The sequence below is a fragment of the Oncorhynchus masou genome, unplaced genomic scaffold (assembly GCF_036934945.1).
Source record: "Oncorhynchus masou masou isolate Uvic2021 unplaced genomic scaffold, UVic_Omas_1.1 unplaced_scaffold_2581, whole genome shotgun sequence".
Lineage (NCBI taxonomy): Eukaryota > Metazoa > Chordata > Actinopteri > Salmoniformes > Salmonidae > Oncorhynchus > Oncorhynchus masou.
Window position 1 is genome coordinate 1 of NW_027009022.1, and position 59190 is coordinate 59190.

General features: G+C 42.1%; 1 protein-coding gene across 1 annotated transcript; it reads right to left on the reverse strand.

Annotated features, from left to right (window-relative positions):
* Positions 1-20896: 20896 nt before the first annotated feature.
* On the reverse strand, positions 20897-26797 carry LOC135533681 (gamma-crystallin N-B-like). Its single transcript, XM_064960953.1, has 4 exons — positions 26792-26797; positions 26421-26669; positions 24255-24400; positions 20897-21346 (listed from the first exon to the last, which is right to left on the reverse strand). The coding sequence occupies exons 1-4, from the start codon at positions 26795-26797 to the stop codon at positions 21211-21213; spliced, it is 537 nt and encodes a 178-aa protein (XP_064817025.1). The 3' UTR covers positions 20897-21210.
* Between the last annotated feature and the right edge of the window lie 32393 nt (positions 26798-59190).

The following is a 59190-nucleotide window of genomic DNA, read 5'->3' on the forward strand; positions in this document are numbered from 1 at the left end:
TTCCGGTTCCGGGTTGGAGCGAGCGGTCGCATCTACACTTCGGTGCGCAGGAGATGCTGCTAGCTAGCTAGCCAACAGCTAGCCAACCTCTACCGAATTGAACTTCAACTACCCGGTCAACATTCCGCGTCGCTCCACAGGTAGTATCACATTTTCATTCACTTCTTTACAGTACAACGGTTTGATTTGTTTGATCGTAGCTAGCCAGCTACATAGACGTCTTTGTATCTAAGACAATTGTGTAGTCTAGAGCGATTTTCTAGGTTAGCTGGCCAGCTATTGTCATTCTTTTAACGTAGCTAGCCAGCTAGCCCCCGAATAGCAGCACTGTAGAAACTATTACAGTACAACGGTTTGATTTGTTTGATCGTAGCTAGCTAGCTACATAGCCGTCTTTGTTTCTAAGACAATTGTGTAGCCTAGAGCGATTTTCTAGGTTAGCTATCCAGCTATTGTCGTTCTTTTAAGGTAACGTAACGCAATCAACCTGCTAGCTAGCCAGCTAGCCCCCGAATAGCAGCACTGTAGAAACTATTACACTCGACGGAACGACTTGATTAGTGTAGTGTCAACATCGCAGCCACTACCAGCTAGCCTACAAAGTCAACAACGCAGCCACTGCCAGCTAGCCTACTTCAGCAGTACTGTATCATTTCAATCATTTTAGTCAATAAGATTCTTGCTACGTAAGCTTAACTTTCTGAACATTCGAGACGTGTAGTCCACTTGTCATTCCAATCTCCTTTGCATTAGCCTGTAGCCTGTCAACTATGTGTCTATCTATCCCTGTTCTCTCCTCTCTGCACAGACCATACAAACGCTCCACACCGCGTGGCCGCGGCCACCCTAATCTGGTGGTCCCAGCGCGCACGACCCACGTGGAGTTCCAGGTCTCCGGTAGCCTCTGGAACTGCCGATCTGCGGCCAACAAGGCAGAGTTCATCTCAGCCTATGCCTCCCTCCAGTCCCTCGACTTCTTGGCACTGACGGAAACATGGATCACCACAGATAACACTGCTACTCCTACTGCTCTCTCTTCGTCCGCCCACGTGTTCTCGCACACCCCGAGAGCTTCTGGTCAGCGGGGTGGTGGCACCGGGATCCTCATCTCTCCCAAGTGGTCATTCTCTCTCTCTCCCCTTACCCATCTGTCTATCGCCTCCTTTGAATTCCATGCTGTCACAGTTACCAGCCCTTTCAAGCTTAACATCCTTATCATTTATCGCCCTCCAGGTTCCCTCGGAGAGTTCATCAATGAGCTTGATGCCATGATAAGCTCCTTTCCTGAGGACGGCTCACCTCTCACAGTCCTGGGCGACTTTAACCTCCCCACGTCTACCTTTGACTCATTCCTCTCTGCCTCCTTCTTTCCACTCCTCTCTTCTTTTGACCTCACCCTCTCACCTTCCCCCCCTACTCACAAGGCAGGCAATACGCTCGACCTCATCTTTACTAGATGCTGTTCTTCCACTAACCTCATTGCAACTCCCCTCCAAGTCTCCGACCACTACCTTGTATCCTTTTCCCTCTCGCTCTCATCCAACACTTCCCACACTGCCCCTACTCGGATGGTATCGCGCCGTCCCAACCTTCGCTCTCTCTCCCCCGCTACTCTCTCCTCTTCCATCCTATCATCTCTTCCCTCTGCTCATACCTTCTCCAACCTATCTCCTGATTCTGCCTCCTCAACCCTCCTCTCTTCCCTTTCTGCATCCTTTGACTCTCTATGTCCCCTATCCTCCAGGCCGGCTCGGTCCTCCCCTCCCGCTCCGTGGCTCGACGACTCATTGCGAGCTCACAGAACAGAGCTCCGGGCAGCCGAGCGGAAATGGAGGAGAACTCGCCTCCCTGCGGACCTGGCATCCTTTCACTCCCTCCTCTCTACATTTTCCTCCTCTGTCTCTGCTGCTAAAGCCACTTTCTACCACTAAATTCCAAGCATCTGCCTCTAACCCTAGGAAGCTCTTTGCCACCTTCTCCTCCCTCCTGAATCCTCCTCCCCCTCCCCCCTCCTCCCTCTCTGCAGATGACTTCGTCAACCATTTTGAAAAGAAGGTCGACGACATCCGATCCTCGTTTGCTAAGTCAAACGACACCGCTGGTTCTGCTCACACTGCCCTACCCTGTGCTCTGACCTCTTTCTCCCCTCTCTCTCCAGATGAAATCTCGCTGCTTGTGACGGCCGGCCGCCCAACAACCTGCCCGCTTGACCCTATCCCCTCCTCTCTTCTTCAGACCATTTCCGGAGACCTTCTCCCTTACCTCACCTCGCTCATCAACTCATCCCTGACCGCTGGCTACGTCCCTTCCGTCTTCAAGAGAGCGAGAGTTGCACCCCTTCTGAAAAAACCTACACTCGATCCCTCTGATGTCAACAACTACAGACCAGTATCCCTTCTTTCTTTTCTCTCCAAAACTCTTGAACGTGCCGTCCTTGGCCAGCTCTCCCGCTATCTCTCTCAGAATGACCTTCTTGATCCAAATCAGTCAGGTTTCAAGACTAGTCATTCAACTGAGACTGCTCTTCTCTGTATCACGGAGGCGCTCCGCACTGCTAAAGCTAACTCTCTCTCCTCTGCTCTCATCCTTCTAGACCTATCGGCTGCCTTCGATACTGTGAACCATCAGATCCTCCTCTCCACCCTCTCCGAGTTGGGCATCTCCGGCGCGGCCCACGCTTGGATTGCGTCCTACCTGACAGGTTGCTCCTACCAGGTGGCGTGGCGAGAATCTGTCTCCTCGCCACGCGCTCTCACCACTGGTGTCCCCAAGGGGCTCTGTTCTAGGCCCTCTCCTATTCTCGCTATACACCAAGTCACTTGGCTCTGTCATAACCTCACATGGTCTCTCCTATCATTGCTATGCAGACGACACACAATTAATCTTCTCCTTTCCCCCTTCTGATGACCAGGTGGCGAATCGCATCTCTGCATGTCTGGCAGACATATCAGTGTGGATGACGGATCACCACCTCAAGCTGAACCTCGGCAAGACGGAGCTGCTCTTCCTCCCGGGGAAGGACTGCCCGTTCCATGATCTCGCCATCACGGTTGACAACTCCATTGTGTCCTCCTCCCAGAGCGCTAAGAACCTTGGCGTGATCCTGGACAACACCCTGTCGTTCTCAACCAACATCATGGCGGTGGCCCGTTCCTGTAGGTTCATGCTCTACAACATCCGCAGAGTACGACCCTGCCTCACACAGGAAGCGGCGCAGGTCCTAATCCAGGCACTTGTCATCTCCCGTCTGGATTACTGCAACTCGCTGTTGGCTGGGCTCCCTGCCTGTGCCAATAAACCCCTACAACTCATCCAGAACGCCGCAGCCCGTCTGGTGTTCAACCTTCCCAAGTTCTCTCACGTCACCCCGCTCCTCCGCTCTCTCCACTGGCTTCCAGTTGAAGCTCGCATCCGCTACAAGACCATGGTGCTTGCCTACGGAGCTGTGAGGGGAACGGCACCGCAGTACCTCCAGGCTCTGATCAGGCCCTACACCCAAGCAAGGGCACTGCGTTCATCCACCTCTGGCCTGCTCGCCTCCCTACCACTGAGGAAGTACAGTTCCCGCTCAGCCCAGTCAAAACTGTTCGCTGCTCTGGCCCCCCAATGGTGGAACAAACTCCCTCACGACGCCAGGACAGCGGAGTCAATCACCACCTTCCGGAGACACCTGAAACCCCACCTCTTCAAGGAAATACCTAGGATAGGATAAGTAATCCTTCTCACCCCCCTCCCCCTTAATGATTTAGATGCACTATTGTAAAGTGGCTGTTCCACTGGATGTCAGAAGGTGAATTCACCAATTTGTAAGTCGCTCTGGATAAGAGCGTCTGCTAAATGACTTAAATGTAAATGTATGTAAATGTATTGCTGATTCAACTTGTTAGCCAGGATTCGTGAAGATCAAGAATTTACAACTTTCAGATGAGACTGAATTAAGGTGACGATTAATATTGACTGCTATTGATGTAAAATATTACTAGGTCTTTAAGAGTTTATTCGGAAGATAACAGCTCTATAAATATTATTTTGTGGTGCAACGACTCTAGTTAATTACATTTACATGATTAGCTCAATCAGGTAATATTAATTACGGAGAAAGGATTTTATTTGGATTTCAATGGACATACACAAAATAGTCCAAAATAGTTTAATCTGTTCTGAAAGGCCCCAGAGTCAACAACACCAGTAAGCAAGGGGCACCACCAAGCAAGCATCACTATGAAGACCAAGGCGCTCTTAAAACAGGTCAGGGACAAAGTTGTGGAGAAGTACAGATCAGGGTTTTATTATTTAAAAAATATTAGAAACTTTGAACATCGCTCGGAGCACCTTTAAATCCATTATTAAAAAATAGAAAGAATATGGCACCACAACAAACATGCCAAGAGAGGGCCGCCCATCAAAACTCACAGACCGGACAAGGAGGGCATTAATCAGAGAGGCAACAAAGAGACCAAAGATAACCCTGAAGGAGCTGCAAAGCTCCCCAGTGGAGATTGGAGTATCTGTCCATAGGATCACTTTAAGCCGTGCATTCCACAGAGCTGGGCTTTACAGAAGAGTGGTCAGATAAAGCCATTGCTTAAAGAAAACAATAAGCAAACACGTTTGGAGTTTACCAAAAGGAATGTGGGGGACTCCCCAAACATACAGAGGTACTCTGGTCAGATGAGACTAAAATTTAGCATTTCGGACATCAGTCAGTTAAGAACAAATTCTTATTTACAATGACGGCCTACACCGGCCAAACCCTAACCCAGACGATGCTGGGCCAATTGTGCACCGCCCTATGGGACTCCCAATCACAGCCAGTTGTAATACAGCCTGAAATCAAACCAGGGTCTGTAGTGAAGCCTCTAGCACTGAGATGCAGTGCCTTAGACCGCTGAACCAGGGTCTGTAGTGACGTCTCTAGCACTGAGATGCAGTGCCTTAGACCGCTGAACCAGGGTCTGTAGTGACGCCTCTAGCACTGAGATGCAGTGACTTAGACCCTGAACCAGGCTCTGTAGTGACGCCTCTAGCACTGAGATGCAGTGCCTTAGACAGCTGAACCAGGGTCTGTAGTGACGCCTCTAGCACTGAGATGCAGTGTCTTAGACAGCTGAACCAGGGTCTGTAGTGACGCCTCTAACACTGAGATGCAGTGCCTTAGACAGCTGAACCAGGGTCTGTAGTGACGCCTCTAGCACTGAGATGCAGTGTCTTAGACAGCTGAACCAGGGTCTGTAGTGACGCCTCTAACACTGAGATGCAGTGTCTTAGACCTCTGAACCAGGGTCTGTAGTGACGCCTCTAGCACCGAGATGCTTTAGACCTCTGAACCAGGGTCTGTAGTGACTCCTCTTGCACTGAGATGCAGTGTCTTAGACCGCTGAACCAGGGTCTGTAGTGACGCCTCTAACACTGAGATGCAGTGTCTTAGACCTCTGAACCAGGGTCTGTAGTGACGCCTCTAGCACCGAGATGCTTTAGACCTCTGAACCAGGGTCTGTAGTGACGCCTCTAGCACTGAGATGCAGTGTCTTAGACCGCTTAACCATGGTCTGTAGTGACGCCTCTAGCACTGAGATGCTTTAGACCTCTGAACCAGGGTCTGTAGTGACTCCTCTTGCACTGAGATGCAGTGTCTTAGACCGCTGAACCAGGGTCTGTAGTGACACCTCTAGCACTGAGATGTCTTAGACCTCTGAACCAGGGTCTGTAGTGACGCCTCTAGCACTGAGATGCTTTAGACCTCTGAACCAGGATCTGTAGTGACGCCCTTAGCACTGAGATGCAGTGCCTTAGACCGCTGAACCAGGATCTGTAGTGACGCCCTTAGCACTGAGATGCAGTGTCTTAGACCTCTGAACCAGGGTCTGTAGTGACGCCTCTAGCACTGAGATGCAGTGTCTTAGACCGCTGAACCAGGGTCTGTAGTGACGCCTCTAGCACTGAGATGCAGTGTCTTAGACCTCTGAACCAGGGTCTGTAGTGACGACTCTAGCACTGAGATGCAGTGTCTTAGACCGCTGAACCAGGGTCTGTAGTGACACCTCTAGCACTGAGATGCAGTGTCTTAGACCTCTGAACCAGGGTCTGTAGTGACGACTCTAGCACTGAGATGCAGTGCCCTTAGACCGCTGAACCAGGATCTGTAGTGACGCCTCTAGCACTGGGATGCAGTGTCTTAGACCGCTGAACCAGGGTCTGTAGTGACACCTCTAGCACTGAGATGCAGTGTCTTAGACCGCTGAACCAGGGTCTGTAGTGACGCCTCTAGCACTGAGATGCAGTGTCTTAGACCGCTGAACCACTCGGGAGCTCTGTTTTGTAGTTCCTCCTTCCTCAGGTGGTGAATAATATAGTAATAATAATAATAATAATAATATAATAATATATTTATATAATATATAAAGAAGTTGGCAAATTAAATCTGATCATTCTGAATCATATTTGACAGGTTGAACATCAATAATATAATAAATAATAACATCAAAATATCAATCAATCATTCCCTGGATATTAGATGAAATAGCTTGTCTGGAGCCCTGCACTAATGACAAGTAACTAATTTATTGTTGTATTTATCATTATTCGCGCAAAATGTATATATTTATCGCGATGTGACGTTTTGGACATGATTCTGTGGAATCACTGACCCAGCGGACAGGACAAGGGGGATAGATGGGAGCGCTAAGCTGACGTTGTGCCAGCACCGAGGTGGTCAACCCTCTCCCAAGAGCTGACACTCAACTGGTTAGCTAGCCTGGCTGGAACAAGTTTTTTTTTGTTATAACTTTTGTTATACAGACTGACAGAAAACACAAACATGACTTATTCTGTGAAACCTTGGCACGAGGTATGCTACTGGTTCAAAGTTGTGCACTAAGTAGGGGGCCATTTTGACTCACCTTTCGAGTGGCAGGTTTCTTTAAGGCGGAGCAGCATGTCTGCAAACCTCCGCACGTCGTTCAACAGCTGCATGACATAGTCGGGATCCGCCCCAGGCGCTCCTGCCACGGTGAACCCCGGCCCCACACTCCCCAGAGGAGGCCTGGAGCTCATGTCCCAGGTCTTTGTCGACCCAGCCGACGGTGACTCTGTGTTGGGGTTGGAGAAGCGGGACAGGCCCTGGGTGGAGCTGGAGCGATGCTGTTTGTTCTGTTTAGTATTTCTCTCTCCTCCTCCTCCTTCTCTTCCTCCTCCAGTGTCACTGCTCTTCCGTAACATCCCTGCGGGTCACTGCCACCGGTGAAACTACCTCGCTACAGGCCCCTGGACTGTGTTACACCCCATACGGGTGGTCCAGACCGGTCCCAGTTTGGGGCCCCTGAAAAAAAACAGAGGCGGTGTCCTTTCTTTTGTTTTCCTACATTTAGAAAATAGTTATTTAACTTTCTTTTCCTTTTCTGTCATATCACATGTTTGTTTTGTGTGTAAATACATTTATAGTTTGTGTTTTTTACCTTTATTTAACTAGGCAAGTCAGTTACAAACAAATTCTTATTTTCAATGACGGCCGAGGAACAGTGGGTTCACTGCCTGTTCAGGGGCAGAACCCCAGATTTGTAGCTCGGGGGTTTGAACTTGCAACCTTCCGGTTACTAGTCCAACGCTCTAACCACTAGGCTAGCTTGTATTAAGAAGATGAAGATAAAAACATAGCCAATTACCAGGGTTGGGTAGGTACATTTCTAAACGTAAACCTTTTTATTACCCCAAACTCAGTAAATGTAATCTGATTATTTTCAGTTACTTTCCACTTAATAAGATACATTAGAAGAAAACAAAAAGGATCCATCAAACGCATTTGGTGTGTCATCATAGTAGTCTTGAGGTCATAGGTCATAGGTCACATTCGCTCAGGTGGAACAAACTTAAAACATGCCTCTTATTTTCAATGCCGAATTGAATGTCATTAATCAGAAAACTTTAAGGTGTCATAATATATATATTATTATTATTATATATTATTATATAAAATATATAAAATAAAATCTTCCAGCAAACATCCTTTGTGAATTGAAAAGTCATCCAACGAGTAACTATTTTTTTTAATATATCCCATTTAGCAGACGCTTTAGACCTCTGAACCAGGGTCTGTAGTGACTCCTCTTGCACTGAGATGCAGTGTCTTAGACCGCTGAACCAGGGTCTGTAGTGACGCCTCTAACACTGAGATGCAGTGTCTTAGACCTCTGAACCAGGGTCTGTAGTGACGCCTCTAGCACTGAGATGCTTTAGACCTCTGAACCAGGGTCTGTAGTGACTCCTCTTGCACTGAGATGCAGTGCCTTAGACCGCTGAACCAGGGTCTGTAGTGACGCCCTTAGCACTGAGATGCAGTGCCTTAGACCGCTGAACCAGGGTCTGTAGTGACACCTCTAGCACTGAGATGCAGTGCCTTAGATCTCTGAACCAGGGTCTGTAGGGACGCCTCTAGCACTGAGATGCAGTGCCTTCAACAAAAAGAGTATTAGAAATCTGATTACAATGATTTAGCTGGTAACGCAACAGAATACAGGCTGATCTTTGTAATCAGATTACATGTAATCGGTTTCTCCCCAACCCCCCCGGTAATCACAGCGCAGTTCGTAAACACACGTTACATTGTTCTTACAACTGAATGCATTTGTTTTTAATAAGGCGACTGTAAAACAAAACGACACCCGACATAAGACTACATTTTACATTTAAAAAAAGAAGCAGCTGCTGAAATGGTTAGAAGCTACTCAACGCCAATTTATTTTGTGGAATTAAAAGTAAATGATAAAACTCTAAACCAAAATTACATGATCCAAAAAAAAGCCATTCATAAATTGCGACGAACGTTAAAAGCTGACTCGAATGGTGCCCTGGCCTGTAGCCTTTCTTCTTGCTATCAAAAAACAACAACAGAAACTCACCTGGCTTGTACTTCAATGGTATTGCAACCAAAATTCTCAATAAATGTTTTTTTATCATTCATTAAAATCCACCCCCGCAACAAAAAGAAAGAGAAAAGTCTGTTTTTTTTCCGGGAGGAGAATAGCTTTGTTCGTGTGTGAGTTTATCAGAGGGTTTTTTTTTTGAGCAACGCTGAGAGTGAAGCTCTGCGGTCACAACTCTCCGTTTACTCGTCCAGCTTCAATCATGTGACTTTGAAAACGACTTGTTCACTGGCAAACTGAGGGACAAAACGCGTCTTCTAACGTCGCTTTTATTCTACTGTGCTTCTCGTCTTCAACTCTGCTGAAATGTTTTTATTTTCATTTTACACCGTGAACCGCGACTGCCTGGTGTTGTTGCTATTTTAAAAGCCCTGTAGTGTTATGTAGAATATTCAGTGATCATTACTGAGTTATATAGAGTAACATAACTGCGGGAAGTAGGGGGTGCTGAGAGTGAAGTCTGAATTTATTTATTTTTTTATCTGAAATTAAAAAATATATTATTAATAAAATTAAAATAATTCACAAAAGTACTGGGCCTTTACTAGTCCTGTATTAGATTACCACCCTATCTTCTAATAACGGCATTGTGAGTGTTTATGTCACTTTAGTAACACTGTCTGTAATCACAGATAACGCATTTTACTGAACCACACAAGTAGTGTACTGTATGTATGTAGCCTATTACATGACCGTTAATTAATGTGCCATTTTTTTGTCAAATGCTCCATGTAGGCCTATGCAACTATAATGTTCAAACTAAGTATGTCTGTATTTTGTTGCTATGGTAACTACACTGAACAAAAATATAAACGCAATTTAAAACTGTTGGTTCCATGTTTCATGAGTTTGAAATAAAATATCCCAGAAATGTTCCATAAGCAAGAAAAGCTTACGTCTCAAATTTTGTGCACAAATTTGTATTTCATCCCTGTTAGTGTTAAATCAAATTTATTTATATAGCCCTTCGTACATCAGCTGATATCTCAAAGTGCTGTACAGAAACCCAGCCTAAAACCCCAAACAGCAAGCAATGCAGGTGTAGAAGCACAGTGGCTTCTACACTGTGGAAAAACTCCCTAGAAAGGCCAAAACCTAGGAAGAAACCTAGAGAGGAACCAGGCTATGTGGGGTGGCCAGTCCTCTTCTGGCTGTGCCGGGTGGAGATTATAACAGAACATGGCCAAGATGTTCAAATGTTCATAAATGACCAGCATGGTCGAATAATAATAAGGCAGAACAGTTGAAACTGGAGCAGCAGCACGGTCAGGTGGACTGGGGACAGCAAGGAGTCATCATGTCAGGTAGTCCTGGGGCATGGTCCTAGGGCTCAGGTCCTCCGAGAGAGAGAAAGAAAGAGAGAATTAGAGAGAGCATATGTGGGGTGGCCAGTCCTCTTCTGGCTGTGCCGGGTGGAGAATATAACAGGACATGGCTAAGATGTTCAAATGTTCATAAATGACAGAGATAAAGAAAGAGAGAATTAGAGAACGCACACTTAGATTCACACAGGACATGAGAAGTGTATTTTTTTAATTTATTTTACCAGGCAAGTCAGTTAAGAACTTAAGAACAAATTCTTATTTTCAATGACAGCCTAAGAACAGTGGGTTAACTGCCTATTCAGGGGCAGAATGACAGATTTGTACCTTGTCAGCTCGGGGATTCAAACTTGCAACATTTTGGTTACTAGTCCAACGCTCTAACCACAAGGCTACCCAGCCCCTCGACACATAAACTACTTCAGCATAAATACTGGAGGCTGAGACAGGAGGGGTCAGGAGACACTGCGGCCCCATCCGAGGACACCCCCGGACAGGGCCAAACAGGAAGGATATAACCCCACCCACTTTGCCAAAGCACAGCCCCCACACCACTAATGAACACCATGCAGAATGCAGGGTACAACCGCGGCATACCAGTTGCGCTGGCGGTTGTTCTGCTCTTGGTGCACTGGTATTGAGGTTGTGACCGAGTCGTTGTGGGGTTCAGTATGTCCTCCAATACCTGCCGTCTCGCTTGGATGAGGGCTTGGCAGCCTCTACACTGAGAGGGTATTTGGCCGCTATATCTGCCTGCCATGTGGGGTGGATAGACAGACCAGTGGGGCGCCATCCCTTGGTCTCCAGGTTTATGAAGTGGGTTCGTCGCCTGCGTCCAGCTAGGACCCACTCAATGGAGAGCTGGGATCTGGATGAGGGCTTGGCAGCCTCTACACTGAGAGGGTATTTGGCCGCTATATCTGCCTGCCATGTGGGGTGGATGGACAGACCAGTGGGGCGCCATCCCTTGGTCTCCAGGTTTATGAAGTGGGTTCGTCGCCTGCGTCCAGCTAGGATCCACTCAATGGAGAGCTGGGATCTGGATGTGGTCTTGGCAGCTTTAGCAAAGCCGCCTTTTCGAACCGTTGGCGTCTGTGTCCCTGAAACACCTCTCTACGAAGGTGGCTTTCTTGGTAGCGATTACTTCCATGAAAAGGGTGGGTGAGCTCCATGCTCTTCTGTTCAGTTCTGAGTGCTGATGAAGGTTGCAAGTTCGAATCCCCGAGCTGACAAGGTACAAATCTGTCGTTCTGCCCCTGAACAGGCAGTTTACCCACTGTTCCTCAGCCGTCATTGTAAATAAGAATTTGTTCTTAACTGACTTGCCTAGTAAAATAAAGGTAAAATAAAAAAATTAAAATGTGAACATCCCATTTATTCTGTCTGTTTACGACCCCCCCCCATGGGGGAGTCTGGGCCTCCCTCTGGCATGCTGTGCCTGTGAGGGCACTGGTTGCCTATGTGGAGCGGATAGTGAGAACAGACCAGCTCTTTGTCTGCTATTGTGAGAGAGAGTCCTGGGGGCTGGGCTATCAAAGCAGAGGCTCTCTCACTGGTGGAAATGGTTACGACAGCATACCGCCTGGCTGGCAGGCCAGTGCTGGAATCTGTGGTGGCTGAGTCCTGGGCTCTACTGAGAGGAGTTTGCTGATATCTGTGCCTTGGCCAGCTGGGCTTCCTCTTGCACCTTTGCTATGTACTATCGGGTAAATGTAGCACCTCCCTCTGTAGTTGGTTCAGTGGTCCTGGGTGTCGCCTACCCTTCCGAGGACTGTGCCGGGACCCTCCTTCCACATTGACGGCCCCTGCGTCTTGGTCCAGCACTGGGACTTCGCCGCTGGCTGGCCAGGTCCCTCTAGCACCAACTAAATCTGGTACGGGTATACCAATATATTGGAATGATCCAAATAGCTCACATAACCGTGGTTACATACGTGACCTTCATTTCCACGGGTGCTTCGAGGGGCAAAATGGAGGCGTGATCTGATTTGCAGAAGGGAGGGCGGGGGAGGGCCTTGTAGCCATCCCGGAAGGGAGAGTAGCAATTATCCAGGGTTCCATTTTATGTGTGTAGCACAGCAGATGTGTTGATAGAATATCGGTAGAAGATTTCCATTATTAAAGTCCCCAGCTACAATAAATGCGGCCTCAGAATACGCAATTTCCAATTTTCACAAAGTCCAGTGTAGTTCCTTGAGAGACGTTGTGGTGTTGGCTTTGGGGAGGGATATACATGGCAGTGACGAATGACTTGAAGTGAATGCGGTCGGAATTTGTAAGCCATGAGTTAACTAGTACAACCATAGCTGCATCCCAAAATGTGTTTGTGTCATAGACATTGGTTGCCGGAAATAAGATGACATTACTGTCAGGCCTGCTCCTGCTCCCCCTTCCTGGCACTCGAAAGCGCCATCTTCCCCAGGATTACGCACCCTGTAACCATGGAGAATTAACCCTGTAACCATGGAGAATTAACCCTGTAACACGTGGAATTAACCCTGTAACCACATGGAATTAACCCTGTAACCACATGGAGATTTAACCCTGTAACCACGTGGAATTAACCCTGTAACCACGTGGAATTAACCCTGTAACCACGTGGAATTAACCCTGTAACCACGTGGAATTAACCCTGTAACCGCGTGGAATTAACCCTGTAACCATGTGGAATTAACCCTGTAACCATGTGGAATTAACCCTGTAACCACGTGGAATTAACCCTGTAACCGCGTGGAATTAACCCTGTAACCATGTGGAATTAACCCTGTAACCACGTGGAATTAACCCTGTAACCACGTGGAATTAACCCTGTAACCGCGTGGAATTAACCCTGTAACCATGTGGAATTAACCCTGTAACCATGTGGAATTAACCCTGTAACCACGTGGAATTAACCCTGTAACCGCGTGGAATTAACCCTGTAACCATGTGGAATTAACCCTGTAACCATGTGGAATTAACCCTGTAACCACGTGGAATTAACCCTGTAACCACGTGGAATTAACGCTGTAACCACGTGGAATTAACCCTGTAACCACGTGGAATTAACCCTGTAACCACGTGGAATTAACCCTGTAACCATGTGGAATTAACCCTGTAACCACGTGGAATTAACCCTGTAACCATGGGGAATTAACCCTGTAACCACGTGGAATTAACCCTGTAACCACGTGGAATTAACCCTGTAACCATGTGGAATTAACCCTGTAACCACGTGGAATTAACCCGGTAACCACGTGGAATTAACCCTGTAACCACGTGGAATTAACCCTGTAACCACGTGGAATTAACCCTGTAACCACGTGGAATTAACCCTGTAACACGTGGAATTAACCCTGTAACCACGTGGAATTAACCCTGTAACCACGTGGAATTAACCCTGTAACCACGTGGAATTAACCCTGTAACCACGTGGAATTAACCCTGTAACCATGTGGAATTAACCCTGTAACCACGTGGAATTAACCCTGTAACCACGTGGAATTAACCCTGTAACCATGTGGAATTAACCCTGTAACCATGTGGAATTAACCCTGTAACCACGTGGAATTAACCCTGTAACACGTGGAATTAACCCTGTAACCACGTGGAATTAACCCTGTAACCATGTGGAATTAACCCTGTAACCACGTGGAATTAACCCTGTAACCACGTGGAATTAACCCTGTAACCACGTGGAATTAACCCTGTAACCACGTGGAATTAACCCTGTAACCATGTGGAATTAACCCTGTAACCACGTGGAATTAACCCTGTAACCACGTGGAATTAACCCTGTAACCACGTGGAATTAACCCTGTAACCACGTGGAATTAACCCTGTAACCACGTGGAATTAACCCTGTAACCATGTGGAATTAACCCTGTAACCACGTGGAATTAACCCGGTAACCACGTGGAATTAACCCTGTAACCACGTGGAATTAACCCTGTAACCACATGGAATTAACCCTGTAACCACGTGGAATTAACCCTGTAACCACGTGGAATTAACCCTGTAACCACGTGGAATTAACCCTGTAACCACGTGGAATTAACCCTGTAACCACGTGGAATTAACCCTGTAACCACGCGGAACCCAGGGCAGTGGGCCAGATTCCAACCCATGCCGACTAAAGCATATGTGTGCCCGGGTCAGCGGCTGGATTACACAGGCACTGAGGTAACCAATCATATGTGTGCCCGGGTCAGCGGCTGGATTACACAAGCACTGAGGTAACCAATCATATGTGTGCTGGGGTCAGCGGCTGGATTACACAGGCACTGAGGGAACCAATCATATGTGTGCCCGGGTCAGCGGCTGGATTACACAGGCACTGAGGTAACCAATCATATGTGTGCCCGGGTCAGAGGCTGGATTACACAGGCACTGAGGTAGCCAATCATATGTGTGCTGGGGTCAGATGCTGGATTACACAGGCACTGAGGTAGCCAATCATATGTGTGTTGGGGTCAGCGGCTGGATTACACAGGCACTGAGGTAACCAATCATGTGTGCTGGGGTCAGCGGCTGGATTACACAGGCACTGAGGTAACCAATCATTTATTCTGCCTATTACTTGCCTATTTCTACATATAATAAAACAATTTATCTAAAGAAACTGATTTTTCCAAACAAAAAATACATCTACCCCTTACAAATATGTCAATTTATAACAATCCACATCTGAATTCACAAGAGACATGCTGTAACTCTGCACCTGGCCTACGAACACCGCTTCCTGCTACCCCCTGGTGGCCATTATACATATTTCTTCAGATATTCAAATCTTCCTGCTGCAGGATTATTTACCTCCTGCGACGAACAAGGTCAAATAAAGATCCGACATCTGTAGCGTGTGTACTCGCTAGTGTGCCTGTAGTGATGTAATTCGTGTCGTGATGTAATGCTTGTAGTGATGTCATTCTAGTGGGCGCGGCATGTACCCTCATGTGTAGTATGTGCAGCGTAGGGGCGGGGAGTGTGTGAAGAAGCGCGGTTTGGCGATGCCATGTTTCGGATGGGGAGAAATAAGGGGGGAGGGGGGTAAAATAACAAATAAATAACAACACACAGTGTCTCGACAGGATTAGCTTTATGATGTCTCTAGGGCTGTGTTTATACGTGCAGCCCAATTCTGATCTTTTTGACCAATCACATCAGATCTTTTCACACTAGATATTTTTCGCACACACACACACACATCGTATCAACCTCAACCTCAGGAGGCTGAAGAAATTCGGCTTGTCACCAAAAGCACTCACAAACTTCTACAGATGCACAATTGAGAGCATCCTGTCGGGCTGTATCACCGCCTGGTACGGAAACTGCTCCGCCCACAAGCGTAAGGCTCTCCAGAGGGTAATGAGGTCTGCACAACGTATCACCAGGGGGCAAACTACCTGCCCTCCAGGACACCTACACCACTAACATTGAGTGGCTGCTGCCAACATACTGACTCAAAGTTTAAGAATGGTAAAAATTGATGTAATAAATGTATCACTAGCAACTTTAAATAATGCAATTTTATATAATGTTTTCATACCCTACATTACTCATCTCATATGTATATACTGTACTCGATACCATCTACTGCATCTTGCCTATGCCGTTCGGGCCATCACTCATTCATATATTTTTATGTACATATTCTAATTCATTCCTTTACTCTTAAGACAGTAGTTTTGGAATTGTTAGGTTAGATTACTTGTTGGTTATTACTGCATTGTCGGAACTAGAAGCACAAGCATTTCGCTACACTCGCATTAACATCTGCTAACCATGTGTATGTGACAAATAAAATTAGATTAGATTTGATTTGTAACCTAATAACCAATGAGATGGATCACCTACCTGTTCAGGGATAACCTAATAACCAATGAGATTTGAGTATTCCTGCAGACATGTTTTACAGAAGCTGGGGCCACATGATTACAGTATCATTGTAGATGATAAAAGCACAAAGGACAGGAGAAATCCTCTCGGACAGATGAACCAGAAGCCATTTTGTAAAGGAATCACCGTCACTTCTTCTGTAAGAGACAGTGACTTCAGTGCTTTTAAAGTGTTGAGTCACCGAAGCTCAGTAGATCTGATCTTGAACCTGACAGAGCAGGTAAAACACTGTTACAGTGAAGGTCTTTCGGAATGTCCTGCTCTTGATACAACACCAGTTTGACAACCTACTGAAAAACCTGTGCGTGTGTGTGTGTGTGTGTGTGTGTGTGTGTGTGTGTGTGTGTGTGTGTGTGTGTGTGTGTGTGTGTGTGTGTGTGTGTGTGTGTGTGTGTGTGTGTGTGTGTGTGTGTGAAAGAGAGAGAAGAAAAAAATCCAGTGAGTTCCCCTTTCCACAATGATAGGTAGATCTAGTATGGTGGTACTATGATAGGTAGATCTAGTATGGTGGTACTATGATAGGTAGACGTCGTCCCCACAGTGACCGTACGTACATACCCCAATCAGAAGCCATGGATTACAGGCAATATCCACACTGAGCTAAAGGCAAGAGCTCCAGCTTTCAAGGAGTGGGACTCTCACCCGGAAGCTTATGAAAAATCCCGCTATGCCCACCGCCGAACCATCAAACAGGCAAAGTGTCAATACAGGACTAAGATCAAATCGTACTACACCGCCTCTGATGCTCGTCGGATGTGGCAGGGCTTGCAAACTATTACAGACTACAAAGGGAAGCACAGCCAAGAGCTGCCCAGTGACACGAGCCTACAAGACAAACTAAACTACTTATATGCTTGCTTAGATGCAAATAACACTGAAACATGAATGAGGGCACCAGTTGTTCCGAAAGATTGTGTGACCACGCTCTCTGCAGCCAATGTGAGTAAGACCTCTAAACAGGTCAATATTTACAAGGCTGCAGGGCCAGATCGATTACCAGGACGTGCACGCACTAACCAACTGGCAAGTGTCTTCACTGACTTTTTCAACATCTCCCTGTCTGAGTCTGTCATACCAACATGTTTTAAGCAGACACCCATAGTCCCTGTGCCCAAGGACACTAAGGTAACCTGCCTAAATGACTACCGACCCGTAGCACTCATGTCTGTAGACATGAAGTGCTTTGAAAGGCTGGTCACGGCTCACATCTGTCAGGACCCGGTTACGAACCCGGGTCTCCGGAGTGAGAAACAGTCACTTAACCAACTGAGCCACGAATAGTCAGCAGAACCCAGAAGATGAGGCAGACACAGCAGTACTTGAGACGGTGTATTTAATAAAGTAAAAAGTGAAGTCCTTCAGGAAAACATGTAACTCCACAACCTCAAAAGGAATTCCACAAGAACAAGGTAATCCACAAGGTAATCCTCCAAGACAAAAAGGTAAATCCACAAGGTGGTAGGTAAAGCATAAAAAGCCTCAAAAGATACTCAAAAATGAATAAACAAGAACAAAAAACAGAATTCCACAAGAGCGTCCACCGGGATCAACAAGAGTACACAGAATACTAGGGCTGGGTGCTAACATACAAACACAGAGCAAAGAACTGAGGGAAACTAAGGGTTTAAATACAATCAGGGGAAACGAGGCACAGGTGCAAATAATAATGGGGATCAAGGGAAAGCAAAAGGTCAAAAAGCACAATGGGGGCATCTAGTGACCAAAAACCGGAACAACCCTGGCCAAATCCTGACAACATCAACAACATAATCCCAGAAACCCTAGACCCACTCCAATTTGCATACCGTCCTTCTGATCCACAGATGATGCAATCTCTATTGCACTCAATACTGCCTTTTCCCACCTGGACAAAAGGAACACCTATGTGAGAATGCTATTCATTGACTACAGCTCAGTGTTCAATGCCATAGTGCCCTCAAAGCTCATCACTAAGCTAAGGACCCTGGGACTAAACACCTCCCTCTGCAACTGGATCCTGGACTTCCTGACGGGCCGCCCCTAGGTGGTAAGGGTAGGTAACAACACATCTGCTACGCTGGTCCTCAACACAGGGGCCCCTCAGGGGTGCGTTCTCTGTCCCCTCCTGTACTCCCTGTTCACTCATGACTGCATGGTTAGGCACGACTCCAACACCATCATTAAGTTAGCTGATGAAACAACAGTGGTAGGCCTGATCACCGAGAATGACGAGACAGCCTATAGGGAGGAGGTCAGAGAACTGGCCGTGTGGTGCCAGAATAACAACCTCTCCCTCAACGTGATCAAGACAAAGGACATGATTGTGGACTACAGAAAAAAGGAGGACCAAGCACTCCCCCATTCTCATCGACGGGGCTGCACCATCAAGAGCATGCTGGTTGCATCACTGCCTGGTATGGTAACTGCTCAGCCTCCGACCGCAAGGCACTACAGAGGGTAGTGCGTACGGCCCAGTACATCACCGGGACAAAGCTTCCTGACATCCAGGATCTCTATACCAGGCGGTGTCAGAGGAAGGCCCTAAATATGGTCAAAAACTCCAAACACCCTAGTCATAGACTGTTCTCTCTGCTACCACACGGCAAGCGGTATCGGAGCACCAAGTCTAGGACCAAGAGGCTTCTAAACAGCTTCTACCCCCAAGCCATAAGACTCCTGAACATCTAATCAAATGGCTACACAAACTATGTGCATTGACTCCCCCCCCTCTTTTACACCACTGCTACCCTCTGTTGTTATCATCTATGCAGTCACTTTAATAACTCCTACTTGTACATATTACCTCAATTACCTGGACTAACCGGTGCCCCTGCACATTGACTCTGTACCGGTACTCCCCTGTATATAGTCTCACTATTGTTATTTTACTGCTACTCTTTAATTACTTGTTACTTTTATTTCTTATTCTTGTTTGTACTGCATTGTTGGTTAGGTGCTTGTAAGGAAGCATTTCACTGTAAGGTCTACCTACACCTGTTGTATTCAGCATTTCACTGTAAGGTCTACCACACCTGTTGTATTCAGCATTTCACTGTGAGGTCTACTACACCTGTTGTATTCAGCATTTCACTGTAAGGTCTACTACACCTGTTGTATTCATCATTTCGGTGTAAGGTCTACTACACCTGTTGTATTCAGCATTTCACTGTAAGGTCTACTACACCTGTTGTATTCAGCATTTCACTGTGAGGTCTACTACACCTGATGTATTCAGCATTTCACTGTAAGGTCTACCTACACCTGTTGTATTCAGCATTTCAGTGTAAGGTCTGCTACACCTGATGTATTCAGCATTTCACTGTAAGGTCTACTACACCTGTTGTATTCAGCTTTTCACTGTGAGGTCTACTACACCTGTTGTATTCAGCATTTCACTGTGAGGTCTACTACACCTGTTGTATTCAGCATTTCACTGTAAGGTCTACTACACTTGTTGTATTCAGCATTTCACTGTAAGGTCTACCTACACCTGTTGTATTCAGCATTTCACTGTGAGGTCTCCACCTGTTGTATTCAGCATAGGTCGATCTAGTATGGTGTTGCTATGATTGGTCAATCTAGTATGGTGGTGCTATGATAGGTCAATCTAGTATGGTGGTGCTATGATTGGTCGATCTAGTATGGTGGTGCTATGATAGGTTGATCTAGTATAGTGGTGCTATGATAGGTCAATCTAGTATTGTGGTGCTATGATTGGTCGATCTAGTATGGTGGTGCTATCATTGTTCGATCTAGTATAGTGGTGCTATGATAGGTCGATATAGTATAGTGGTGCTATGGTAGGTCGATCTAGTATAGTGGTGCTATGATAGGTCAATCTAGTATGGTGGTGCTATGATAGGTCGATCTAGTATAGTGGTGCTATGATAGGTCGATCTAGTATAGTGGTGCTATGATTGGTCGATCTAGTATAGTGGTGCTATCATTGGTCAATCTAGTATAGTGGTGCTATCATAGGTCGATCTAGTATAGTGGTGCTATCATTGGTCAATCTAGTATAGTGGTGCTATGATTGGTCGATCTAGTATGGTGGTGCTATGATAGGTCAATCTAGTATAGTGGTGCTATGATAGGTCAATCTAGTATAGTGGTGCTATGATAGGTCAATCTAGTATAGTGGTGCTATCATTGGTCAATCTAGTATAGTGGTGCTATGATTGGTCGATCTAGTATGGTGGTGCTATCATTGGTCGATCTAGTATAGTGGTGCTATGATAGGTCGATCTAGTATAGTGGTGCTATGATAGGTCGATCTAGTATAGTGGTGCTATGATAGGTCAATCTAGTATGGTGGTGCTATGATAGGTCGATCTAGTACAGTGGTGCTATGATAGGTCGATCTAGTATAGTGGTGCTATCATAGGTCGATCTAGTATGGTGGTGCTATGATTGGTCGATCTAGTATAGTGGTGCTATGATAGGTCGATCTAGTATAGTGGTGCTAACATGTCATAATATATCTGTCTGTTATATGTTTTCTGTAGATCCACGACCAGCAAAGGAGAAGGGCCGGTTTCCCGAACACATACTAAGACGAATCCTCGTCCAGGACTTTCTACCACCATAGAAGTGTGTTTTAGTCCACGACTGGACTTCATCTCTGTCTGGGAAAATGGCCCAGTAAGAATGGAGTGTGTTGATTAAATATAAAGTTATATATATATATATACATATGTATATAATAGAAAATAAGGATCTTTGTATCATCATGTAAAAAATGGAAATAACACTGAAGACGGTGATAGTGTTTTCAGTAGAAAAATAAACACGCAAATCTTTTTTGGGTTCTGTCTTTTTTATATAATTTTACAACTGGATTAGAAGATAAAAGAAACAGGTCCGTGCCCTGTGATGTAAACGTTGTTGACTACACCTCGCCAAGCTCCGCCTGGTAGTCCATGTATGTGTGATTTATGTATGTATTCTCTAACCTGGGATGTCATCACATTCAGTGAGGTCAGAATGTTACAGATGCAAATGGCACGAACAGAACTGACTATGTCATCTGAACGTTTTCCGTAAAGTTGTGCCCCTTTACTGGTTGACATCCCAGGTTTGACCCCTCGGGCTAAGGTAAGAGGTCAAGGGGTCGTGGTTTAGAAGTAGTTGACCACCCTGCGGATGGACTGGATGTTGGGGTTCTGGGCCTGCCACTCCACGTGACTGGAGTAGTCTCCTCTCTCCACAATATACATACGGCCGCGGAAGTTAGGTTCCTCATAGAGCACCCAGCTGTGGAGGGAGAGGAGAAGGAGGAGAGGAGAGGGGAGGAGGAGAGAGGAGGAGGAGGAGGAGGAGGAGGAGGAAAGGGGAGGATGAGGAGGAGGAGGAGGAGGAGAGGAGAAGGGAGGAGGAGGGGGAGAGAAGAGGGGAAGGAGGAGGAGGAAAGAAGAAGGGAGGAGGAGGGGGAGAGAGGAGGAGGAGAGGAGAAGGGAGGAGGAGGGGGAGATAAGAAAGAGGATGAGGAGGAGGAGGAGGAGGAGAGGAGAAGGGAGAAGGAGGGGGAGAGAAGAGGGGGAGGAGGAGGAGAGGAGAGGGGAGGAGGAGGAGGAGAGAAAAGGATGAGGAGGAGGAGGAGAGAAGAGGGGGAGGAGGAGGAGGAGGAGGAGAGGAGAAGGGAAGAGGAGGGGGAGAGAAGAGGGGGAGGAGGAGGGAGGAGGAGAGAAGAGGGGGAGGAGGAGGAGGAGAGGAGGAGGGAGGGAGGAGGGGGGGAGGAGAGGAAAGGGGGGAGGGAGGAGGAGGAGGAGAAAGAGGCGGAGGAGGAGGAGGAGAGGAGAAGGGAGGAGGAGGGGGAGAGAAGAGGGGGGAGGAGGAGGAGGAGGAGGAGGAGGAGGAGAGAAGAGGGGGAGGAGGAGGAGGAGGGGAGGGGAGAAGGGAGGGAGGAGGGGGAGAGAAGAGGGGGAGGAGGAGGAGGAGAGGAGAAGGGAGGAGGAGGGGGGGAGAGGAGAGGAGAGGGAGGGGGAGGGGAGGAGGAGGAGGAGGAGAGGAGAGGAGAGGGAGGGGGGAGGAGAGAAGAGGGGAGGAGGAGGAGAGGAGAGGAGAAGGGAGGAGGAGGTGAGAGAGGAGAGGAGAGGGGAGGGGGGGAGGAGGAGGAGGAGGAGAGGAGAAGGGAGGAGGAGGGGGAGAGAGGAGGAGGAGAGGAGAAGGGAGGAGGAGGGGGAGATAAGAAAGAGGATGAGGAGGAGGAGGAGATGAGAAGGGAGAAGGAGGGGGAGAGAAGAGGGGGAGGAGGAGGAGAGGAGAGGGGAGGAGGAGGGGGAGAGAAGGAGAGGAGGAGGAGGAGGAGGAGGAGGAGAGGAGGGGGAGGAGGAGGAGGAGAGGAGAAGGGAAGAGCGGGGGAGAGAAGAGGAGGAGGAGGAGGAGGAGGAGGAGGAGAGAAGAGGGGAGGGAGGAGGAGAGAGGGAGAACGGAGGAGGAGGGGGAGGAGGGAGAGGGGAGGAGGAGGAGGAGGAGAGAAGAGGGGAGGAGGAGGGGAGGAGAGGGAGAGGGGGAGGGAGGGAGGAGAGGAGAAGGGAGGAGGAGGGAGAGAGAAGAGGAGGAGTACAAGAGAGGGGAGGGGAGGAGGAGGGGGAGAGAAGAGGGAGGAGGAGGAGGAGAGGAGAGGGAGGGGGAGAGAAGAGGGAGAGGAGGAGGAGGAGAGAGGTGGAGGAGAGGGAGAGAAGAGGAGGAGGAGGAGGAGGAGGAGGAGGAGGAGGAGGAGGAGGAGGAGAGGAGAGGAGAGGAGAGGAGAGGGGAGGAGGAGGAGGAGGAGGAGGAGGAGGAGGAGGAGGAGGAGGGGAGTGAGGAGGAGGAGGAGAGGAGAAGGGAGGAGGAGGGGAAGAGAAGAGGGGGAGGAGGAGGAGGAGAGGAGAAGGGAGGAGGAGGGGGAGAGAGGAGGGAGGAGGAGTAGGAGAGTTGAGAAGAGGGAGTGGTGAGAAGAGAAGGAAAGCAGGATGGAGAAGATGAGAATATACAGTATATAAGTCTTTACAATTTCCAGTCACACTGTATGTTAGGGATTACTGTGTAATGTAGTTACCGTAGCTCATTTACTGTATAAAGTGTTTACCGTAGATCATTTACTGTATAAAGTGTTTACCGTAGATCATTTACTGTATAAAGTGTTTACCGTAGATCATTTACTGTATAAAGTGTTTACCGTAGATCATTTACTGTATAAAGTGTTTACTGTAGCAAATGTACTGTATAAAGTGTTTACTGTAGATAATTTACTGTATAAAGTGTTTACCGTAGCTAATTTACTGTATAATGTAGTTACCGTAGCTCATTTACTGTATAATGTAGTTACCGTAGCTCATTTACTGTATAAAGTGTTAACTGTAGCTCATTTACTGTATAAAGTGTTTACCGTAGCTAATTTACTGTATAATGTAGTTACCGTAGCTCATTTACTGTATAAAGTGTTTACCGTAGATAATTTACTGTATAATGTAGTTACCATAGCTCATTTACTGTATAATGTGTTTACTGTAGATAATTTACTGTATAAAGTGTTTAGCGTAGATCATTTACTGTATAAAGTGTTTACCGTAGATAATTTAATGTATAAAGTGTTTACTGTCGCTCATTTACTGTATAAAGTGTTTACCGTAAGTCATTTCATGTATAATGTAGTTACCGTAGCTCATTTACTGTATAAAGTGTTTACCGTAGATATTTACTGTATAAAGTGTTTACCGTAGCTCATTTACTGTATAATGTAGTTACCGTAGCTCATTTACTGTATAATGTAGTTACCGTAGGTCATTTACTGTATAAAGTGTTTACCGTAGATAATTTACTGTATAAAGTGTTTACCTAAGCTAATTTACTGTATAAAGTGTTTACTGTAGATAATTTACTGTATAAAGTGTTTACCAAAGCTAATTTACTGTATAAAGTGTTTACTGTAGATAATTTACTGTATAAAGTGTTTACTGTAGATAATTTACTGTATAAAGTGTTTACCATAGATAATTTTTACTGTATAAAGTGTTTACCGTAGATAATTTGCTAACTTGAATTGAATGGAGTTGACTTGAATTGAATTGAATTGACTTGAATTGAATTGACTTGAATTGAATTGACTTGAATTGAATTGACTTGAATTGACTTGAATTGAATTGAAATGTCAGCAGCAGTTGATTCAGTAGATACGTACGCTCCGTCTCCGTAGACCTTCAGAGAGTTGATGCAGTTCTTGGTCAGACCGCGTCCCTGCAGGAAGGGCACGTCATCACACACCTCAACACACTGGTCAGCAAAGTCAGCTCCCTCAAACAACTCCATCCTGTAGTGTTCTCCATGCTGGAAGAGGAGAGGAGGAGTAGGAGGAAGAGGGGGAGGAAGAGGAGGACGAGAAGGAGGAGCAAGAGGAGAAGGACAATGATGATGAAGAGGAGGATGATGAAGAAGAGGAGGAGGAGGATGAAGAGGAGGAGGAGGAGGAGGAAAGGGGGAGGAGGAGATGGTTGAGGAGAAGGAGGAAGTGGAAGAGGAGGAGGATGGGGAGGAGGAGAAGGGGAGGAGGAGGGTGGAGTGGAGGAGAAGATGGGGGAGAGGAGGAGAAGGAGATGGAGGAGGAGATGGAGGAGGAGAAGGGGAGAAGGGTGGAGTGGAGGAAAGGATGGGGAGAGGAGGAGAAGGAGGAAATGGGGACAGAAGGATGAAAAGGAGGACGAGGAGGAGGAGGAGGAGAGGGGGAGGAAAAATAAGAAATTACATCACTGTGACTTCAAGTTTAGGTTCCAAAAACCCTCATCTCAACAGTCAGTCTGTCTGTCTGTCTCCTCTATCTCACATTGTAATGTACCAGTCAGTCAGTCAGTCTGTCTCACATTGTAATGTACCAGTCAGTCAGTCAGTCTGTCTCACATTGTAATGTACCAGTCAGTCAGTCTGTCTTCTCTATCTCACATTGTAATGTACCAGTCAGTCTGTCTGTCTGTCTTCTCTATCTCACATTGTAATGTACCAGTCAGTCTGTCTTCTCTATCTCATATTGTAATGTACCAGTCAGTCAGTCTGTCTTCTCTATCTCACATTGTAATGTACCAGTCAGTCTGTCTGTCTGTCTCCTCTATCTCACATTGTAATGTACCAGTCAGTCTGTCTGTCTGTCTCCTCTATCTCACATTGTAATGTACCAGTCAGTCTGTCTGTCTGTCTTCTCTATCTCACATTGTAATGTACCAGTCAGTCTGTCTGTCTCCTCTATCTCACATTGTAATGTACCAGTCAGTCTGTCTGTCTTCTCTATCTCACATTGTAATGTACCAGTCAGTCTGTCTGTCTGTCTCCTCTATCTCACATTGTAATGTACCAGTCAGTCTGTCTGTCTGTCTTCTCTATCTCACATTGTAATGTACCAGTCAGTCTGTCTGTCTGTCTTCTCTATCTCACATTGTAATGTACCAGTCAGTCTGTCTGTCTGTCTCCTCTATCTCACATTGTAATGTACCAGTCAGTCAGTCTGTCTGTCTTCTCTATCTCACATTGTAATGTACCAGTCAGTCAGTCTGTCTTCTCTATCTCACATTGTAATGTACCAGTCAGTCTGTCTGTCTTCTCTATCTCACATTGTAATGTACCAGTCAGTCTGTCTGTCTGTCTTCTCTATCTCACATTGTAATGTACCAGTCAGTCTGTCTGTCTTCTCTATCTCACATTGTAATGTACCAGTCAGTATGTCTGTCTTCTCTATCTCACATTGTAATGTACCAGTCAGTCTGTCTGTCTGTCTCCTCTATCTCATATTGTAATGTACCAGTCTGTCTGTCTCCTCTATCTCACATTGTAATGTACCAGTCAGTCAGTCTGTCTGTCTCCTCTATCTCATATTGTAATGTACCAGTCAGTCAGTCTGTCTGCGTTTGCCCAAGATACACTTTAGAGTGGCCAATTCACCTGAATATTCTGTGCTGGCTTGACTATCTCTTTTTACACCTCAGTCACACTTTCCAGCTGGACTTGGACCGGGTTTCATAACGTATCTAGTGCCAGTCTTTTTAAAGCGGGTTGAGGGGTGTAAACTGTCCTACTGCTTTTGTCCTCTTCTGACTTTAACCCTTCACGTCAAGTAGCTCTTACAACGCTGTTAGTGTGAAATAACTGTAGTAACAGCGCTGTTAAGAAGTAACCACCTAACTCTGTTACTATGCAAATACAAAGCTTATTACAAAATGACTATATGAGCACCGTAAAAACCTACAGTATTCACAAAGCCTCAGGTTACTGTGGTGGCATAATAGGTTACCGCGGCGTCCGTTACCGCGGCATCAGTTTCCACAGCATCGGTTTACCGCGAGTGTTAGCGTTTAAACCTCACCATCCTGATAGGTCTGCAGGAGCCCATGTGATCATTGTGGGCGTTCCACCTCTGGAACTCGGGGTAATCTCCGTGCTCCAGCATGTACTGCTGGCCCTTGAAGTCGGGGTGGTCGAAGCAGACGAAGGCCCCGCTCTCCACGCGGATGGAGTTGACGCGGTTCATGAATCCGCGGTCCTGGAAGTTATCACAGTCACCGCAGATCTCCAGCTTCCTGCCCGTGAAGCATTTCCCCTCGTAGAAACAGATCTGGGTAGAATACAGACACAGAGGACAGAACACGGGACAGTTTGGTGAGGTAGAAATAGAGTCTGATCTACAGGATGGAGGATATTACTCATCTTTGTGGCCTGCGCCTGACTCCGCCTTACCCACATCACCTAGACTCTGACAACTACTGTGCTAGCTCAGGTAGTATATTTTCCAGCCCAGATCCAGCAACTATTGTTGGTATGTAAGCAGGCCAGCCCAGTTCCAGCAACTATTGTTGGTATGTAATCAGGCCAGCCCAGTTCCAGCAACTATTGTGGATATGTAAGCAGGCCAGCCCAGTTCCAGCAACTATTGTTGGTATGTAAGCAGGCCAGCCCAGTTCCAGCAACTATTGTTGGTATGTAAGCAGGCCAGCCCAGTTCCAGCAACTAATGTTCGTATGTAAGCAGGCCTGCCCAGTTCCAGCAACGATGTGGATATGTAAGCAGGCCAGCCCAGTTCCAGCAACTATTGTTGGTATGCAAGCAGGCCAGCCCAGTTCCAGCAACTATTGTGGATACGTAAGCAGGCCAGCCCAGTTCCAGCAACTATTGTGGATACGTAAGCAGGCCAGACCGGGTCCAGCAACTACTGGGGATACGTAAGCAGGCCAGCCCAGTTCCAGCAACTATTGGGGATAAGTAAGCAGGCCAGCCCAGTTCCAGCAACTATTGGGGATACGTAAGCAGGCCAGACCGGGTCCAGCAACTACTGGGGATACGTAAGCAGGCCAGCCCAGTTCCAGCAACTATTGTGGATACGTAAGCAGGCCAGCGCAGTTCCAGCAACTATTGGGGATAAGTAAGCAGGCCAGCCCAGTTCCAGCAACTATTGGGGATACGTAAGCAGGCCAGACCGGGTCCAGCAACTATTGGGGATACGTAAGCAGGCCAGCCCAGTTCCAGAAACTATTGTTGGTATGCAAGCAGGCCAGCCCAGTTCCAGCAACTATTGTTGGTATGTAATCAGGCCAGCCCAGTTCCAGCAACTATTGCGGTTATGTAAGCAGGCCCCACCAGGTCCAGCAACTATTGGGGATACGTAAGCAGGCCAGACCGGGTCCAGCAACTATTGAGGATACGTAAGCAGGCCAGCCCAGTTCCAGAAACTATTGTTGGTATGTAAGCATGCCAGCCCAGTTCCATCAACTATTGTGGATACGTAAGCAGGCCAGCCCAGGTCCAGCAACTATTGTGGATATGTAAGCAGGCCAGCCCAGTTCCAGCAACTATTGTGGATATGTAAGCAGGCCAGCCCAGGTCCAGCAACTATTGTTGGTATGTAAGCAGGCCAGCCCAGTTCCAACAACTATTGTGGATATGTAAGCAGGCCAGCCCAGTTCCAGCAACTATTGTGGATACGTAAGCAGGCCAGCCCAGTTCCAGCAACTATTGTGGATAAGTAAGCAGGCCAGCGCAGTTCCAGCAACTATTGTGGATACGTAACCAGGCCAGCGCAGTTCCAGCAACTATTGTGGATACGTAAGCATGCCAGCGCAGTTCCAGCAACTATTGGGGATACGTAAGCAGGCCAGCCCAGTTCCAGCAACTATTGTGGATATGTAAGCAGGCCAGCCCAGTTCCAGAAACTATTGTTGGTATGTAAGCAGGCCAGCCCAGTTCCAGCAACTATGTGGATATGTAAGCAGGCCAGCCCAGTTCCAGCAACTATTGTTGGTATGTAAGCAGGCCAGCCCAGTTCCAGCAACTATTGGGGATACGTAAGCAGGCCATCCCAGTTCCAAAAACTATTGTGGATACGTAAGCAGGCCAGACTGGGTCCAGCAACTATTGGGGATACGTAAGCAGGCCAGCCCAGGTCCAGCAACTATTGGGGATATGTAAGCAGGCCAGACCGGGTCAAGCAACTATTGGGGATACGTAAGCAGGCCAGACCGGGTCAAGCAACTATTGGGGATACGTAAGCAGGCCAGACCGGGTCAAGCAACTATTGGGGATACGTAAGCAGGCCAGACCGGGTCAAGCAACAATTGGGGATACGTAAGCAGGCCAGCCCAGGTCCAGCAACTATTGGGGATACGTAAGCAGGCCAGACCGGGTCAAGCAACTATTGGGGATACGTAAACAGGCCAGACCAGGTCCAACAACTATTGTGGATACGTAAGCAGGCCAGCCCAGGTCCAGCAACTATTGGGGATACGTAAGCAGGCCAGCCCAGGTCCAGCAACTATTGGGGATACGTAAACAGGCCAGACCAGGTCCAACAACTATTGTAGATACGTAAGCAGGCCAGCCCAGGTCCAACAACTATTTGGGATACGTAAGCAGGCCAACCCAGGTCCAGCAACTATTGGGGATACGTAAGCAGGCCAGCCCAGGTCCAGCAACTATTGTTGGTACGTAAGCAGGCCAGCCCAGGTGCAGCAACTATTGGGGATACGTAAGCAGGCCAGCCGAGGTCCAGCAACTATTTGGGATACGTAAGCAGGCCAGCCCAGGTCCAGCAACTATTGGGGATACGTAAGCAGGCCAGCCCAGGTCCAGCAACAATTGGGGATACGTAAGCAGGCCAGCCCAGGTCCAACAACTATTGGGGATACGTAAGCAGGCCAGCCCAGGTCCAACAACTATTGGGGATACGTAAGCAGGCCAGCCCAGGTCCAGCAACTATTGGGGATATGTAAGCAGGCCAGCCCAGGTCCAGCAACTATTGGGGATACGTAAACAGGCCAGCCCAGGTCCAGCAACTATTGGGGATACGTAAGCAGGCCAGCCCAGGTCCAGCAACTATTGGGGATACGTAAACAGGCCAGACCAGGTCCAACAACTATTGTAGATACGTAAGCAGGCCAGCCCAGGTCCAGCAACTATTGGGGATATGTAAGCAGGCCAGCCCAGGTCCAGCAACTATTGTTGGTACGTAAGCAGGCCAGCCCAGGTCCAGCAACTATTGGGGATACGTAAGCAGGCCAGCCCAGGTCCAGCAACTATTGGGGATACGTAAGCAGGCCAGCCCAGGTCCAACAACTATTTGGGATACGTAAGCAGGCCAACCCAGGTCCAGCAACTATTGGGGATACGTAAGCAGGCCCAGCAACTATTGGGGATACGTAAGCAGGCCAGCCCAGGTCCAACAACTATTGGGGATACATAAGCAGGCCAGCCCAGGTCCAGCAACTATTGGGGATACGTAAGCAGGCCAGCCCAGGTCCAACAACTATTGGGGATACGTAAGCAGGCCAACCCAGGTACAGCAACTATTGGGGATACGTAAGCAGGCCAACCCAGGTCCAAAAACTATTGGGGATACGTAAGCAGGCCAGCCCAGGTCCAGCAACTATTGGGGATACGTAAGCAGGCCAGCCCAGGTCCAGCAACTATTGGGGATACGTAAACAGGCCAGACCAGGTCCAACAACTATTGTAGATACGTAAGCAGGTCAGCCCAGGTACAGCAACTATTGGGGATACGTAAGCAGGCCAGCCCAGGTCCAGCAACTATTGTTGGTACGTAAGCAGGCCAGCCCAGGTCCAGCAACTATTGGGGATACGTAAGCAGGCCAGCCCAGGTCCAGCAACTATTGGGGATACGTAAGCAGGCCAGCCCAGGTCCAACAACTATTTGGGATACGTAAGCAGGCCAACCCAGGTCCAGCAACTATTGGGATACGTAAGCAGGCCCAGCAACTATTGGGGATACGTAAGCAGGCCAGCCCAGGTCCAACAACTATTGGGGATACAAAAGCAGGCCAGCCCAGGTCCAGCAACTATTGGGGATACGTAAGCAGGCCAGCCCAGGTCCAACAACTATTGGGGATACGTAAGCAGGCCAGCCCAGGTACAGCAACTATTGGGGATACGTAAGCAGGCCAACCCAGGTCCAACAACTATTGGGGATACGTAAGCAGGCCAGCCCAGGTCCAACAACTATTGGGGATACGTAAGCAGGCCAACCCAGGTCCAGCAACTATTGGGGATACGTAAGCAGGCCAGCCCAGGTCCAGCAACTATTGTTGGTACGTAAGCAGGCCAGCCCAGGTGCAGCAACTATTGGGGATACGTAAGCAGGCCAGCCGAGGTCCAGCAACTATTTGGGATACGTAAGCAGGCCAGCCCAGGTCCAGCAACTATTGGGGATACGTACGCAGGCCAGCCCAGGTCCAGCAACTATTGGGGATACGTAAGCAGGCCAGCCAAGGTCCAACAACTATTGGGGATACGTAAGCAGGCCAGCCCAGGTCCAGCAACTATTGGGGATACGTAAGCAGGCCAGCCCAGGGGGGATACGTAAGCAGGCCAGCCCAGGTCCAGAAACTTTTGGGGATACGTATGCAGGCCAGACCAGGTACAGCAACTATTGGGGATACGTAAGCAGGCCAGCCCAGGTCCAACAACTATTGTAGATACGTAAGCAGGCCAGCCCAGGTCCAGCAACTATTGGGGATACGTAAGCAGGCCAGCCCAGGTCCAACAACTATTGGGGATACGTAAGCAGGCCAACCCAGGTCCAGCAACTATTGGGGATACGTAAGCAGGCCAGCCCAGGTCCAGCAACTATTGTTGGTACGTAAGCAGGCCAGCCCAGGTCCAGCAACTATTGGGGATACGTAAGCAGGCCAGCCCAGGTCCAGCAACTATTGGGGATACGTAAGCAGGCCAGCCCAGGTCCAGCAACTATTGGGGATACGTAAGCAGGCCAGCCCAGGTCCAACAACTATTTGGGATACGTAAGCAGGCCAACCCAGGTAAAGCAACAATTGGGGATACGTAAGCAGGCCTAGCAACTATTGGGGATACGTAAGCAGGCCAGCCCAGGTCCAACAACTATTGGGGATACATAAGCAGGCCAGCCCAGGTCCAGCAACTATTGGGGATACGTAAGCAGGCCAGCCCAGGTCCAACAACTATTGGGGATACGTAAGCAGGCCAGCCCAGGTACAGCAACTATTGGGGATACGTAAGCAGGCCAACCCAGGTCCAACAACTATTGGGGATACGTAAGCAGGCCAGCCCAGGTCCAGCAACTATTGGGGATACGTAAGCAGGCCAGCCCAGGTCCAGCAACTATTGGGGATACGTAAGCAGGCCAGCCCAGGTCCAACAACTATTGGGGATACGTAAGCAGGCCAACCCAGGTCCAGCAACTATTGGGGATACGTAAGCAGGCCAGCCCAGGTGCAGCAACTATTGGGGATACGTAAGCAGGCCAGCCGAGGTCCAGCAACTATTTGGGATACGTAAGCAGGCCAACCCAGGTCCAGCAACTATTGGGATACGTAAGCAGGCCCAGCAACTATTGGGGATACGTAAGCAGGCCAGCCCAGGTCCAACAACTATTGGGGATACATAAGCAGGCCAGCCCAGGTCCAACAACTATTGGGGATACGTAAGCAGGCCAGCCCAGGTCCAGCAACTATTGTTGGTACGTAAGCAGGCCAGCCCAGGTGCAGCAACTATTGGGGATACGTAAGCAGGCCAGCCCAGGTCCAACAACTATTTGGGATACGTAAGCAGGCCAACCCAGGTCCAGCAACTATTGGGATACGTAAGCAGGCCCAGCAACTATTGGGGATACGTAAGCAGGCCAGCCCAGGTACAGCAACTATTGGGGATACGTAAGCAGGCCAACCCAGGTCCAACAACTATTGGGGATACGTAAGCAGGCCAACCCAGGTCCAGCAACTATTGGGATACGTAAGCAGGCCCAGCAACTATTGGGGATACGTAAGCAGGCCAGCCCAGGTCCAACAACTATTGGGGATACGTAAGCAGGCCAGCCCAGGTACAGCAACTATTGGGGATACGTAAGCAGGCCAACCCAGGTCCAACAACTATTGGGGATACGTAAGCAGGCCAGCCCAGGTCCAGCAACTATTGGGGATACGTAAGCAGGCCAGCCCAGGTCCAGCAACTATTGGGGATACGTAAACAGGCCAGACCAGGTCCAACAACTATTGTAGATACGTAAGCAGGTCAGCCCAGGTCCAGCAACTATTGGGGATACGTAAGCAGGCCAGCCCAGGTCCAGCAACTATTGGGGATACGTAAGCAGGCCAGCCCAGGTCCAACAACTATTGGGGATACGTAAGCAGGCCAACCCAGGTCCAGCAACTATTGGGGATACGTAAGCAGGCCAGCCCAGGTCCAGCAACTATTGTTGGTACGTAAGCAGGCCAGCCCAGGTGCAGCAACTATTGGGGATACGTAAGCAGGCCAGCCGAGGTCCAGCAACTATTTGGGATACGTAAGCAGGCCAGCCCAGGTCCAGCAACTATTGGGGATACGTACGCAGGCCAGCCCAGGTCCAGCAACTATTGGGGATACGTAAGCAGGCCCTCCAAGGTCCAACAACTATTGGGGATACGTACGCAGGCCAGCCCAGGTCCAGCAACTATTGGGGATACGTAAGCAGGCCAGCCCAGGTCCAACAACTATTGGGGATACGTAAGCAGGCCAGCCCAGGTCCAGCAACTATTGGGGATACGTAAGCAGGCCAACCCAGGTCCAGCAACTATTGGGGATACGTAAGCAGGCCAGCCCAGGTCCAACAACTATTGGGGATACGTAAGCAGGCCAACCCAGGTCCAGCAACTATTGGGGATACGTAAGCAGGCCAGCCCAGGTCCAAAAACTATTGTTGGTACGTAAGCAGGCCAGCCCAGGTCCAGCAACTATTGGGGATACGTAAGCAGGCCAGCCCAGGTCCAGCAACTATTGGGGATACGTAAGCAGGCCAGCCCAGGTCCAGCAACTATTGTTGGTACGTAAGCAGGCCAGCCCAGGTCCAGCAACTATTGGGGATACGTAAGCAGGCCAGCCCAGGTCCAGCAACTATTGGGCATACGTAAGCAGGCCAGCCCAGGTCCAGCAACTATTGGGGATACGTAAGCAGGCCAACCCAGTAATGTTTTCCCAGCCCTACAACTTGTTTGGCTTTTTTTTCTTTTTTTTTTTACCTTTATTTTACTAGGCAAGTCAGTTAAGAACAAATTCTTATTTTCAATGACGGCCTAGGAACAGTGGGTTAACTGCCTACAGATTTGTACCTTGTCAGCTCGGGGATTCGAACTAGCAACCTTTGGCGTACTCGTCCAACGCTCTAACCACTAGGCTACCCTGCCGCCCCATGTCCCAGCCCTCCTGTTTGGGCTCAGTAGTGTGAAAAGACCAACATACATATGCTCCTGTGGGTTAAGAGTCAACAGTGTTGGGGAGTGACTGACTGCAAACAAACTGTAATTGTAATTAGTTACGTTACCAGCAAAAAATATTGTAATCAGATTACCGATACTTTTGAAAAAACTAGATGATTACTACTTGGATTACTTTTAAATTCAGAAAAGATGTTTACGGATGTTTTTCTCCATTTTGACATTAAATTAAACATTAAATTAAGCGTTGAAAAAAGTTACAAGTTTAAGTTTGTTCCGCCTGAGCGAGTCTGGTCACCAACCAGAGACCACTGCGATGACACACCAACTGATGACCACCAATTCAGAGACCACTGTGATGACACACCAACTGATGACCACCAATCAGAGACCACTATGATGACACACCAACTGATGACCACCAATCAGAGACCACTGTGATGACACACCAACTGATGACCACCAATCAGAGACCACTATGATGACACACCAACTGATGACCACCAATCAGAGACCACTGTGATGACACACCAACTGATGACCACCAATCAGAGACCACTGTGATGACACACCAACTGATGACCACCAATCAGAGACCACTATGATGACAGCTATACATACAGCTCGGTGGAGGTCAAGCACAGTTTCACGTCATGTGACACATTCACCCCTCAAGCAAATGATGTTATAAAACTGCTTAAATCGACACCAATCAACAAAGCCCCGGGACTGGATGGTACCTGACGGCAGGACCAGCAGGAACGTCAGGGACTGTGCTGAGCAGCTCAGTGAGGTTCTAATCCACCTGTTCCAGTCTTTGCTGGAGCCTGGTCTGGTCCCACTGCCAAGGAAAACATCCACTATTATCCCTGTTCCTAAGGAGGACAAGACTCGCTCTCTCAATGCCCACAGGGCTTTGAGGGCTATTGCACCACTTCTGAAGTTTGCTGATGACACAACCCTCCTCTGACACCTCTCAGGGTCTGACCATGTCCCAGCCCTCCTCTAACACCTCTCACCATGTCCCAGCCCTCCTCTGACACCTCTCAGGGTCTGACCATGTCCCAGCCCTCCTCTGACACCTCTCAGGGTCTGAGTAGGTCCATGTCCCAGCCCTCCTCTGACACCTCTCAGGGTCTGAGTAGGTCCATGTCCCAGCCCTCCTCTGACACCTCTCAGGGTCTGAGTAGGTCCATGTCCCAGCCCTCCAGGACTTCATTGACTGGTGTGACAGTACGGTGCTGGAGTTGAATGTCTCCAAGATGAAAGAAATGCTTGTCGACTTCAGGATGGATTAGGTGATCATCCAAGGTGAGGAAGTAGACATTGTGGACGATTATAAATATCTTGGTACCATCTTCTATAACACACTGAAGTATGAAAAAACAAAACACAGACGCCATCATCAAAAAAATCTCACCAGAAACAATTACTTCCTCAGGAAACAGACTTCATTCAGCGTCCACAAAACCGTTTACAGTTCTTTCATACAAAAGCGTTGTGTTTCTTCTTCGTATGCTGGATCCGCCTTTAAGCCATTGTGAACGGCTTCAGCAAAATCAGTGCCTCTCAGAAGTCTGGCTTCATTCTGTGAGCAGCAGGCCAAGGAGGAAGGCCCATGACATCCTGGGGGACAGCACCCATGTCCTCAACCCGCAGTTCAAACTGCTCCGTTTTTGACTGCTCTGTCTCAAGTGCTCCACCAATAGGAGTCGGGCCTCGTTTGTAACCGAGGCCATCTTCCTGGTTAACAGGACCATTAATAAGGAAGACATAGAGACTATTCATTCTAGAGATAGTATAGCCCTGACATTAATTAACATCTGTGACTACCATGAACTTTCATTTCTTAAAATTGCACTACGCCCCCTTAACTGATGCTTTAATAAATGTATACATGTGTTTGTTATACTGTTAGAGTGTATTTGTCCTGTCTGAAGCAACTTGCATGTCACGCCTTGGTCTTAGTATTGTGTGTTTTAGTTTATTAGTTAGTCAGACCAGGGTGTGACATGGGGTCATTATGTATTGTATTTTCGTTTTGAGTTTGTAGTTGATTAGGGGTGTGTGTGTGTGTGTTAATTAGGTTGGCTGCCTGAGGCGGTTCTCAATCGGAGTCAGGTGCTTCTCGTTGTCGCTGATTGGGAACCGTATTTAGGTAGCCTAATTTCGCTTTGCATTTCGTGGGTGATTGTCCCTGTCTCTGTGTAGGTTGCACCAGTCAGGCTGTATTAGGTTTCGTTCTGTTTGTTGTTTTTTTGTATTTATTTAGTTATTCGTGTTAGTTCGTTCGTTTTGTCTTCTTTAAATAAACATGAGTAACTTACACGCTGCATTTCGGTCCGACTCTCCTTCAACAACAAAAGTATCCTTCAACAAACGCCGTTACATTGCAGCCCAGAATGAATCGCCACATTGGGATTAATACATTTGTATTGTATTGTATTAGATTTTACTGTATTGTATCGAAGAGGAAAATATGCTCCTGTGGATTAGGTGTCAATGTCTAAAAAAAAAGTTTTTAAAAAGTAGTAAGCCGTTTCAAAGTTGATAATTGTCTAAAATGCTAAAATTGTTTGTGATGGGACCTTTCGTTTTTGCCGTAACCTTGAACCTTAACCCCGTAACCTTCTGTCTTATTTTCCGATACCAAACGTAACATATAATACTAATTTGAGAGTCTCGGTTTTACGTTTAGTATGTTACGTCTAGTCTATGAGCCCGGGCTGGTATAGTGGTATGTATAGCTGGATACTGTATGTATAGCTGGATACTGTATTCAGGGTAAATCAGATTACAGATATTTTAGACTTTCTGGGGAGAAAAACTAGATTACTTATTGGATTGCTTTTAAATCCAGAAAAAAACCCAGATTGACACCTTTCTGCTTTCTAAAGGGCATTCAATTTAGCATTGAAAAAAGGTGCACGTTTAGGTTTATTCCACTTGAGCGAGACTGACCACATGTCAGAGATCACTATGATGACACACCAAATGTGTTTGATGGATTACTATCTTCTAATGCCTTTTGAGGGGAAAGCAACCAAAAAAGTATCGGAAGGTAATCAGATTCCGTTACTGAGTTTGGGTAATCCAGACGTTACTGAGTTTGGGTAATCCAGACGTTACTGAGTTTGGGTAATCCAGACGTTACTGAGTTTGGGTAATCCAGACGTTACTGAGTTTGGGTAATCCAGACGTTACTGAGTTTGGGTGATCCAGACGTTACTGATAACATTTTTGGACAGGTAACTAGTAACTGTAACATAATACATGTTGAATGTAACCTGCCAAAACCTGACAGTATGTACAGTGAAAGTATTCAGACCCTGTGACTTTTTCTTGTTACGTTACAGCCTTATTCTGCAATGGATTAAAAAAATTAAAAATAATTGTCCGCAGAGCCCCGAGACAGGATTGTGTCGAGGCAAAGATCTGGGGAATGGTACAAAAAAACGTCTGCAGCATTGAAGGTCCCCAAGAACACAGTGGCTTTCGACCATTCTTAAATGGAAGAAGTTTGAGACCACCAAGACTCTTCCTATAGCTGACCGCCCGGGCCAAACTGAGCAATCGGGGGAGGAAGGGCCTTGGTCAGGGAGTTGACCAAGAACCCGATGGTCACTCTGACAGAGCTCCTCTGTGGAGATGAGAGAAACTTCCAGAAGGACAACCATCACGGCAGCACTCCACCAATCAGGCCTTTATGGTAGAGTGGCCAGATGGAAGCCACTCCTCTGTAAAAGGCACAGGACACACACTTGGAGTTTGCCAAAAGGCACCTAAAGGACTCTCAGACCATGAGAAACAAGATCATCAGATCTGATGAAACTGAGATTGAACTCTTTGGCCTGAATGCCAAGCGTCACGTCTGGAGGAAACCTGCCACCATCCCTACGGTGAAACATGGTGGTGGCAGCATCATGTCTGGAGGAAACCTGCCACCATCCCTACGGTGAAACATGGTGGTGGCAGCATCATGTCTGGAGGAAACCTGCCACCATCCCTACGGTGAAACATGGTGGTGGCAGCATCATGCTGTCGGGATGTTTTTCAGCGGCAGGGACTGGGAGACGAGTCAGGATGGAGGGAAAGATGAACGGAGCAAAGTACAGAGAGATCCTTTAGGAAAACCTGTTCCAGAGCGCTCAGGACCTCAGACTGGGGCGAAGGTTCACCTTCCAACAGGACATCGACCCTAAGCACACAGCCAAGACAAAGCAGGAGTGGCTTTGGGAGAAGTCACTGAATGTCCTTGAGTGGCCCAGCCAGAGGCCAGACTTGAACCCAATCTAACATCTCTGGAGAGACCTGAATGTACAGCTGCATGTATAGCTGTTTAACTGTATACTGTATGTATAGCTGTATACTGTATGTATAGCTGAATACTGTATGTATAGCTGTATACTGTATGTATACTGTATGTATAGCTGTATACTGCATGTATACTGTATGTATAGCTGTATAATGTATGTATAGCTGTATACTGCATGTATACTGTATGTATAGCTGTATACTGTATGTATAGCTGAATACTGTATGTTTGGCTGTATACTGTATGTATAGCTGTATACTGTATGTATAGCTGTATACTGCATGTATACTGTATGTATAGCTGTATACTGTATGTATAGCTGTATACTGCATGTATAGCTGTTTAGCTGTGTACTGTATGTATAGCTGTTTAGTTGTATACTGTATGTATAGTTGTATAGTGTATTTATAGTTGTATACTGTATGTATAGCTGTTTAGCTGTATAGTGTATGTATAGCTGTATACTGCATGTATAGCTGTTTAGCTGTGTACTGTATGTATAGCTGTTCAGTTGTATACTGTATGTATAGTTGTATACTGTATTTATAGTTGTATACTGTATGTATAGCTGTATACTGTATGTATAGCTGTATACTGTATGTATAGCTGAATACTGTATGTATAGCTGTATACTGTATGTATAGCTGTATACTGCATGTATACTGTATGTATAGCTGTATACTGTATGTATACTGTATATATACTGTATGTATACTGTATGTATAGCTGTATACTGCATGTACACTGTATGTATAGCTGTATACTGTATGTATAGCTGTATACTGCATGTATACTGTATGTATAGCTGTATACTGAATGTATAGCTGAATACTGTATGTTTGGCTGTATACTGTATGTATAGCTGTATACTGTATGTATAGCTGTATACTGCATGTATACTGTATGTATAGCTGTATACTGTATGTATAGCTGTATACTGCATGTATACTGTATGTATAGCTGTATACTGTATGTATACTGCATATATACTGTATGTATACTGTATGTATAGCTGTATACTGCATGTATACTGTATGTATAGCTGTATACTGTATGTATAGCTGTATACTGCATGTATACTGTATGTATAGCTGTATACTGTATGTATAGCTGAATACTGTATGTTTGGCTGTATACTGTATGTATAGCTGTATACTGTATGTATAGCTGTATACTGCATGTATACTGTATGTATAGCTGTATACTGTAAGTATAGCTGTATACTGTATGTATAGCTGTATACTGTATGTATAGCTGTATACTGTATGTGTAGCTGTATAGTGTATGTATACTGTATGTATAGCTGTATATTGTATGTATAGCTGTATACTGTATGTATAGCTGTATACTGCATGTATACTGTATGTATAGCTGTATACTGTATGTATAGCTGTATACTGTATGTATAGCTGTATACTGTATTTATAGCTGTATACTGTATGTATAGCTGTATACTGCATGTATACTGTATGTATAGCTGTATACTGTATGTATAGCTGTATAGTGTATGTATAGCTGTATACTGTATGTATAGCTGTATACTGTATGTATAGTTGTATACTGTATGTATAGCTGTATAGTGTATGGATAGCTGTATACTGTATGTATAGCTGTATACTGTATGTATAGCTGTATACTGTATGTATAGCTGTATACTGCATGTATACTGTATGTATAGCTGTATACTGTATGTATAGCTGTATACTGCATGTATACTGTATGTATAGCTGTATACTGTATGTATAGCTGTATACTGCATGCATACTGTATGTATAGCTGTATACTGTATGTATAGCTGTATACTGCATGTATAGCTGTTTAGCTGTGTACTGTATGTATAGCTGTTTAGTTGTATACTGTTTGTATAGCTGTATAGTGTATTTATAGTTGTATACTGTATGTATAGCTGTTTAGCTGTATAGTGTATGTATAGCTGTATACTGCATGTATAGCTGTTTAGCTGTGTACTGTATGTATAGCTGTTCAGTTGTATACTGTATGTATAGCTGTATACTGTATGTATAGTTGTATACTGTATTTATAGTTGTATACTGTATGTATAGCTGTATACTGTATGTATAGCTGTATACTGTATGTATAGCTGTATACTGTATGCATAGCTGAATACTGTATGTATAGCTGTATACTGTATGTATAGCTGTATACTGCATGTATACTGTATGTATAGCTGTATACTGTATGTATAGCTGTATACTGCATGTATACTGTATGTATAGCTGTATACTGTATGTATACTGTATATATACTGTATGTATACTGTATGTATAGCTGTATACTGCATGTATACTGTATGTATAGCTGTATACTGTATGTATAGCTGTATACTGCATGTATACTGTATGTATAGCTGTATACTGTATGTATAGCTGAATACTGTATGTTTGGCTGTATACTGTATGTATAGCTGTATACTGTATGTATAGCTGTATACTGCATGTATACTGTATGTATAGCTGTATACTGTAAGTATAGCTGTATACTGTATGTATAGCTGTATACTGTATGTATAGCTGTATACTGTATGTGTAGCTGTATAGTGTATGTATACTGTATGTATAGCTGTATATTGTATGTATAGCTGTATACTGTATGTATAGCTGTATACTGCATGTATACTGTATGTATAGCTGTATACTGTATGTATAGCTGTATAGTGTATGTATAGCTGTATACTGTATGTATAGCTGTATAGTGTATGTATAGCTGTATAGTGTATGTATAGCTGTATAGTGTATGTATAGCTGTATAGTATATGTATAGCTGTATAGCTGTATACTATATGGATAGCTGTATAGTGTTTGTATAGCTGTATAAGTGTATACTGTATGTATAGCTGTATAGTGTATGTATACTGTATGTATAGCTGTATACTGTATGTATAGCAGTATACTGTATGTATAGCTGTATAGTGTATGTATAGCTGTATACTGTATGTATAGCTGTATAATGTATTTATAGCTGTATACTGTATGTATAGCTGTATACTGTATGGATAGCTGTATACTGTATGTATAGCTGTATACTGTATGGATAGCTGTATACTGTATGTATAGCTGAATACTGTATGTATAGCTGTATACTGTATGTATAGCTGTATACTGCATGTATACTGTGTGTATAGCTGTATACTGTATGTATAGCTGTATACTGCATGTATACTGTATGTATAGCTGTATACTGTATGTATACTGTATATATACTGTATGTATACTGTATGTATAGCTGTATACTGCATGTATACTGTATGTATAGCTGTATACTGTATGTATAGCTGTATACTGCATGTATACTGTATGTATAGCTGTATACTGTATGTATAGCTGAATACTGTATGTTTGGCTGTATACTGTATGTATAGCTGTATACTGTATGTATAGCTGTATACTGCATGTATACTGTATGTATAGCTGTATACTGTACGTATAGCTGTATACTGTATGTATAGCTGTATACTGTATGTATAGCTGTATACTGTATGTGTAGCTGTATAGTGTATGTATACTGTATGTATAGCTGTATATTGTATGTATAGCTGTATACTGTATGTATACTGTATGTATAGCTGTATACTGTATGTATAGCTGTATACTGCATGTATACTGTATGTATAGCTGTATACTGTATGTATACTGTATATATACTGTATGTATACTGTATGTATAGCTGTATACTGCATGTATACTGTATGTATAGCTGTATACTGTATGTATAGCTGTATACTGCATGTATACTGTATGTATAGCTGTATACTGTATGTATAGCTGAATACTGAATGTTTGGCTGTATACTGTATGTATAGCTGTATACTGTATGTATAGCTGTATACTGCATGTATACTGTATGTATAGCTGTATACTGTAAGTATAGCTGTATACTGTATGTATAGCTGTATACTGTATGTATAGCTGTATACTGTATGTGTAGCTGTATACTGTATGTATACTGTATGTATAGCTGTATATTGTATGTATAGCTGTATACTGTATGTATAGCTGTATACTGCATGTATACTGTATGTATAGCTGTATACTGTATGTATAGCTGTATAGTGTATGTATAGCTGTATACTGTATGTATAGCTGTATAGTGTATGTATAGCTGTATAGTGTATGTATAGCTGTATAGTGTATGTATAGCTGTATAGTATATGTATAGCTGTATAGCTGTATACTATATGGATAGCTGTATAGTGTTTGTATAGCTGTATAGCTGTATACTGTATGTATAGCTGTATAGTGTATGTATACTGTATTTATAGCTGTATACTGTATGTATAGCTGTATACTGTATGTATAGCTGTATACTGTATGTATAGCTGTATACTGTATGGATAGCTGTATACTGTATGTATAGCTGTATACTGTATGTATAGCTGTATACTGTATGTATAGCTGTATACTGTATGTGTAGCTGTTCAGTTGTATACTGTATGTATAGCTGTATACTGTATGTATAGTTGTATACTGTATTTATAGTTGTATACTGTATGTATAGCTGTATACTGTATGTATAGCTGTATACTGTATGTATAGCTGTATACTGTATGTATAGCTGAATACTGTATGTATAGCTGTATACTATATGTATAGCTGTATACTGCATGTATACTGTATGTATAGCTGTATACTGTATGTATAGCTGTATACTGCATGTATACTGTATGTATAGCTGTATACTGTATGTATACTGTATATATACTGTATGTATACTGTATGTATAGCTGTATACTGCATGTATACTGTATGTATAGCTGTATACTGTATGTATAGCTGTATACTGCATGTATACTGTATGTATAGCTGTATACTGTATGTATAGCTGAATACTGTATGTTTGGCTGTATACTGTATGTATAGCTGTATACTGTATGTATAGCTGTATACTGCATGTATACTGTATGTATAGCTGTATACTGTACGTATAGCTGTATACTGTATGTATAGCTGTATACTGTATGTGTAGCTGTATAGTGTATGTATACTGTATGTATAGCTGTATATTGTATGTATAGCTGTATACTGTATGTATAGCTGTATACTGCATGTATACTGTATGTATAGCTGTATACTGTATGTATAGCTGTATAGTGTATGTATAGCTGTATACTGTATGTATAGCTGTATAGTGTATGTATAGCTGTATAGTGTATGTATAGCTGTATAGTGTATGTATAGCTGTATAGTATATGTATAGCTGTATAGCTGTATACTATATGGATAGCTGTATAGTGTTTGTATAGCTGTATAGCTGTATACTGTATGTATAGCTGTATAGTGTATGTATACTGTATGTATAGCTGTATACTGTATGTATAGCAGTATACTGTATGTATAGCTGTATAGTGTATGTATAGCTGTATACTGTATGTATAGCTGTATACTGTATTTATAGCTGTATACTGTATGTATAGCTGTATACTGTATGGATAGCTGTATACTGTATGGATAGCTGTATACTGTATGTATAGCTGTATACTGTATGTATAGCTGTATACTGTATGTGTAGCTGTTCAGTTGTATACTGTATGTATAGCTGTATACTGTATGTATAGTTGTATACTGTATTTATAGTTGTATACTGTATGTATAGCTGTATACTGTATGTATAGCTGTATACTGTATGTATAGCTGTATACTGTATGTATAGCTGAATACTGTATGTATAGCTGTATACTGTATGTATAGCTGTATACTGCATGTATACTGTATGTATAGCTGTATACTGTATGTATAGCTGTATACTGCATGTATACTGTATGTATAGCTGTATACTGTATGTATACTGTATATATACTGTATGTATACTGTATGTATAGCTGTATACTGCATGTATACTGTATGTATAGCTGTATACTGTATGTATAGCTGTATACTGCATGTATACTGTATGTATAGCTGTATACTGTATGTATAGCTGAATACTGTATGTTTGGCTGTATACTGTATGTATAGCTGTATACTGTATGTATAGCTGTATACTGCATGTATACTGTATGTATAGCTGTATACTGTACGTATAGCTGTATACTGTATGTATAGCTGTATACTGTATGTATAGCTGTATACTGTATGTGTAGCTGTATAGTGTATGTATACTGTATGTATAGCTGTATATTGTATGTATTGCTGTATACTGTATGTATAGCTGTATACTGCATGTATACTGTATGTATAGCTGTATACTGTATGTATAGCTGTATAGTGTATGTATAGCTGTATACTGTATGTATAGCTGTATAGTGTATGTATAGCTGTATACTGTATGTATAGCTGAATACTGTATGTATAGCTGTATACTGTATGTATAGCTGAATACTGTATGTATAGCTGTATACTGTATGTATAGCTGTATACTGCATGTATACTGTATGTATAGCTGTATACTGTATGTATACTGTATATATACTGTATGTATACTGTATGTATAGCTGTATACTGCATGTACACTGTATGTATAGCTGTATACTGTATGTATAGCTGTATACTGCATGTATACTGTATGTATAGCTGTATACTGAATGTATAGCTGAATACTGTATGTTTGGCTGTATACTGTATGTATAGCTGTATACTGTATGTATAGCTGTATACTGCATGTATACTGTATGTATAGCTGTATACTGTATGTATAGCTGTATACTGCATGTATACTGTATGTATAGCTGTATACTGTATGTATACTGTATATATACTGTATGTATACTGTATGTATAGCTGTATACTGCATGTATACTGTATGTATAGCTGTATACTGTATGTATAGCTGTATACTGCATGTATACTGTATGTATAGCTGTATACTGTATGTATAGCTGAATACTGTATGTTTGGCTGTATACTGTATGTATAGCTGTATACTGTATGTATAGCTGTATACTGCATGTATACTGTATGTATAGCTGTATACTGTAAGTATAGCTGTATACTGTATGTATAGCTGTATACTGTATGTATAGCTGTATACTGTATGTGTAGCTGTATAGTGTATGTATACTGTATGTATAGCTGTATATTGTATGTATAGCTGTATACTGTATGTATAGCTGTATACTGCATGTATACTGTATGTATAGCTGTATACTGTATGTATAGCTGTATACTGTATGTATAGCTGTATACTGTATTTATAGCTGTATACTGTATGTATAGCTGTATACTGCATGTATACTGTATGTATAGCTGTATACTGTATGTATAGCTGTATAGTGTATGTATAGCTGTATACTGTATGTATAGCTGTATACTGTATGTATAGTTGTATACTGTATGTATAGCTGTATAGTGTATGGATAGCTGTATACTGTATGTATAGCTGTATACTGTATGTATAGCTGTATACTGTATGTATAGCTGTATACTGCATGTATACTGTATGTATAGCTGTATACTGTATGTATAGCTGTATACTGCATGTATACTGTATGTATAGCTGTATACTGTATGTATAGCTGTATACTGCATGCATACTGTATGTATAGCTGTATACTGTATGTATAGCTGTATACTGCATGTATAGCTGTTTAGCTGTGTACTGTATGTATAGCTGTTTAGTTGTATACTGTTTGTATAGTTGTATAGTGTATTTATAGTTGTATACTGTATGTATAGCTGTTTAGCTGTATAGTGTATGTATAGCTGTATACTGCATGTATAGCTGTTTAGCTGTGTACTGTATGTATAGCTGTTCAGTTGTATACTGTATGTATAGCTGTATACTGTATGTATAGTTGTATACTGTATTTATAGTTGTATACTGTATGTATAGCTGTATACTGTATGTATAGCTGTATACTGTATGTATAGCTGTATACTGTATGCATAGCTGAATACTGTATGTATAGCTGTATACTGTATGTATAGCTGTATACTGCATGTATACTGTATGTATAGCTGTATACTGTATGTATAGCTGTATACTGCATGTATACTGTATGTATAGCTGTATACTGTATGTATACTGTATATATACTGTATGTATACTGTATGTATAGCTGTATACTGCATGTATACTGTATGTATAGCTGTATACTGTATGTATAGCTGTATACTGCATGTATACTGTATGTATAGCTGTATACTGTATGTATAGCTGAATACTGTATGTTTGGCTGTATACTGTATGTATAGCTGTATACTGTATGTATAGCTGTATACTGCATGTATACTGTATGTATAGCTGTATAGTGTATGTATACTGTATGTATAGCTGTATATTGTATGTATAGCTGTATACTGTATGTATAGCTGTATACTGCATGTATACTGTATGTATAGCTGTATACTGTATGTATAGCTGTATAGTGTATGTATAGCTGTATACTGTATGTATAGCTGTATAGTGTATGTATAGCTGTATAGTGTATGTATAGCTGTATAGTGTATGTATAGCTGTATAGTATATGTATAGCTGTATAGCTGTATACTATATGGATAGCTGTATAGTGTTTGTATAGCTGTATAGCTGTATACTGTATGTATAGCTGTATAGTGTATGTATACTGTATGTATAGCTGTATACTGTATGTATAGCAGTATACTGTATGTATAGCTGTATAGTGTATGTATAGCTGTATACTGTATGTATAGCTGTATACTGTATTTATAGCTGTATACTGTATGTATAGCTGTATACTGTATGGATAGCTGTATACTGTATGGATAGCTGTATACTGTATGTATAGCTGTATACTGTATGTATAGCTGTATACTGTATGTGTAGCTGTTCAGTTGTATACTGTATGTATAGCTGTATACTGTATGTATAGTTGTATACTGTATTTATAGTTGTATACTGTATGTATAGCTGTATACTGTATGTATAGCTGTATACTGTATGTATAGCTGTATACTGTATGTATAGCTGAATACTGTATGTATAGCTGTATACTGTATGTATAGCTGTATACTGCATGTATACTGTATGTATAGCTGTATACTGTATGTATAGCTGTATACTGCATGTATACTGTATGTATAGCTGTATACTGTATGTATACTGTATATATACTGTATGTATACTGTATGTATAGCTGTATACTGCATGTATACTGTATGTATAGCTGTATACTGTATGTATAGCTGTATACTGCATGTATACTGTATGTATAGCTGTATACTGTATGTATAGCTGAATACTGTATGTTTGGCTGTATACTGTATGTATAGCTGTATACTGTATGTATAGCTGTATACTGCATGTATACTGTATGTATAGCTGTATACTGTACGTATAGCTGTATACTGTATGTATAGCTGTATACTGTATGTATAGCTGTATACTGTATGTGTAGCTGTATAGTGTATGTATACTGTATGTATAGCTGTATATTGTATGTATTGCTGTATACTGTATGTATAGCTGTATACTGCATGTATACTGTATGTATAGCTGTATACTGTATGTATAGCTGTATAGTGTATGTATAGCTGTATACTGTATGTATAGCTGTATAGTGTATGTATAGCTGTATACTGTATGTATAGCTGAATACTGTATGTATAGCTGTATACTGTATGTATAGCTGAATACTGTATGTATAGCTGTATACTGTATGTATAGCTGTATACTGCATGTATACTGTATGTATAGCTGTATACTGTATGTATACTGTATATATACTGTATGTATACTGTATGTATAGCTGTATACTGCATGTACACTGTATGTATAGCTGTATACTGTATGTATAGCTGTATACTGCATGTATACTGTATGTATAGCTGTATACTGAATGTATAGCTGAATACTGTATGTTTGGCTGTATACTGTATGTATAGCTGTATACTGTATGTATAGCTGTATACTGCATGTATACTGTATGTATAGCTGTATACTGTATGTATAGCTGTATACTGCATGTATACTGTATGTATAGCTGTATACTGTATGTATACTGTATATATACTGTATGTATACTGTATGTATAGCTGTATACTGCATGTATACTGTATGTATAGCTGTATACTGTATGTATAGCTGTATACTGCATGTATACTGTATGTAAAGCTGTATACTGTATGTATAGCTGAATACTGTATGTTTGGCTGTATACTGTATGTATAGCTGTATACTGTATGTATAGCTGTATACTGCATGTATACTGTATGTATAGCTGTATACTGTAAGTATAGCTGTATACTGTATGTATAGCTGTATACTGTATGTATAGCTGTATACTGTATGTGTAGCTGTATAGTGTATGTATACTGTATGTATAGCTGTATATTGTATGTATAGCTGTATACTGTATGTATAGCTGTATACTGCATGTATACTGTATGTATAGCTGTATACTGTATGTATAGCTGTATACTGTATGTATAGCTGTATACTGTATTTATAGCTGTATACTGTATGTATAGCTGTATACTGCATGTATACTGTATGTATAGCTGTATACTGTATGTATAGCTGTATAGTGTATGTATAGCTGTATACTGTATGTATAGCTGTATACTGTATGTATAGTTGTATACTGTATGTATAGCTGTATAGTGTATGGATAGCTGTATACTGTATGTATAGCTGTATACTGTATGTATAGCTGTATACTGTATGTATAGCTGTATACTGCATGTATACTGTATGTATAGCTGTATACTGTATGTATAGCTGTATACTGCATGTATACTGTATGTATAGCTGTATACTGTATGTATAGCTGTATACTGCATGCATACTGTATGTATAGCTGTATACTGTATGTATAGCTGTATACTGCATGTATAGCTGTTTAGCTGTGTACTGTATGTATAGCTGTTTAGTTGTATACTGTTTGTATAGTTGTATAGTGTATTTATAGTTGTATACTGTATGTATAGCTGTTTAGCTGTATAGTGTATGTATAGCTGTATACTGCATGTATAGCTGTTTAGCTGTGTACTGTATGTATAGCTGTTCAGTTGTATACTGTATGTATAGCTGTATACTGTATGTATAGTTGTATACTGTATTTATAGTTGTATACTGTATGTATAGCTGTATACTGTATGTATAGCTGTATACTGTATGTATAGCTGTATACTGTATGCATAGCTGAATACTGTATGTATAGCTGTATACTGTATGTATAGCTGTATACTGCATGTATACTGTATGTATAGCTGTATACTGTATGTATAGCTGTATACTGCATGTATACTGTATGTATAGCTGTATACTGTATGTATACTGTATATATACTGTATGTATACTGTATGTATAGCTGTATACTGCATGTATACTGTATGTATAGCTGTATACTGTATGTATAGCTGTATACTGCATGTATACTGTATGTATAGCTGTATACTGTATGTATAGCTGAATACTGTATGTTTGGCTGTATACTGTATGTATAGCTGTATACTGTATGTATAGCTGTATACTGCATGTATACTGTATGTATAGCTGTATACTGTAAGTATAGCTGTATACTGTATGTATAGCTGTATACTGTATGTATAGCTGTATACTGTATAGCTGTATAGTGTATATACTGTATGTATAGCTGTATATTGTATGTATAGCTGTATACTGTATGTATAGCTGTATACTGCATGTATACTGTATGTATAGCTGTATACTGTATGTATAGCTGTATAGTGTATGTATAGCTGTATACTGTATGTATAGCTGTATAGTGTATGTATAGCTGTATAGTGTATGTATAGCTGTATAGTGTATGTATAGCTGTATAGTATATGTATAGCTGTATAGCTGTATACTATATGGATAGCTGTATAGTGTTTGTATAGCTGTATAAGTGTATACTGTATGTATAGCTGTATAGTGTATGTATACTGTATGTATAGCTGTATACTGTATGTATAGCAGTATACTGTATGTATAGCTGTATAGTGTATGTATAGCTGTATACTGTATGTATAGCTGTATAATGTATTTATAGCTGTATACTGTATGTATAGCTGTATACTGTATGGATAGCTGTATACTGTATGTATAGCTGTATACTGTATGGATAGCTGTATACTGTATGTATAGCTGAATACTGTATGTATAGCTGTATACTGTATGTATAGCTGTATACTGCATGTATACTGTGTGTATAGCTGTATACTGTATGTATAGCTGTATACTGCATGTATACTGTATGTATAGCTGTATACTGTATGTATACTGTATATATACTGTATGTATACTGTATGTATAGCTGTATACTGCATGTATACTGTATGTATAGCTGTATACTGTATGTATAGCTGTATACTGCATGTATACTGTATGTATAGCTGTATACTGTATGTATAGCTGAATACTGTATGTTTGGCTGTATACTGTATGTATAGCTGTATACTGTATGTATAGCTGTATACTGCATGTATACTGTATGTATAGCTGTATACTGTACGTATAGCTGTATACTGTATGTATAGCTGTATACTGTATGTATAGCTGTATACTGTATGTGTAGCTGTATAGTGTATGTATACTGTATGTATAGCTGTATATTGTATGTATAGCTGTATACTGTATGTATACTGTATGTATAGCTGTATACTGTATGTATAGCTGTATACTGCATGTATACTGTATGTATAGCTGTATACTGTATGTATACTGTATATATACTGTATGTATACTGTATGTATAGCTGTATACTGCATGTATACTGTATGTATAGCTGTATACTGTATGTATAGCTGTATACTGCATGTATACTGTATGTATAGCTGTATACTGTATGTATAGCTGAATACTGAATGTTTGGCTGTATACTGTATGTATAGCTGTATACTGTATGTATAGCTGTATACTGCATGTATACTGTATGTATAGCTGTATACTGTAAGTATAGCTGTATACTGTATGTATAGCTGTATACTGTATGTATAGCTGTATACTGTATGTGTAGCTGTATAGTGTATGTATACTGTATGTATAGCTGTATATTGTATGTATAGCTGTATACTGTATGTATAGCTGTATACTGCATGTATACTGTATGTATAGCTGTATACTGTATGTATAGCTGTATAGTGTATGTATAGCTGTATACTGTATGTATAGCTGTATAGTGTATGTATAGCTGTATAGTGTATGTATAGCTGTATAGTGTATGTATAGCTGTATAGTATATGTATAGCTGTATAGCTGTATACTATATGGATAGCTGTATAGTGTTTGTATAGCTGTATAGCTGTATACTGTATGTATAGCTGTATAGTGTATGTATACTGTATTTATAGCTGTATACTGTATGTATAGCTGTATACTGTATGTATAGCTGTATACTGTATGGATAGCTGTATACTGTATGTATAGCTGTATACTGTATGTATAGCTGTATACTGTATGTATAGCTGTATACTGTATGTGTAGCTGTTCAGTTGTATACTGTATGTATAGCTGTATACTGTATGTATAGTTGTATACTGTATTTATAGTTGTATACTGTATGTATAGCTGTATACTGTATGTATAGCTGTATACTGTATGTATAGCTGTATACTGTATGTATAGCTGAATACTGTATGTATAGCTGTATACTGTATGTATAGCTGTATACTGCATGTATACTGTATGTATAGCTGTATACTGTATGTATAGCTGTATACTGCATGTATACTGTATGTATAGCTGTATACTGTATGTATACTGTATATATACTGTATGTATACTGTATGTATAGCTGTATACTGCATGTATACTGTATGTATAGCTGTATACTGTATGTATAGCTGTATACTGCATGTATACTGTATGTATAGCTGTATACTGTATGTATAGCTGAATACTGTATGTTTGGCTGTATACTGTATGTATAGCTGTATACTGTATGTATAGCTGTATACTGCATGTATACTGTATGTATAGCTGTATACTGTACGTATAGCTGTATACTGTATGTATAGCTGTATACTGTATGTGTAGCTGTATAGTGTATGTATACTGTATGTATAGCTGTATATTGTATGTATAGCTGTATACTGTATGTATAGCTGTATACTGCATGTATACTGTATGTATAGCTGTATACTGTATGTATAGCTGTATAGTGTATGTATAGCTGTATACTGTATGTATAGCTGTATAGTGTATGTATAGCTGTATAGTGTATGTATAGCTGTATAGTGTATGTATAGCTGTATAGTATATGTATAGCTGTATAGCTGTATACTATATGGATAGCTGTATAGTGTTTGTATAGCTGTATAGCTGTATACTGTATGTATAGCTGTATAGTGTATGTATACTGTATGTATAGCTGTATACTGTATGTATAGCAGTATACTGTATGTATAGCTGTATAGTGTATGTATAGCTGTATACTGTATGTATAGCTGTATACTGTATTTATAGCTGTATACTGTATGTATAGCTGTATACTGTATGGATAGCTGTATACTGTATGGATAGCTGTATACTGTATGTATAGCTGTATACTGTATGTATAGCTGTATACTGTATGTGTAGCTGTTCAGTTGTATACTGTATGTATAGCTGTATACTGTATGTATAGTTGTATACTGTATTTATAGTTGTATACTGTATGTATAGCTGTATACTGTATGTATAGCTGTATACTGTATGTATAGCTGTATACTGTATGTATAGCTGAATACTGTATGTATAGCTGTATACTGTATGTATAGCTGTATACTGCATGTATACTGTATGTATAGCTGTATACTGTATGTATAGCTGTATACTGCATGTATACTGTATGTATAGCTGTATACTGTATGTATACTGTATATATACTGTATGTATACTGTATGTATAGCTGTATACTGCATGTATACTGTATGTATAGCTGTATACTGTATGTATAGCTGTATACTGCATGTATACTGTATGTATAGCTGTATACTGTATGTATAGCTGTATACTGCATGTATACTGTATGTATAGCTGTATACTGTACGTATAGCTGTATACTGTATGTATAGCTGTATACTGTATGTATAGCTGTATACTGTATGTGTAGCTGTATAGTGTATGTATACTGTATGTATAGCTGTATATTGTATGTATTGCTGTATACTGTATGTATAGCTGTATACTGCATGTAAACTGTATGTATAGCTGTATACTGTATGTATAGCTGTATACTGTATGTATAGCTGTATACTGTATGTATAGCTGTATAGTGTATGTATAGCTGTATAGTGTATGTATAGCTGTATAGTGTATGTATAGCTGTATAGTGTATGTATACTGTATTTATAGCTGTATACTGTATGTATAGCTGTATACTGTATGTATAGCTGTATACTGTATGTATAGCTGTATACTGTATGGATAGCTGTATACTGTATGTATAGCTGTATACTGTATGTATAGCTGTATACTGTATGTATAGCTGTATACTGTATGTGTAGCTGTTCAGTTGTATACTGTATGTATAGCTGTATACTGTATGTATAGTTGTATACTGTATTTATAGTTGTATACTGTATGTATAGCTGTATACTGTATATAGCTGTATACTGTATGTATAGCTGAATACTGTATGTATAGCTGTATACTGTATGTATAGCTGTATACTGCATGTATACTGTATGTATAGCTGTATACTGTATGTATAGCTGTATACTGCATGTATACTGTATGTATAGCTGTATACTGTATGTATACTGTATATATACTGTATGTATACTGTATGTATAGCTGTATACTGCATGTATACTGTATGTATAGCTGTATACTGTATGTATAGCTGTATACTGCATGTATACTGTATGTATAGCTGTATACTGTATGTATAGCTGAATACTGTATGTTTGGCTGTATACTGTATGTATAGCTGTATACTGTATGTATAGCTGTATACTGCATGTATACTGTATGTATAGCTGTATACTGTATGTATAGCTGTATACTGTATGTATAGCTGTATACTGTATGTGTAGCTGTATAGTGTATGTATACTGTATGTATAGCTGTATATTGTATGTATAGCTGTATACTGTATGTATAGCTGTATACTGCATGTATACTGTATGTATAGCTGTATACTGTATGTATAGCTGTATAGTGTATGTATAGCTGTATACTGTATGTATAGCTGTATAGTGTATGTATAGCTGTATAGTGTATGTATAGCTGTATAGTGTATGTATAGCTCTATAGTATATGTATAGCTGTATAGCTGTATACTATATGGATAGCTGTATAGTATACTGTATAGCTGTATAGCTGTATACTGTATGTATAGCTGTATAGTGTATGTATACTGTATGTATAGCTGTATACTGTATGTATAGCAGTATACTGTATGTATACTGTATAGTGTATATAGCTGTATACTGTATGTATAGCTGTATACTGTATTTATAGCTGTATACTGTATGTATAGCTGTATACTGTATGGATAGCTGTATACTGTATGGATAGCTGTATACTGTATGTATAGCTGTATACTGTATGTATAGCTGTATACTGTATGTGTATGTTCAGTTGTATACTGTATGTATAGCTGTATACTGTATGTATAGTTGTATACTGTATTTATAGTTGTATACTGTATGTATAGCTGTATACTGTATGTATAGCTGTATACTGTATGTATAGCTGTATACTGTATGTATAGCTGAATACTGTATGTATAGCTGTATACTGTATGTATAGCTGTATACTGCATGTATACTGTATGTATAGCTGTATACTGTATGTATAGCTGTATACTGCATGTATACTGTATGTATAGCTGTATACTGTATGTATACTATATATATACTGTATGTATACTGTATGTATAGCTGTATACTGCATGTATACTGTATGTATAGCTGTATACTGTATGTATAGCTGTATACTGCATGTATACTGTATGTATAGCTGTATACTGTATGTATAGCTGAATACTGTATGTTTGGCTGTATACTGTATGTATAGCTGTATACTGTATGTATAGCTGTATACTGTATGTATACTGTATACTGTAAGTATAGCTGTATACTGTATGTATAGCTGTATACTGTATGTATAGCTGTATACTGTATGTGTAGCTGTATAGTGTATGTATACTGTATGTATAGCTGTATATTGTATGTATTGCTGTATACTGTATGTATAGCTGTATACTGCATGTATACTGTATGTATAGCTGTATACTGTATGTATAGCTGTATAGTGTATGTATAGCTGTATACTGTATGTATAGCTGTATAGTGTATGTATAGCTGTATAGTGTATGTATAGCTGTATAGTATATGTATAGCTGTATAGCTGTATACTATATGGATAGCTGTATAGTGTTTGTGTATGTATAGCTGTATACTGTATGTATAGCTGTATAGTGTATGTATACTGTATGTATAGCTGTATACTGTATGTATAGCTGTATAGCTGTATAGCTGTATAGTGTATGTATAGCTGTATACTGTATGTATAGCTGTATACTGTATTTATAGCTGTATACTGTATGTATAGCTGTATACTGTATGGATAGCTGTATACTGTCTGTATAGCTGTATACTGTATGGATAGCTGTATACTGTATGTATAGCTGAATACTGTATGTTTGGCTGTATACTGTATGTATAGCTGTATACTGTATGTATACTGTATGTATAGCTGTATACTGTATGTATAGCTGTATAGTGTATGTATAGCTGTATACTGTATGTATAGCTGTATAGTGTATGTATAGCTGTATACTGTATGTATAGCTGTATAGTGTATGTATAGCTGTATAGTATATGTATAGCTGTATACTGTATACTATGTATAGCTGTATAGTGTTTGTATAGCTGTATAGCTGTATACTGTATGTATAGCTGTATACTGTATGTATACTGTATGTATAGCTGTATGTATATAGCTGTATGCATAGCTGTATAGTATGTATAGCTGTATACTGTATGTATAGCTGTATACTGTATGTATAGCTGTATACTGTATGTATAGCTGTATACTGTATGGAGCTGTATACTGTATGGATATGTATACTGTATGTATAGCTGTATACTGTATGTATAGCTGTATACTGTATGTATAGTTGTATACTGTATGTATAGTTGTATACTGTATGTATAGCTGTATACTGTATGTATAGCTGTATACTGTATGTATAGCTGTATACTGTATGTATAGCTGTATACTGTATGTATAGCTGTATACTGTATGTATAGCTGTATACTGTATGTATAGCTGTATACTGTATGTATAGCTGTATACTGCATGTTTACTGTATGTATAGCTGTATACTGTATGTATAGCTGTATACTGCATGTATACTGTATGTATAGCTGTATACTGTATGTATAGTTGTATACTGTATGTATAGCTGTATACTATATGTATAGCTGTATACTGTATGTATAGCTGTATACTGTATGTATAGCTGTATACTGCATGTATACTGTATGTATAGCTGTATACTGTATGTATAGCTGTATACTGCATATACTGTATAGCTGTATACTGTATGTATAGCTGTATACTGTATGTATAGCTGTATACTGTATGTATAGCTGTATACTGTTTGTGTAGCTGTATAGTGTATGTATACTGTATGTATAGCTGTATATTGTATGTATTGCTGTATACTGTATGTATAGCTGTATAGTATGTAAACTGTATGTATAGCTGTATACTGTATGTATAGCTGTATAGTGTATGTATAGCTGTATACTGTATGTATAGCTGTATAGTGTATGTATAGCTGTATAGTGTATGTATAGCTGTATAGTGTATGTATAGCTGTATAGTGTATGTATACTGTATTTATAGCTGTATACTGTATGTATAGCTGTATACTGTATGTATAGCTGTATACTGTATGTATAGCTGTATACTGTATGGATAGCTGTATACTGTATGTATAGCTGTATACTGTATGTATAGCTGTATACTGTATGTGTAGCTGTTCAGTTGTATACTGTATGTATAGCTGTATACTGTATGTATAGTTGTATACTGTATTTATAGTTGTATACTGTATGTATAGCTGTATACTGTATGTATAGCTGTATACTGTATGTATAGCTGAATACTGTATGTATAGCTGTATACTGTATGTATAGCTGTATACTGCATGTATACTGTATGTATAGCTGTATACTGTATGTATAGCTGTATACTGCATGTATACTGTATGTATAGCTGTATACTGTATGTATACTGTATATATACTGTATGTATACTGTATGTATAGCTGTATACTGCATGTATACTGTATGTATAGCTGTATACTGTATGCATAGCTGTATACTGCATGTATACTGTATGTATAGCTGTATACTGTATGCATAGCTGTATACTGTATGTTTGGCTGTATACTGTATGTATAGCTGTATACTGTATGTATAGCTGTATACTGCATGTATACTGTATGTATAGCTGTATACTGTATGTATAGCTGTATACTGTATGTATAGCTGTATACTGTATGTGTAGCTGTATAGTGTATGTATACTGTATATAGCTGTATATTGTATGTATAGCTGTATACTGTATGTATAGCTGTATACTGCTGTATACTGTATGTATAGCTGTATACTGTATGTATAGCTGTATAGTGTATGTATAGCTGTATACTGTATGTATACTGTATAGTGTATGTATAGCTGTATAGTGTATGTATAGCTGTATAGTGTATGTATACTGTATAGTATATGTATAGCTGTATACTGTATGGATAGCTGTATAGTGTTTGTATAGCTGTATAGCTGTATACTGTATGTATAGCTGTATAGTGTATGTATACTGTATGTATAGCTGTATACTGTATGTATAGCAGTATAGTATGTATACTGTATTGTATAGCTGTATACTGTATGTATAGCTGTATACTGTATTTATAGCTGTATACTGTATGTATAGCTGTATACTGTATGGATAGCTGTATGTATGGATAGCTGTATACTGTATGTATAGCTGTATACTGTATGTATAGCTGTATACTGTATGTGTAGCTGTTCAGTTGTATACTGTATGTATAGCTGTATACTGTATGTATAGTTGTATACTGTATTTATAGTTGTATACTGTATGTATAGCTGTATACTGTATGTATAGCTGTATACTGTATGTATAGCTGTATACTGTATGTATAGCTGAATACTGTATGTATAGCTGTATACTGTATGTATAGCTGTATACTGCATGTATACTGTATGTATAGCTGTATACTGTATGTATAGCTGTATACTGCATGTATACTGTATGTATAGCTGTATACTGTATGTATACTGTATATATACTGTATGTATACTGTATGTATAGCTGTATACTGCATGTATACTGTATGTATAGCTGTATACTGTATGTATAGCTGTATACTGCATGTATACTGTATGTATAGCTGTATACTGTATGTATAGCTGAATACTGTATGTTTGGCTGTATACTGTATGTATAGCTGTATACTGTATGTATAGCTGTATACTGCATGTATACTGTATGTATAGCTGTATACTGTACGTATAGCTGTATACTGTATGTATAGCTGTATACTGTATGTATAGCTGTATACTGTATGTGTAGCTGTATAGTGTATGTATACTGTATGTATAGCTGTATATTGTATGTATTGCTGTATACTGTATGTATAGCTGTATACTGTATGTATAGCTGTATAGTGTATGTATAGCTGTATACTGTATGTATAGCTGTATAGTGTATGTATAGCTGTATAGTGTATGTATAGCTGTATAGTATATGTATAGCTGTATAGCTGTATACTATATGGATAGCTGTATAGTGTTTGTATAGCTGTATAGCTGTATACTGTATGTATAGCTGTATAGTGTATGTATACTGTATGTATAGCTGTATACTGTATGTATAGCAGTATTCTGTATGTATAGCTGTATAGTGTATGTATAGCTGTATACTGTATGTATAGCTGTATACTGTATTTATAGCTGTATACTGTATGTATAGCTGTATACTGTATGGATAGCTGTATACTGTCTGTATAGCTGTATACTGTATGGATAGCTGTATACTGTATGTATAGCTGTATACTGTATGTATAGCTGTATACTGTATGTATAGCTGTATAGTGTATGTATAGCTGTATACTGCATGTATACTGCATGTATAGCTGTATAGTGTATGTATAGCTGTATAGTGTATGTATTGCTGTATAGTGTATGTATAGCTGTATACTGCATGTTTACT

Bases quoted from the DNA above. Each gene is read 5' to 3' on its own strand.
- LOC135533681 (XM_064960953.1), bottom strand. The intron at 24,401-26,420 runs GTGAGGTTTAAA...CTCCTCTTCCAG, and splicing joins CCTGCAGACCTATCAGGATG to CATGGAGAACACTACAGGAT. The intron at 21,347-24,254 runs GTACGTATCTAC...CTCCCTCCACAG, and splicing joins AAGGTCTACGGAGACGGAGC to CTGGGTGCTCTATGAGGAAC.